We start from the raw sequence: 72,089 nt of genomic DNA, 5'->3' as shown, positions 1-72,089 counted from the left end.
TGTGGGGACAGGTTGTGGAGTGGCATGGACTAAATGCCCTGCAGTTTCAACCTACAGTTGTATGCAAAAGTTTGGGGCACCCCTGATAATTTTTCATGATTTCCTTTATAAATCATTGGTTGTCTGGATCAGAAATTTCAGTTAAACATATCATATAGCATATGGACACACTGATATTTGAGAAGTGAAATGAAGTTTCTAGTATTTACAGAATATGTGCAATAATTATTTAAACAAAATTAGGCAGGTGCATAAATTTGGGCACCCTTGTCATTTTATTGATTTGAATACATTCAGCACTAATTATTGGAACACAAAATTGGTTTGGTAAGCTCATTGACCCTTGACCTCCTTACACAGGTGAATCCAATCATGAGAAAGGGTATTCAAGGTGGCCATTTACAAATGTTTCTCCTCTTTGCATTCTATTCTAATGAGTGGCAACATGGGAGCTTCTAAACAACTCTCAAATGACCTGAAAACAAAGATTGTTCAACATCATGGTTTTGGGGAAGGATACAAAAAGCTATCTCAGATTTCAGCTGTCATTTTCCACTGTGAGGAACATAGTGAGGAAATGGAAAGACCACAGGCACAGTACTAGTTAAGGCCCGAAGTGGCAGGCCAAGGGAAATCTCAGATAACCTGAAGTGAAGGATGGTGAGAACAGTCATAGTCAACCCACAGACCTGCAACATGATCTTGCTGCAGATAGTGTGTCTGTGCATCATTCAACTATACAGCGCACTTTGCACAAGGAGATGTGGGATGAGAGAGTTATGTAGAGGAAGCCTTTTCTGCATACACGTTACAAAGAGTCACCTGACGTATGCTAAAGCACATTTGGACAAGCTAGCTTCATTTTTGGAATAAGGTGCTGTGGACTGATGAAACTAAAATTGAGTTATTTGTACATAACAAGGGGTGGTATGCATGGCTGAAAAAGAACACAGCATTCCAACAAAAACACTTGCTACCTACAGTAAAATTTGGAGGTGGTTCCATCATGCTGTGTGGCAGTGTGGCCAGTACAGGTACTGGGAATCTTGTTAAAGTTGAGGGTCACATAGATTCCAGTCAATATCAGCAGATTCTTGAGAGCAATGTTCAAGAATCAGTGACAAAGTTGAACTTGTGCAGGGGCTGGATCTTTCAACAAGACAATGACCCTAAACACTGCTCAAAATCTACTAAGGCATTTATGCGAGAACAAGTACAACATTCTGGAATGGTCATCTCAGTCCCCAGACTTGAATATTATTGAAAATCTGTGGTGTGATTTTAAGTGGGTTGTCCATGCTTGGAAACCAACACACCTGCGATGTTTTGTAAAGAAGAATGGTCCAAAATACCTTCAACCAGAATCCAGATTCTCACTGGAAGCTATAAGCAGTACCTCCTCTTCAGCGGCCCACACAACAGGACCCCCCCTCAACGGGCGCCTCCTGGCGCTCGACCGGGCTTGTCCGGGTGGCGGCGATAGAAGTCGGCCAGGAGGGCCGGTCCAGGATGAAGCTCCTCTTCACCCAGGAGCGTTCTTCGGGACCGTACCCCTCCCAGTCCACCAGATATTGAAAGCCCCGGCCCATCCATCGGACATCCAAAAGCCGGCGCACAGTCCAAGCCGGCTCGCCATCGATGATCCGGGCAGGAGGTGGTGCCGGACCGGGTGTACATAGGGGCGAGGTGTGATGGGGCTTGATCTTTGACACGTGGAACACTGGATGGATCCGCAGTGAGGCCGGAAGCTGAAGCCTCACTGTGGCGGGATTGATGACCTTGAGGATCTTGAAAGGACCTATGTATCTATCTTGCAATTTCGGGGAGGCCACTTGTAGTGGGATGTCCTTGGTGGACAACCACACTTCCTGCCCGGGACGATATGTAGGGGCCTGGGTTCGCCGACGGTCTGCATGGGCCTTTGTCCTCATCCGGGCCTTCAGCAAAGCAGAGCGGGTGGCACGCCACACCCGACGGCACTTTCGTAGGTGGGCCTGGACCGAGGGCACACCGACCTCTCCCTCAACCACCGGAAACAACGGGGGCTGATACCCCAAACACACCTCAAAGGGGGAGAGGCCGGTGGCTGACGACACTTGGCTGTTGTGGGCATACTCGATCCAGGACAGATGGGTACTCCAGGCCGCCGGGTGCGCGGCTGTCACGCAGCGCAGGGTCTGCTCCATCTCTTGATTGGCCCGCTCTGCTTGCCTGTTGGTTTGGGGGGGTATCCGGACAGAGACTGACCGTGGCCCCCAGTTCCCGGCAGAAGCTCCTCCAGACATGCGAGGAGAACTGGGGACCACGATCGGAGACGATGTATGATGGAATCCCATGCAGCCGGACGACGTGGTGGACCAGGAGGTCTGCCGTCTCCTGGGCTGTTGGGAGCTTCGGGAGGGCCACGAAGTGGGCCGCCTTGGAGAATCGGTCCACTATCGTGAGGATGACGGTGTTTCCCTGGGACGGCAGAAGGCCCGTGACAAAATCCAGGCCGATGTGGGACCAGGGGCGATGAGGCACGGGCAGCGGCTGTAGCAGTCCCGGAGCCTTGCGATGGTCGGCCTTGCCCCTGAAACAGGTGGTACAGGCCTGGATATAATCCCGGACGTCGGCCTCCAGGGACGCCCACCAGAAGCGCTGCCGGACAACTGCCACGGTTCTTCGCACCCCTGGATGACAGGAGAGCTTAGAGCCGTGACAGAAGTCCAGGACTGCAGCCCTAGCTTCTGGTGGGACGTAAAGTCTGTTCTTCGGTCCAGTCCCGGGGTCCGGGCTTCGTGCCAGGGCCTCCCGGACGGTTCTCTCTACGTCCCAGGTGAGGGTGGCCACGATAGTGGACTCCGGGATGATGGGTTCCGGTGGATCCGACAACTCCGTTTTGACTTCGTCTTCGTGTACCCGGGACAAGGCATCCGATCTCTGGTTCTTGGTCCCGGGCCGGTAGGTGATGCGGAAGTCAAAACGGCCGAAGAACAGTGACCAGCGGGCTTGCCTGGGATTCAGCTGCTTGGCGGTCCTGATATACTCCAGGTTCCGGTGGTCAGTGAAAACCGTGAATGGCACAGACGTTCCCTCCAACAGATGTCTCCACTCTTCAAGAGCCTCTTTCACCACAAGGAGCTCTCGATTGCCGACGTCATAGTTCCGTTCGCCGGGGTCAACCTGCGGGAAAAAATAGGCACACGGATGAAGGACCTATCGGTTCTTCCCGCTCTGGGACAGCACAGCTCCTATCCCTGAGTCCGAGGGCGTCCACTTCAACCACTAACTGGCGACTAGGATCGGGCTGCACCAGAACGGGTGCAGACGAGAAGCGTCGTTTCAACTCCTTGAACGCGGCATCGCAACGATCCGACCAGTGAAGGGGACTTTTTGGTGAGGTCAGGGCTGTCAGGGGGCTAACTACCTGACTGTAGCCCTTAATGAACCTCCTATAGAAATTAGCAAAGCCGAGGAACTGTTGCAGCTTCCTACGGCTTGTGGGTTGGGGCCAGTCTCTCATCGCCGCAACCTTGGCCGGATCAGGAGTGACAGAGTTGGGGGAGATGATGAACCCCAGGAAGGACAAAGAGGGTGCGGTGAAACTCACACTTCTTGCACTTAACAAACAGCCGGTTCCCAATAACCGCTGCAGGACCTGACGTACATGTCGAACATGGGTCTCAGGATCCGGAGGAAAAGATGAGTATGTCGTCAAGATATACGAAGACGAATCAGGCAGGAAGTCCCGCAAGACATCATTAACCAATGCTTGGAACGTCGCGGGAGCGTTTGTAAGACCGAACGGCATGACCAGGTACTCAAAATTACCTAACGGGGTTGTTAAATGCCGTCTGCCACTCGTCTCCCTTCGGATCCGAACCAGGTGATACGCATTCCTAAGATCAAGCTTGGTGAATATCTTAGCTCCATGCAGGGGCGTGAACACCGAATCCAACAAGGGTAAGGGGTATCGGTTACGAACCGTGATTTCGTTCATCCCCCTGTAATCGATGCATGGGACGTAATCCGCCATCCTTTTTCCCCACAAAAAAGAACCCGCACCATCGGGGAGTGGAATTCGGATCAACCCGGCAGCCAAAGAGTCCCGGATGTAGGTCTCCATGATTCGCGTTCAGGTCGTGAGAGGTTGTACAGCCTACTGGACGGGAACTCAACACCTGGAACCAAATCAATGGCACAATCATACGGGCGGTGCGGGGGAAGGGTGAGCGCCAGATCCTTGCTAAACACCTCCGCAAGGTCATGGTAGTCCACCGGAACCGTCCCTAGATTGGGCGGGGCTTTGACCTCCTCCCTGGCCTGGGAACCGGGAGGAACCGAGGAACCTAAACATACCCGATGGCAGGTCTCGCTCCACTGAACCACTACCCCGGACGGCCAATCGATCCGGGGATGTGTTTTAACATCCAGGGGAACCCTAAAATCACACGGGAGATGGCCGGAGTCACAAAAAACTCGATCTCCTCCCGTTGATTCCCCGACACCACCAGAGTTACTGGTGGTGTCTTGTGAGTGATTGGAGGGAGTAGGGAGCCATCTAGCGCCCGTACCTGCACAGGCGAGGTAAGCGCCACCAGAGGGAACCCTATCTCCTGGCCCATTTGCTGTCTAGCAGATTCCCTTCTGAGCCCGTGTCCACCAGTGCTGGGGCCTTCAGGGTTAAATCCTCATACAGGATGGTAACTGGGAGTCGTGTGGCGATGTGGGTGTGTCCCACGTGAATGTCTCGGCCCACCCCTAGCCCAGTTTCTAGGGGCGGGCGTTGGTGTTTTAACCGCTCGGGGCAGTCTCTTAATTGATGCTCAATCGAGCCACAAACAAAACACGCCCCATGGGCCAGCCTCCTTTGGTGTAACCGGTGCCCTAAATGTTGCCCTACTCGGTGTCCATAGCTTCGTCAGCAGGGGGGGCTGTAACCGCATGGAGCGCAGGGGCCGTGGAGCGTGGGGAGGGCGGAAACGCGGGTCGGAACCGGAAGGGAGAGGGACGACGCGTGCCCGGCCACGCCCTTCGTCTCATTCCCGACGGCGCTCTTCTAACCGATTGTCTACTCGTATGACAAGATCGATGAGCCCATCTAAATCCTGCGGTTCGTCCTTAGCCACCAGGTGCTCCTTGAGGACCAACGACAGTCGTTTACAAAGGCGGCGCGGAGGGCAGTGCTATTCCAGCCGGACCTCGCAGCCGTGATGCGGAAGTCGACTGCATAGGCAGCTGCGCTCCGGCACCCCTGTCTCATTGACAGCAGCACGGCTGAAGCGGTCTCCCCTCTATTAGGGTGATCGAACACTGTTCTGAACTCCCTCACAAACCCATCATATGTCTGAAGGAGCCGTGAATTTTGCTCCCAGAGCGCTGTAGCCCAAGTGCGTGCCTCACCACGAAGCAGATTTATCACATAAGCTACTTTGCTAGCGTCGGTCGCGTACATGACGGGACGCTGTGCGAAGACGAGCGAACACTGCATAAGGAAATCCGCGCATGTCTCCACACAGCCTCCGTACGGCTCTGGGGGGCTTATGTATGCTTCAGGGAAGGTGGGAGGGGTCGTTGAACGACCAGTGGAACGTCACTGTTACGCACAGGGTCGACGGGAGGGAGAGCCGCAGCGGTGCCCGGAGGACGCGCTTCCACCTGCGCGGCGAGAGCCTCCACCCTGCGGTTCAGGAGGACGTTTTGCTCGGTCATCAAATCCAACCGAGTCGTGAAAGCGGTGAGGATCCGCTGCAACTCACCGATCACCCCTCCTGCGGACGCCTGTGCGCCCTGTTCTTCCATTGGCCGTTCAACAGCCGGTTGACGCCCCTCGGGATCCATGAAGCTGGCCGAGATATCCTGTTGTGAAAGTGTAGGAACACGGACCCACAACAGGGGACGCAAATGAACAGACAATGGAGTAAGTCAATAACAAAGCTTTACTGTTGTGAAACTCGCACAACAAACACAACAGATTACAATTTCGGGAACAAGCCGAATTCCAATGGTGTCGTGTGGGCAGGCTCGAAGGTAGGAGACGTCTGTCCAAGTCGAACCGGAACCACTCGATTTCCACCGCCACCGAACCCCGGGAATACTGGAGCCGCCAAGTCCCGAACTCCCAGGTGACCACTGCCTCCGCTTGTCGGATCTGGTACTGCTGGCGAGGAACAAAAACAGTCAGAGGTGGGTGCGCTGCACCCAGCAACACGGACGGTGGTAACACCACCTCCCCCTCTCGTCAAGTAAACACTGAAGTGCAGGAGTGTGAGTACTTATCCAACACTGTCTCCTGCTGCTCTTCTCTCTCTCTGTATAAAGGCAAAAAGTATTCAAGGTTGATATAGTCGGCTGGATACGTTACCATCCTCGGTAGAAACGATATCTCGGCAATGAGGTGGAGATGCCGTCCTGCTGATATACCCCTCTGATGATTGCTGTCAGCTGTCTCAGGTGATGGGTGACAGCTGTCACCCTGGCTGCTCCTGTGAGGCGGCAGCGCCCTCTGGTGCCTGGAGCAGTACCTCCTCTTCAGCGGCCCACACAACAAATCCTATAAACTTCATTTCACTTCTCATATCCGATATGGAAAAGAAATAGAAAAAAAACTTACAATAAATTACATCAATTCCAGTAATAAACTTTATGTTTGACATGTGTTTTGCTTATAAGTCTCAGTTTGATATTGCAGATATCTACTAAGGATTCTGTATGTGGAATTACTGTCATATATTGTTCTTTTAAGTTCCCAATTTATATAAGTTGCATATTGTACAAATTTACTTAGGATCTCATATCTGGTTTGATTGTCACATGCATTACTTACAAGTTCCAGATAGTACAGATACAAACTTTATAAAATTTATGTATATCTTTTCCATATGGGATATTACTGTGTTTGTCTGATATATGCTATATTTAACTCAAATTGCTGATCCAAACAACCAATGATTTATAAAGGAAAATCATGGAAATAATCAGGGTTGCCCAAACTTTTACATACCACTGTATCTAAGACGATGAAGCAGGTGATGGACTTCAGAATATGAAAGACCTGTCCGAACCCAGTTACTATCAATGAAACACAGATGGACATTGTGGACTGCTACAATTACCTGGGTGTCCTCATAGACAATTAACTGTACTGGACTGATGATGTGTATAAGAAAGTTCAGAACCAACTGTACTTCCTTACGAGTCTCAGATATTTTATCACTCTTTGGTCTATAGCATCATCTTCTACTCTGTAGTGTGCTGGGGCAGCAGGCTAAAGGCAGCTGACACGAACAGTCTCAACAATCTCACCAGTAGTGCTGGCTCTGTCCCAGGGGTTGAGCTGCAGTCTGTGGTGCAGGTGTCAGAGAGGAGGATGTTGAGGAAACTGTTCAGCATCCCAGACAACACCTCCCACTTGCTGCATGCTGCGGGCTGAAGGTGTTGTCAGAGCACCTTCAGCCATAGACTGAGACCACCAAGGTGCACCACAGAATGCCACAGGAGGTCTTTCCTACCTGTGGCAATCAGACAGTATAATTCCTTCCACTTTTGCAGGATGAATACATCATGAACAGAGATATTCAGAGTTACAGTGAGGAAAATAAGGATTTGAACACCCTGCGATTTTGCAAGTTCTCCCGCTTAGAAATCATGGAGGGATCTGAAGTTTTCATCTTAGGTGCACATCCACTGTGAGAGACATAATCTAAAAAAAATAAAAATTAAAAAATTAAAAAAATCCGGAAATCACAATGTATGATTTTTTTAAATAATTTATTTGTATGTTACTGCTGCAAATAAGTATTTCAACACCTGTGGAAATCAATGTTAATATTTGGTACAGTAGCCTTTGTTTGCAGTTACAGAGGTCAAACGTTTCCTGTAGTTTTTCACCAGGTTTGCACACACTGCAGCAGGGATTTTGGTCCTCTCCTCCATACAGATCTTCTCCACATCTTCCAGGTTTGGAGTTTCAGCTCCCTCCAAAGATTTCTATTGAGTTCAGGTCTGGAGACTGGCCAGGCCACTCCAGGACCTTGAAATGCTTCTTACGGAGCCTATCCTTAGTTGACCTGGATGTGTGTTTGGGGTAATTGTCATGCTGGAAGACCCAGCCATGACCCATCTTCAATGATCTTACTGGGGGGAAGGAGGTGTTTGCCAAAATCTTGCAATACATGACCCAATCCATCCTCCCTTCAATACGGTGCAGTCATCCTGTCCCCTTTGCAGAAGAGCACCCCTAGAGTATGATGTTTCCATCCCCATGCTTCACAGTTGGGATGGTTTTCTTGGGGTTGTTCCCATCCTCTAAACATGGTAAGTGGAGTTGATTCCAAAAGCTCTATTCTGGTCTAATCTGACCACATGACCTTCTTCCATGCCTCCTCTGGATCATCCAGATGGTCACTGGTGAATTTCAAATGGGCTTGGACATGTGCTGGCTTGAGCAGGGGGACCTTGCTGCCCTGCAGGATTTTAACCATGACAGCATCATGTGTTTACTAATGTAATCTTTGTGGACTGTGGTCCCAGCTCTCTTCAGGTCATTGACCAGGTCCTCCTGTGTAGTTCTGAGCTTTCTCAGAATCACCCTTACCCCACAAAGTGAGATCTTGCATGGAATCTCAGACCGAGGGAGATTGACAGTCATCTTGTGTTTCTTCCACTTTCTAATAAATAATCACAACAGTTGATTGCCTGTGTCCCTGTAGTCCATCCCAGCCTTGTGCAGGTCTACAGTTTTGTCCCTGGTGTCCTTAGACAGCTCTTTTGTCTTGGCTATGGTGGACAGGTTGGAGTGTGATTGATTGAGTGTGTGAACAAGTGTCTTTTATACAGGTAACAAGTTCAAACAGGCGCAATTAATACAGGTAAAGAGTGCAGAATAAGAGGGCTTCTTAAAGAAAAACTAACAGGTCTGTGAGAGCCAGAATTTTTGCTGGTTGGTAGGTGTTCAAATACTTATTTGCAGCAGTAACACACAAATGAATTATTTAAAAAAAATCATACATTGTGATTTCCAGATGATTTTTTTAGATTATGTCTCTCACAGTGGACATGCACCTAAGATGAAAATTTCAGACCCCTCTATGATTTCTAAGTGGGAGAACTTGCAAAATTGCAGGGTGTTCAAATACTATTTTCCTCACTGTATTCAGTTATTCAGAGTTATGTGCAATATTGTCAAACATCTTGTGCAAATGTCGTCCAGTCATTTCACACACCGTTTACTGTTTCAGTACTCTGGCAAAATAATTTCCTTCAGGATAAGAAAATAAATTTGATCTTATCTTATCTTATCTTATCACAAAGGCTGTCATATGCTAAAATCAAGAAATTAATTGGAAATGCTGGCAAATTCATCTGAAATTTCACTTTATTTCCTCTCGCTTTGTATTTTTCATTGTTGTGACTATTGACATGAATTGAAAGTACATATTTGTCACAAATATTTACTCACACAAAATACTTTAAAATATTTGATTACACAGCAAGGGCTCAACAAAAATGTAATATTTACATTTTCTGCCTTAGAAAAATAATAATAATAACAAACTTTTACAAAGAAGTTCAAGTGTTTGGGAAACTTGTCACTTTCTCAGCATCAGCTTTGTTGTTTGTGGAAAATATGGCAAATCAAAAAGCTTCATGAACCCACATTTCAATCACCACTACATTTTATCAGACTTATAGTGACATAACACAAGGCCAGCAAGGAGAGTAAACTGAGAACTGAAGACAACAGAAGCTTCTATCAGCATTAATTAACTGTCCAATGTATATAAACTAGAAATTGGTCAACTTTGACAAATTTACATTTAATCATTCATTCATTCATTTTCTGCCTTTTATTCAGATTCGGGATGAAAATGGTCCAAGTTAGAACCCTGGTGAGAAGTTACCAAGTAATTTATCCAGCTTAACCACTGTTATGAATTTCTTTTTTTAACTCTTGGTTTTGTTTTGCTTTTGTTTGTTTGTTTTTTAACTCCGTGTAGCATATATGAAGCCAAAATGTGATATGTTGCAGTATATACAAAACATACACTGAACAAAACAAAAAAAAAAATGCAACACTTTTGTTTTTGCTACCATTTTTTCATGGGCTGAACTCAAAGATCTAAAACATTTTCTATACACAAAAGACCTATTCCTCTCAAAAATTGTTCACAAATTTGTCTAAATCTGTGTTAAACTTGTGGAGTCCAGGGTATGCAGGTGTGCTCAAAAGTTGACATACCATGGCAGAATGTTTGGGTTTTTTTCTCGTTTTTTTTACAAAATATGAATGATTATTTATTCCACATAAGTGGCATTATGTGGTTCCACATGTTCCAGCTGGTTTTATTTTTATTCCTTCCACATAAGCAGCACCATGTGCTGCACCTGGCACTGTTCCTGCCTGAAAAACACTGGCCGTCGAAGTTTTGTGGTACATTAATTTTTACGCTGTTTCACCATAATCGACCAGATGTTGACCAAACTTCACACTATGTGTGAAGGGGCCCTTAGGTTCATCATGGAGTAGAGCAGAGAAGGATATTCTTTCACCAAAACAGATCAAATCTAGGCTTGCATCTCAGATGTACATTCTGACACTTTATAGCTAAGCTTTCAGGTCTTCTTTTAAAGAAAATCTTCCTCTATGCCACTTCATCATCAACAGTTTCTGCAATGGCTTTCCTCTGCAAGTGCTCAAGATACACTGGGTCTAAATTGAGGAACTCAACTCCTACAATCCTCTGGACCTTCTGTAAGAATAACAGCCACCCGGAACATTCCCTTGTTGTTCCTCTGCCATTGGGGATGAGGTATCGCACTATAAGGACACAGACTAACAGGCTAAGAAACAGCTTTTTCCCCAGACCTGTAGCCTCCATCACTCCACCTCATCCCCACCCACAAACACTGACATTCAGTAACAGACTATCAACATGTGCATTAAATAATACAGTCAAAACTTTCCTACCGCACTAAGCATTAGCATTTTCATTTTTTCAGGCGGACAGAACATCAGCCTCAGGGAAGAGCAGAGGTGGAAGCATTGGGGTCTACGTAAATGACAAATGGTGTCAACAGGTTACGGTGAGAGCAACAGTATGTACCCCTGACGCTGAACTCCTCTGCCTATCCTTGAGGCCCTGGTATCTACCTAGGGAGTTTGGGAATATTATCCTATATCTGGCATATGCCCCCCCAGCGCAAACACAACAAGGGCTGCGTGTCTTACAGCTGACTGTATACACGATCAGCTGCAATGCACACCGGGCGTGCCAGTTTTTATTCTGGGTAACTTCAATCACTGTAAATTGGAACTATTGCTACCGGATTACGAACAATACGTGAGATGTGCTACACAAAATAACAGCATACTAGACAAATGCTATAGTAATGTGAAAAATGCCTACAATGCCACCCTGAGGCCCCCTGTAGCCAACTCGGACCATAGCACTGTTCATTTATTATCTTCATACAGGTCTGTATTAAAGAGCTCTAATCCAAAGACAAAACGGGTAACAGTATGGTCTAACGACAGTATTGAGCCCCTATAAGGCTGTTTTCTCAGTACAGCCTGGAACATATTTCACAGCCAGGACCTTGACTGCAACTGAGACAATTACAGACTATATTCCTTTCTGTACTGAAAGTATTGTCACAAAAAAGGATGTTGTTATATATCCAAATAACAAACCCTTCATTACTAAATGAACCCTTCATGGTAAAGCTGCCACTGAATATATCTTGGACTTTTTTTTTTTTTTTCTCATCAATTATGAAAAAATACAAACAGTATGACACTCTATGGTAAATCTGTGTGGAGCAGACAGTTCTCAAAAGCTGAGTGGCTGTGCAACAAGGAGAAGAGTAAGTAAGGAAAGCCACCAAGACACCCAGACAAACCAGAAGAAGTTGTAGGCTTATGTGTCTGTGATTAGAGATTTACCATCAGAGAGCCTCATCCACAGCTACCACAAAAGACTCCAAGCTGTCACTAATGTTAAAGGGGGCAATACACTGTATTGAGAACAGGGGTGTGTAAAGTTTTGATCAGGGTCATTTGGGTAGTTTCTGTGGTCATTATAATTTCAAAAGTGTAAACACAGTTATTTGACAATAAATGGCTTCACCCAACCAATAACCATGAGTGTAAAAAAAAAAAAAAAGGTTTTGTGTTGTTATTCATAAAAAATGGCCAAAAAAACCTCCCCAAAATTTTGCCAAGGTATGGAATCTTTTGAGCACAACTGTAAGTTATTGAGCACCTTTTTGCACTGTCACACTTTATTTTTTGTTGTTGTATTTAAGGGTGTCTGTCATCTTGTAAAGCTGTTTGTTGTTTTTAAAGCTGTTTTTTTAGAGCTGTTTGGAAAATGCCACCAGATTTTTTTTTTTCAGAAATGCAATGATAATATGACAATAAACATGTTTGTTTCTATTCTCTTCTATTCTATGTCATATATACTGTTCAACAAGGATAATGTACAGAGTCAACAGTGGCCTTAACAAAAAGTCCTGACTGTTAGATGGCCTCAACATTCACAGGGTGAGGACACATACTATATGACTATGCTCATCAAATTTGGGATGAATTGCAGAAGGCATTCATAAGTTATAGTGTTGAAAGAACAAACTCACAGATGGACAAATGGATGCTTGCACAGAGGGCAATTCTTTATCTCCATCCTGGTGTATCAGTCATCAGGAGATAATTAAGGGTGAACTCTTTGATGGCATTCATTTCACATCCTCATCATGAATACTTTATACTTCCTTTTTTCAGGTTCAAGGTATTTGACGTAATGTTAATTATGTCTATAGTGCATCTGGAAAGTATTCAGAGTTTTCCACATTTTCCACATTTTATGTCACCGTCTTATTCCAAAATGGATGAAATTATTTTTTTTTCTCCAAAAGATTCTACATACAGTCCCCATAATGACAATGTGAAAAAAAATACTTTTTGACACATTTGCAAATTCATTAAAAATGAAAAAACTAAGAAATCACATGTTCATAAGTATTCACAGTCTTTGACATGCAGCTCAAAATTGAGCTCAGGTACATTGTGTTTCCACTGACCATCCTTGAGATGTTTGTACAGCTTAATTGACATGCACTTGGTGTAAATTCATTTGATTGGACATGATTTAGAAAGGAACACACCTGTCTACACATAAGGTCCCACGGTTGACAGTGCATGTCAGAGCATACACCAAGCATGAATTCAAAAGAATGGAAGATGTTTGGATCCACCAGGACTTTTCCCAGAGCTGGCCACCCATCTAAACTGAGCGATCAGGGGAGAAGGGCCTTCATCAGGAAGGTTACCAATAACCTGATGATCAGTCTTGTCAGAGCTCCAAGCATTCCTCTGTGGTGAGATAAGAATCTTCCACAAGGACAACCCTCTCTGCAACAATCCACCAACCAGGCCTTTATGGTAGAGTGGCAAGACAGAAACCACTCCTTAGTAAAATGCACATGCAACCAGTCTGGATTAGCCAAAAGGCACCTGAAGGAGACTCAGGCCATGAGAAACAAAGTTCTCTGGTCTGATTAGATAAAGATTGGACTCTTATGCTTGAATGCCAGGCATCATGTTTGGAGGAAACCAGGTATCATCCCTTTAGTGAAGCATGTGGCAGATCATGCTGTGGGGATGTTTTTCAGTAGCAGGAACTAGTCATAATTGAGAGAAAGATGGATGCAGCAATGTACAGAGACATCCTAGATGAAAACCTGCACCATGGCCCTTTTGTCCTCAGATTGTGGTGATGGTTAATCTTTAAGCTGGACAGTGACCCTAAACACACAGCCAAGGTATCAATGGAGTGGCTTCAGAACAACTCTGTGAACATCGTTGAAGTGAAGCGCTGTGAATACGTTCTGGATCCAGGATATATGTACCAGTCGTTAAAGGCCTCCTGCAATCTGAATAAGGAAATGTGGACAAAAATGGGTATTAAGTGGAAACATTATAGGACAATGAAGTTACCAGCTTTGAAATCACTGGTTATTGCATTAATGAATAGCAGTGAAAGCTGTTTGAGATTAGGCTCTTATGAAGCATGAGCAACAGCTTTCAACCTGTCTATGAATTCCATTATTATCAGAGCCATCTTCAACAGTGTTATTGCTCTAATTGTGGGAGAATAAATGTGTGAAATTAAAGTGTTCTGGCATTTGAAAGCTACTGAGGCTTGCAATTATGAGACAATGTATATTCTGCTCAAAAACAGTATTGTGGTTTAGCAAAACAGTGTTATGAGTCCCACTCTGCTCATCACTCATCTTGATTGAGCCACTGACCTTGAAATGTTTGAAGGAAGACACCAGACATGCTGCAACAGCACCTGATGCAATCCCAAGCAATCCACAATATTATATAAAAAATGAATACCAAATAATGTATTCATGATTCAAGTAGTTCACACTGTGTATGTTACAGGTTTGGACTGTCATGTTTGTCAGCATTATTGCATGTATGTCAAAACTGACAGTTGCTGTGGAAGACAGCCTCCTTCTGACAGTGTCACATATTGCCCATGTGAACAAGTATATTATGATGCTCAAGACTCTACCCATCTTTGGCACAAGATCTCTTTTAAGGATAGTTGCTGACCTCTGGAATGACTTTTGGTCAATGTAATTGCAAGTGTTGAAGACTGCCTCTTTGACTTTCATTGCATTTGCAGAGATGGGTGTATTTCAAGAGATTGATAAATGAATTCTGAGCCATTTCAGATTGTGAAGAGCAACATTTGACATTCATCCGGAGTCTTGACAAATGCAAAACACATGGCAGTCAGGCTTCCACACCTACAACCCCTGGCAAAAATTATGGAATCACCGGCCTCGGAGGATGTTCATTCAGTTGTTTAATTTTGTAGAAAAAAAGCAGATCACAGACATGACACAAAACTAAAGTCATTTCAAATGGCAACTTTCTGGCTTTAAGAAACACTATAAGAAATCAGGAAAAATAATTGTGGCAGTCAGTAACGGTTACTTTTTAGACCAAGCAGAGGGAAAAAAAATAAGGACTCACTCAATTCTGAGGAATAAATTATGGATTCACCCTGTAAATTTTCACCCAAAACTAACACCTGCATCAAATCAGATCTGCTCGTTAGTCTGCATCTAGAAAGGAGTGATCACACCTTGGAGAGCTGTTGCACCAAGTGGACTGACATGAATCATGGCTCCAACACGAGAGATGTCAATTGAAACAAAGGAGAGGATTATCAAACTCTTAAAAGAGGGTAATCATCACGCAATGTTGCAAAAGATGTTGGTTGTTCACAGTCAGCTGTGTCTAAACTCTGGACCAAATACAAACAACATGGGAAGGTTGATAAAGGAAAACATACTGGTAGACCAAGGAAGGCATCAAAGCGTCAAGACAGAAAACTTAAAGCAATATGTCTCAAAAATTGAAAATGCACAACAAAACAAATGAGGACCGAATGGGAGGAAACTGGAGTCAACATCTGTGACCGAACTGTAAGAAACCGCCTAAAGGAAATGGGATTTACATACAGAAAAGCTAAACGAAAGCCATCATTAACACCTAAACAGAAAAAAACAAGGAAAAGCAATCTTGGACTGTGGATGACTGGATGAAAGTCATATTCAGTGATGAATCTAAAATCTGCATTGGGCAAGGTGATGATGCTGGAACCTTTGTTTGATGCCGTTCCAATGAGATTTATAAAGATGACTGCCTGAAGAGAACATGTAAATTTCCACAGTCATTGATGATATGGGGCTGCATGTCAGGTAAAGGCACTGGGGAGATGGCTGTCATTACATCATCAATAAATGCACAAGTTTATGTGATATTTTGGACACTTTTCTTATCCCATAAATTGAAAGGATGTTTGGGGATGATGAAATCATTTTTCAAGATGATAATGCATCTTGCCATAGAGCAAAAACTGTGAAAATATTCCTTGCAAAAAGACACATAGTGTTGTGAAAAGTGTGATGACACGGACCCACAACAGGAGGCGTAAATGAATGGTCAATGGAAATACAAAGTAACAATTTAATGTTGTGAAACGTGCACAACGGATACAGATACAATACAGTCAATTATGAAGTTGGTGTCGTGTGGGCAGGGTCGAAGATAGGAGACGCCCGTCCAGAGAAGAGTCGGGACCCACACGATTTCCACCGCCAACGGATCTGGAACACCCCGGAGCCGCCAAGTCCTGAGTCCCCAGGTGGCCACCGTCTCCAGCTGTCAGATCGGGTACTGCTGGCAGGAAACAGAAACAGTTAATAGTGGGTGTGTGTGTACACACCCAGTAAAACAGTCAGCAGGTAATTCCTTTTGGAGAAAACACCACCTCCTGATCTCACTACTTCCTTGAGTTATAGGTGCAGCCTCCACTCAACGAGTGTAAGAGTGTAGAGCAGGAACGCCAACTCTTACCAACTCCCTCCAACTCGGCAGACAGTGGAAAGAGCTGCAAACTCAAAAGCACAGTTCAACAGATACCAGCTCAGATGCAAAATACATCACAACTTAGCTTAGCTGAATTACACACAATGGCTGAGTGTCTACCTGAACGGTTCGACGATTTCTCGGCAAAGATGTGGTGTCTTCTCAGGTTTTTATGGGTGAGGTGTGATGAGGTGATAAGTGACAGCTGTCAACTCAAGTTCCTGGTGGTGGCTGCGCCCTCTGGTGCCTGAAGCCCGCCTTCAGGCAGGGTGCCCTCTGGCGTTGGGCCAGCAGTACCTCCTCTTCGGGCGGCCCACACAACAGGACCCCCCCCCCCAACGGGCGCCTCCTGGCACCCGACCAGGCTTGTCGGGATGTTGTTGGTAGAAATCGGCCAGGAGGGCCGGATCCAGGATGAAACTCTGCTTAACCCAGGAGCGTTCCTCGGGTCCGTACCCCTCCCAGTCCACCAGATATTGGAATCCCTGGCCCCGTCAACGAACATCCAGGAGCCTGCGGACGGTCCACGCAGGCTCTCCATCGATGATTTGGGCAGGAGGCGGCGCTGGTCCGGGAGTGCAGAAGGTGGAGGTGTGACAAGGCTTAATCCGGGACACGTGGAAGACTGGATGTATCCGCAGTGAAGCTGGCAGCCTCAGCTTCACTGCAGCTGGACTGAGGACTTTGGTAATCGTGAATGGTCCGATGTATCTGTCCTTCAGTTTTTGTGATTCGACCTGCAGAGGGATGTCCTTAGTTGACAGCCATACCTCCTGCCCGGGCTGGTATGCAGGAGCCGGGGTACGCCGGCGGTCTGCATGGTCCTTAGCCCTCGTCCGGGCTTTCAGAAGGGCAGAGCGGGCCGTGCGCCACACCCGACGGCACCTTCTGAGGTTGGCCTGGACCGATGGGACCTTGACCTCTTTCTCTATGGCTGGGAACAACGGGGGCTGATACCCCAAACATGCCTCGAAGGGGGAGAGGCCAGTCGCCGAGGAGATCTGACTGTTATGGGCGTACTCAGTCCAGGCCAGATGTTTACTCCAAGCCGTCGGGTGTGCGGCAGTTACACACCGCAGGGCCTGCTCCACATCATGATTCGCCCGCTCTGCCTGTCCATTAGTCTGAGGGTGGTACCCGGACGAGAGGCTCATGGTGGCCCCCAGTTCCCTACAGAAACTCCTCCAGACTTGCGAGGAGAACTGGGGACCACGATCCGAGACTATGTTCGTGGGGATACCATGCAGATGCATGACGTGGTGGACAAGGAGGTCTGCAGTCTCCTGGGCCTTCGGGAGCTTCGGGAGGGCCACGAAGTGGGCTGCCTTTTAGAACCAGTCCACTATCGTCAGGATGGTTGTCATTCCCTGGGATGCAGGGAGACCTGTGACGAAGTCCAGGCCGATGTGGGACCAGGGGCGACGAGGCACTGGCAGCGGCTGGAGGAGTCCTTGGGCCTTCCTGTGTTCAGTCTTGCCCCTGGCGCAGGTGGTGCAGGCCTGGACGTACTCCCGGACGTCGGTTTCCAGTGACGCCCACCAGAAGCGCTGCTGGATCCGGGTGTCGTGTCAGGGCCTCCCGGACAGTCTTCTCCATGTCCCAGGTGAGGGTTGTGACGACAGTGGACTCGGGGATTATGGTGTCCGGTGGATCCGAAAGCTCTGGCTTGACTTCCTGTTCATGCACCCGGGACAGTGCATTGGACTGTTGGTTTTTGGTGCCGGGGCGATATGTGATCTGGAAGTCAAACCGACCGAAGAACAGTGACCAACGGGCTTACCTGGGGTTCAGACGCTTAGCGGTCCGGATGTATTCCAGGTTCCGATGGTCTGTGAAAACCGAGAAGGGGACCGTGGCTCCCTCCAGAAGGTGTCTCCACTCCTCAAGAGCCTCTTTCAAAGCCAGAAGTTCCCGAATGCCGACGTCATAGTTCCTTTCAGCCGGGGTCAACCTGCGGGAGTAGTAGGCACAAGGATGGAGAACCTTATCGGACTCCCCACTCTGGGACAGCACGGCTCCTATCCCTGAGTCAGAGGCATCCACTTCGACTAGAAACTGGCGATCGGGGTCAGGCTGCACCAAAACTGGTGCAGTCGAGAACCGACGTTTCAACTCCTTAAACGCGGCTTTGCACCGATCCGACCAGGGGAAAGGGACTTTAGTGGAGGTCAGGGCTGTCAGGGGGCTAACAACCTGACTGTAGTGCTTAATGAACCTCCGATAGAAATTTGCAAAACCGAGGAACTGTTGCAATTTCCTATGGCTTGTTGGTTGGGGCCAATCTCTCACCGCCACAACCTTGGCGGCATCAGGGGCGCCGGAGTTGGAAGAGATAATGAACCCCAGGAAGGACAAAGAAGTGCGGTGGAAGTCACACTTCTCGCCCTTCACAAACAGCCGGTTCTCCAACAACCGCTGCAGGACCTGACGTACATGCTTAACATGGCTCTCAGGATCCGTGGAGAAGATGAGGATATCGTCCAGGTATATGAAAATGAACCGATGCAGGAAGTCCCGCAAGATGTCATTAACCAAAGCTTGCAACATCGCAGGCGCATTGGTGAGGCCGAACGGCATGACCGAGTACTCAAAATTACCTAACGGGGTGTTAAATGCTGTCTTCCACTCGTCTCCCTTCCGGATCCGAACCAGGTGATACGCATTCCTGAGATACAGTTTTGTAAAGATTTGGGCTCCATGCAGGGGCATGAACACTGAATCTAGCAGAGGTAACGGGTATCGGTTGCGAACCGTGATCTCGTTCAGCCCTCTGTAATCAATGCATGGACGGAGTCCGCCGTCCTTCTTGCCCACAAAAAAGAAACCAGCCCCAATCAGGGATGTGGAATTCCGGATCAACCCGGCAGCTAGGGAGTCCCGGATGTAGGTCTCCATTGATTCGCGTTCCAGACGTGAGAGGTTGTACAACCTGCTGGACGGGTACTCAGCGCCCGGTACCAAATCAATGGCACAATCGTACGGACGGTGCGGGGGCAACGTGAGCGCCAGATCCTTGCTGAAGACATCAGCAATATCATGGTACTCAGCTGGCACTGCCGCGAGATTGGGTTGGACTTAAACCTCCTTAGCTATTACACCGGGTGGAACCGAGGATCCTAAACACTCCCGATGGCATGTTTCGCTCCACTGCATCACAACCCCAGACGGCCAATCAATCCGGGGATTGTGCTTTAACATCCAAGGATAACCCAAAAGCACCCGGGAGGAAGACGGTGTTACAAAAAACACAATCTCCTCCCTGTGATTCCCAGACACGACCAATGTCACTGGCTGTGTCTGGTGTGTGATTAATGGGAGAAGGGTGCCATCTAGTGCCCGCACCAACAAAGGTGACGGTAAGGCCACCAGAGGGAGCCCAACCTCCCTTGCCCATCTGCTATCCAGCAGATTCCCCTCCGACCCGGTGTCCACCAGTGCTGGGGCGTGAAGGGTCAGATCCCCACTCAGGATCGCCACTGGGATGCGTGCGGATTTTCGGGGTTTCCCCTTGTGATTGTTATGGCCCACCCTTAGCCCAGTCTCTAAGGGCGGGCATTGTAGTTTAACCGCTTGGGGCAATTCTTCTGTATGTGCTCACTCGAGCCACAGAAAAAGCATTCCCCGTGGGCCAGCCTCCGTTGTCTATTCTCTGATTTTACTTTAGCCCTGCTCGTGTCCATAGCATCATCAGCAGGGGGAGCTGTAGCCACACGGAGCTCTCTGGCAGTGGAGCGGGGGGACGGCGGCACCCTTTCGGACCTGGAAGGGAGAGGGACGACTCGTGCCCGGCCATGCCCTTCGCCTCGTTCCCGATGATGTTCCTCCAATCAGTTGTCTAACCGTATAACCAGATCAATAAGCCCATCGAAATCCCGCGGTTCATCCTTCGCCAGCAGATGCTCCTTAAGGACCGGAGACAGTCCGTTTACAAAGGCGGCGCAGAGTGCAACATCATTCCAGCTGCAGCTCACCTAATACGCCTCCTGCTGGCCCCTGTGCACCCTGTGTTTCCATTGGTGGTTCACCTGATGGTTGACGCCCCTCGGGATCCATGACGTTGGCCGAGAAATCCTGTTGTGAAAAGTGTGATGACACGGACCCACAACAGGGGGCGGAAATGAATGGTCAATGGAAATACAAAGTAACAATTTAATGTTGTGAAACGTGCACAACGGATACAGACACAATTCAATACTACAGTCAATTATGAAGTTGGTGTCGTGTGGGCAGGCTCAAGGATAGGAGCCGCCCGTCCAGAGAAGAGTCGGGACCCACACGATTTCCACCGCCAACGGATCTGGAACACCCCGGAGCCGCCAAGTCCTGAGTCCCCAGGTGGCCACCGTCTCCAGGTGTCAGATCGGTTACTGCTGGCAGGAAAAAGAAACAGTTAATAGTGGGTGTGTGTGTACACACCCAGTAAAACAGTCAGCAGGTAATTCCTTTTGGAGAAAACACCACCTCCTGATCTCACTACTTCCTTGAGTTATACGTGCAGCCTCCACTCAATGAGTGTAAGAGTGTAGAGCAGGAACGCCAACTCTTACCAACTCCCTCCAACTTGGCAGACAGTGGAAAGAGCTGCAAACTCAAAAGTAAAGTTCAACAGCTACCAGCTCAGATGCAAAATACGTCACAACTTAGCTTAGCTGAATTACACACAATGGCTGAGTGTCTACCTGAACGGTTTGACGATGTCTCTGCAAAGATGTGGTGTCTTCTCCAGGCTATTATGGGTGAGGTGTGATGAGGTGATAAGTGACAGCTGTCAACTCAAGTTCCTGGCGGTGGCTGCGCCCTCTGGTGCCTGAAGCCTGCCTTCAGGCAGGGCGCCCTCTGGCTTTGGGCCAGCAGTACCTCCTCTTCGGGCGGCCCACACAACACTTAGGGTCAATGTCATGGCCTGCAAATAGTCCGGATCTTAATCCAATTGAAAATCTTTGGTGGAAGTTGAAGAAAATGGTCCATGACAAGGCTCCAACCTGCAAAGCTGATCTGGTAACAGCAATCAGAGAAAGTTGGAGCCAGATTGATGTAGAGTACTGTTTGTCACTCTTTAAGTCCATGCCTCAGAGACTGCAAGCTGTTATAAAATCCAGAGGTGGTGCAACAAAATACTAGTGATGTGTTGGAGCGTTCTTTTGTTTTTCATGATTTTTTCCTCAGAATTGAGTGAGTCCATATTTTTTTCCTTCTGCTTGGTATAAAAAAGTAACCGTTACTCACTGCCACAATTTTTTTTTTCCTGATTTCTTACTGTCTTACTGTTTCTTAAAGCCAGAAAGTGACTTTAGTTTTGTGTCATGTCTGTGATCTGCTTTTTTTCTACAAAATTAAACAACTGAATGAACATCCTCCGAGGCCGGTGCTTCCATAATTTTTGCCAGGGGTTGTACAAGTACTTTCTGCAGTCTGTTTCCGGAGGATAGTTTCATAGACAGATTATTATTATTATTATTGCAGAGAGTATGAACCCAAGATATTTCATATTTTATGTGGTCAGCTTCATTTCGTTTGTTAATATAGATCCATTCCTGCATTTAAGGCCTGCAACGAGTCAAAAAAGTTGGGATGAAAATGCATTAACCATTTTGTAATGCCATTCCTTCTCACATCACGAAAAAGACATTTTGGCAATGAAGATATCAAGCGATCATGTGTTTCAGGTGATATTTTGTACCATTCTTCCTGCAAACACATCTTCTGTCCCCTTCACATATAACACGAAGTTGGACGAAAGAAGCAGGAATCAGCTGAAAAACCGTGGAAAAAAACAAATGGGGGAACCACAAAACATTCCACCTGCTGTTGAGAGGGACACATGGTCGGACAGGCATTAACAACACCGCGGCAATGGTTTTGTGTGTGCTCATGTGCGCGGATGAACATGGTGCTAGCACATTAGGGGTGAGACCACAAAGCAGCGGAAGGAATTAGATGTGCAAATGTACATAAATCAATGGAAATGTCTAAGGACAAATTAATGAGAGAGCATGGAGTTGTTTTTATGGAGTGTGGTTTTATTTTTTAAAAAATACGTCTATCTCCTTGTTGATTTCAGACATTTTTCTGCACCTCTTATAGGACAGCGATGGTAGTGCACTGGTAAAGTTTCTGGGTGGCAATCAGAGCTTTTGTAAATTGCAGGTTAGAATCCCGTGGGTGGCAAGTATTTGTTATATATATATATATATATATTTGAAAATACAGGCTGTTGGAATACCTGCTGGGCATTGCTGCCTGACGCACCTCCACCAGTGCACTCTATGCAAGTGTGCTCCCCCATACACCTATGGGCAGGAACGGGTCATCAGCTGGGGACCACCAGTCACCGATGTTTCGCTCCTTTAACCCCAGTACATCTCTTGGTGGCGGAGCGATGGCAGGTGTCTTCACCTGCCACCCCCTGCTGATGCCCTAGGTGTTCTGCCCCCACCCCCTATCTCTCCTCCTTAGCCATAGCCAGAAGCTGCCCTTCTCCGCCTCCTCTGCTAGCTCCTTGATGGCTTTGCGGCTCCCTGCCCCTGTGCAGCCAATGTCTCGCAACAGATGAACTGTTGAGGACCCCACAAAACCCCAACACCCCACCTCAATGGGGCATGTAATGGCTTTCCTGCCAGCCTCCTGACACTCCGCCGCCAGTTCAGCATACTTGGAATGCTTACGTTCATTAGCAGCCTCCATCCCCTGTTCCCACGGGACAGTTAGTTCTACCAGCAGGATGGTCTTGTGTGGGATTGATCACAAGATGAGGTCTGGCGGGAGCGATGTTTCCACTATCTCCCTGGGAAACTGGAGCTACCTCCCCAGATCAACCCTCATAGTCGACTCACCACCGGGTGAGAGGAGTCTTGGTGTTACTCTCTGGTTGGTGAGTTTGGGGTTCTCCCCAGCTCTTACAAAAGGGATGGGAGGTCTCGCTGGGACAGGAGGTTTGCTGTTGGCCTGTTGTCTGCATGCCTCTGCCACCTCTGCCAGCTTTTTCAGCACCAGGTCATGCCGCCACCTGTAGCGGCCTTGAGATAGTGCGGTCTTGCAGCCTGAGAAGATATGCTGGAGGCCTGCATTGATGGTGTTGCACAGGGGGCAGCTTTCAATATATATATATATATATATATATATATATATATATATATATATATATATTTTTTTTTTTTTTTTTTTTTTTTTCACAGCAACTGCGCGATGTGGTTACTACACATGCTCCATCTGCTCATGCACATAACCATTGCAGTGGGATCATTCATGCCTGCCCGACCACTTTTCCCTCCTGACGTTGACTCGATGTTTTTGTGGTTCGCTCATACGAGCTGTTTTGCTGTGATTCAACAGGATTTGTACTTATTCACATTATGTGTGAAGAGGCCCTTAGCTTTTAACCTGCAAAACAGAGTACAGCTGAGTTTGATCCATTTTAAAGAGACAACAGTCACAGTGCAGCGTTACAAAAATAAACAAAGAATGAAAGGACAACAACAACAAAAAAAGTTACAAATATCTTTCTGCCTTCTCAGGCATACAGTCTTGGCAAAAGTATATTAAAATCATAAAACAGGCTCTCCTGGAAATTGCATTAGAGATGAAAGGAAAATCAGCATTTCTGTTGATGTGTGTTATTAATGTACAAATACCCTACAGAGATGAATATTTTGACAGTATGCAATATTTCACAGGTTGCAACTGCTGACAGAATGAGATAGATGGATGATAATGGATAGCAATCCTTCCACACACTACAGGATGGGGCAGGGTAAATATAAATATATAAATGTAGTTTTAAATAATACTTCTTGTATGTTTGGAGTGGTTGGGTTGACTTGACAACAAGTGCTTGTGGCTAGGTCCCAGTATGCCAGTAATCTGTGGAATTAGAGTGAAAAAGCCAGAGGTGTAAATGAAATGATGCGTAAAGGACCCTTCACACATAATGCGAAGTTGGGACGATGTTTGGACAAATAGGGCAAAACTGTATGTATTTGCACACCACAAAGCATTGTGCCGATGGGCTGGCATGCACAATCCCGGTGCAAGAGCTCATGCACGCGATGGTGTCTTTCAACCAAGAACAGTGCGAGGTGCGCCACACTGTGCCACTTATGTGGAATAAATAAAAACATAAAACCAGCCGGTACCTGTGGGACCACATCACGCTGCTTATGTGGAATAAAAAAAGAAAAGAAAAACACATACTACTTGTACCCACTGGACGTGAACTCGCGCCTTCCAAAACCTCTGATTATCAGTCAGAAACTTTACCGAAGCTGTTCTTTGAAAGCTGTGGGAATCTGCCTCATATCAGGAAGGACATGGAAGCGTTACAAAAAAATTTCACACACCAGATAAAAACACCGCATTTATCAAGCAAGCAATAAATATGATCCATTCATTTCCTCTGTAGATGACCCATGGTCACAGACAGACAGTCATGCAATGACATGAATGAGAAGCAGTGTGATCTGGTCATGTCCACATCTACTGGTCCGCTGCGTCCAGTTGGCCGCACACGTGTTCTGCCCAACAAGCCTGTCTTGTGGATGCCACGCTGTAGCACAGACACTGTGTCATGTGGAACAGAGCTCATGTGGGTGACGTTACGGTCAGATCGCCTATTGCATGTTCTGATCTGATAGTCCGTTTCAACTTGGTAGTCTGTCAATGTCCTATCTGTGCGCACGCTCACTCACTGCAGCTTGTCACCATTTTTTATTTATGTTCACGTAAGTACATCAGACACACGCACCTCACAGTGGACAGTTGATAGTCCATGTCTGTCCAAACACAGTAGGTGTCGTCCAGCTGGAATGTCCAGAATGACAGATCACCACAGCCACTTCTGTAGGTGGCCACACCTCCTGTCAGTTCTCAGCTCACACACCAAAGCCACACTTGTGGGGAACTTAGACAAATTTCTCTGCGAGTACGACAGTGGTTGTCTGCAGTCTGTTATCATGCTGAGTGTGACTGGCCACGCATTTTCTAAATGCCATGAGAGATATCATGATAACAGATACTACTGCTGTCATTCAGCCACTGGTATGTGCAAATAGTTGTAGGAAAGGGTGTACGAGGCGTTAGAGACAGGGACGATTTCACACAGTTTGTACATGATTCCTACATCATGTGCACTAAGTGCGCACTTCATCCAAACTTCACACTATGTGTGAAGGTGCCCTAAAAAACAAGAGGTTGAAGTGTGGTTGTCCTTTAAGAAATAGGCCTGTGTAGAACTTCAATTAAGAAGCTACAATGAATAGTTTATTGTTAGAGACAGCTGCCAAAATTTCATTGCAGAATGTGGTGTATGAAAGGTATACTTTGTGTCCTCCAACATGCCTGCATAGGTTTGTTGTACTGTGTAGAATAAGCAGCAGCAGTAGCAGTAGACTGAGCAATACTGGAAGAACACCCGTGAGAAAGAAGCATCACACAGCACCGATATCAAGTGGATCGAAGAGCACACCATAGCAGTCTCCCAGACCAAGAACCAATTAACAACACAAAGGCGGACAGCCAACGACTCTCAGGAATGACAAACTGAACAGCACCAACACTGGATATGATCCACACCTACTAGTTGAAGAATCTAACAGCACTCCACGAGTGCCTGGCAGCACAAACAGGTGGGCTACTAACAGCAGGTACTTATTCAGACTGGCCAACACAGTGCTGGACAATCCTGACATGAATGATCCCAAGAAGGGTATGGCACCCTCAAACCAATTACCAGTCAATTTTGCAGATTTTCCCACCTACAAAGAATGAAGAGGTCTGTAATTTTTATCGTAGGTACACTTCAACTGTGAGAGACAGAATCTAAAATAATAATAATAATAATCACATACGTGATTTCTTAGTTGATATATACACACACACACACACACACACACACACACACACACACACACACACACACACACACACACACACACACACACACACACACACACATTTGGAAATATCTAAAAAAAAACTTTTTTTCACATTATCATTATGGGGTAGTTTGAGTAGAATGTTGAAAAATGTATTTAATTTCATTAATTTTGGAATAAGGCTGTAACATAAAATATGGAAAATGTGAAGCTCTGTGAAAACTTTTCAGATGTACTGGATACAAGCTGCACACCACAAGCTTGAATGTGTAATGGTAAGAAAATGTACATTTTGAATAATTTTCCCCCTATATATATATATATTGTAGACCATAATTAGCAAAATTTAAATTAATAAAAAAAAAAAACTTGAAACAATCTACTCGCTCAAGCAAGTAGACTGTTGTCACCACTTCCCCCCAAATGGTTAGACCATTGTTCCGTAACTGTATCCTTGTTTTCAACGACTATTTTGGTTGAGTTAGAGGTAGTTAAACTCACATTTACAAAAATTAGACAACTGTTGGTGATGATATTGAAAACATATTTCCCTGTCAGATACTAATATGGATGAACACCTTCGGTGTTGCTATAGTGTCACTACACGCTTTGATAAAGCATCACAAATTGTTGCCTTGGAAATGAGACCATGCTGCATTATGTTGTATGCCCTGTGCTCTTTTTCCATCAGCAGTTGCCTAAATTGTACAGCCCACCTCCATACTGAGTAGAGGCCAGAATAAATGAAAACACCTGTGGTGGTGTGTGCAGGGCTTTTAATGATGTGCCAGTGCAGTTTGGAGGTTAAATTATTGCAACAATTCAGATGTTTAATATACGTATGTGCCAGTAGTTACAGAAAGTAACAGTCACCGATAACCTCAACAATATTTTTGCACTCATTATGAGCTAAAGCTTTAAATGTTCATCCTGCACGTAAAATTTGTTGTGCATCTCAAAATCTTTTTCAGTCAGCAGTAAATAATTTCCCACAAAATGATTGCCATTTTTCATGATCCCCACTGAGGTGATATGGTAGCAGAATTGCGGTGGTGCGGGTGGGGTAGGGGCACACATAAAAGCACAACATGAACCATGTTTCCAAAATGATTTCACCAGCACCACTCGCCTTACTTTCTGCAAGGAGAAAAAGAACAAAAAGCAATCTCAACTGTAATTCTACAACAACACCAATAACCCTCAACGAGATCCCCCCAGAGGCAAGTGTGTGTGCAACCTGTGAAGTGGAGGATTGTGTGTTGTTTGGACATGTCACATGTTGCGCTGCCTTTGTGATATTGACAGCATTGCTGTTAATGGGTCTATGGCATGATGCTCATTTTGTTGACTGAAAACCTTATACAAAGTCTGGTTTGTAGTTCCAAGTTAAATTGACTAGGGTTTTCATCAAGTCCAACTTTTTGATCACTGAGTGTGAAGAAATTTTGTGACAGTTTCAGCAAAAAATTTAGACTGGGAAATCTAAGTCCATTCCTGGTTTGTGTTGTGCAAAGTTATCTTAAGGCTGAGGTGACTGTAGCCTGTTAAACTAAAGAGGTGTTTCTAAAAAGCATCTTAATTACGCTTGTTAAAATTATTAAACGCATATCCTCTCACTACTCACTGTGCATAAGGGCAATTTCCCAGGCTCCAGATTCTGCAGGAGGACCCATAGCATGTCAGCAATTGTTTCCCATTTGTTGAGTTTCACACACTCTCTTTATAGGTCTGAATATGTTTGTCAGCTCTGCTGATGATCTGAGGTAGTGATTGTCAGATATATGTAGTGAAGCGGTGCACAAAAAGTAAGGGAAAGAATGAATATCTAACTTGGACCATATTTCTTTTCCTCTTCACAAGAAATTTGTAAAGCACACAGACAGCATCACAGTGAAAACATCACAGATACTTGTTGTTCCTGATGTTCCTATTTTAGAATTGCCAAGTGGTATCTGTGTGCGTATATGCGTGCACTTGTAGGGCTTTGATCATGGAGAAACTGGGGAGAGCTGACATTTTCCGCTTTGTATGCTTATGTATTTTGGGTCAAGGGTGAACACTGTAGACAGGAAGTTGACAGGACTCGTTTTATTTATTTATTTATTCTTTTTTTTTTTTTTTTTTTGGAGAAATTACCAATAGTAGCTGACCACAGTGAACAAAGGATGTTGTGCTGCATTGCACCATGGCAGTTCATGGTTTTGAGGTTTTAAATGTTGTTCTTATAGTTCATGTTACTTTAATACTGTTGTTAGTGTTATTTATTTATGGTGTTTTTGTAATTCAGTTGGTTTAGTCAGTTCAGTTAACTGTCATGTTGCTGTTATCATGAGTCTGTTAAGTGACATTTTGCCATTACCATGAGTGGAAGTGTAGTGCTTTTGATGTTTTCTGCCACTGTGTGTAATAATAAAAGCACCTGCTTGGGGCAGAATGCAGAAAAGTCAAAACGGTTGGACCCAATTTTCATTCTTCCGCACAGCTTCCGCTAACCCTGCCACAATATATTAAAAGTGAAGTGGCGTCTGCATGAGTGTATTCATGCGTGCATATAACTTCAGTCACAGGCAAACTGGGGAGAGATGATGTTTGTCGTTTGTTATACTTCTGAATTTTTGGGTCAAGGATGAATGCCACCAAAATGAAACATTGACAGGGCTCATATTTTTGGACAAACAACAATGAACAATGGACAATTTGGTGAAAGCTGGATTCAACATGTTCCATTCAACCTCGGTGAATGGAACATTCCATCTTTCACCTCATGAAATATTCATACCATTGAACTCATAAACATTGATTATTTGTATAATATACATCATAATAAGTACTTTTGGCTGCTTTCTTGTCTTCACTCAGGGTTGCCACAGCAGATCCAAGGTGGATCTGCACGTTGAATTGACACAGGTTTTACACTGGATGCCCGTCCAGACACAACTCCACATTGTATGGAGAAATTGTAGCAGGGGTGGGGTTTGAACTGGGAACCTTCTGCACTGACTATACACATATACCACTGAAATTCAACCTTGTCATTTGATTGGTGGATTGTATGTCATGTGACATACTTTTTTCCATTGTATAGATTAGTAGTTCATTGTTCATTAGGGGAGGTGATGGTCTAGTGGTTAAGCGTTGGGCTTCAGACCAGAGGATCTTCAGTTCAAACCTCAACCAGAGTGGAAAATCACTAAGGGCCCTTGCGCAAGGTCCTTAATCCCCTAGTTGCTCCCAGTGTGTATTGAGCACCTTTTGTGGCAGAGTCGGTGTGAATGCATGAATGTGAGGCATAATTGTAAAGTGCTTTGACCTTCTTATGCCATTGGAAAAGCACTATTATATGCAGTCCATTTATCATTGTATAATTTATATAATTTTTTGGACAGTTTGGTTGCACTCATCACTCATTTTATTTCAATACTTTTCATTTCATTCAGCAACTCCAACACCTTTTCATAAAAATACATTCATGATAAGTGGACACTGAATCCAGTGAGTTAGTAATGCATGGGTCAGGGTTTTCTAACACATGCACGTGCCCAGTCCATTAGCAGAGCCAATCTGCACCACCTGACCTGAGCGATGGGAGATTTAAGACCAAGCCCCACCTGACCTGCAGAGGAAAAAAAAAAAAGAGGATGGGTCTAAAAACATTCTCTCAATTGCTCTGTTTCTCTAACACACACACACACACACACACACACACACACACACACACACACACACACACACACACACACACACACACACACACGAACCTTGAATTGTGGCACCTTAAAATAAGGGTGTTGTTTTTTCCTAGCCAAACCCTAATATTTGCAGCATGCAAATGTATTATAATTTATATTTCACTATTATCATTGGGTGCAGAGAGATTTGAGAGGTGTAGGTTATGGTACTCAGACAATTTACAAAGCAGTGCAGAGTTCACCTTCTGTGCAAAATGTTGTAGCTTTCAATGATGTAGATTATTGTCCATGTCATAAGTAAAATGTCCAGACCGGATTGAACATGCTACAATTTTGGTCCATTTCTTTCAGTGCATGTGGGGTTTCAGTAGTTGAAGAGAAAGAGAGATAGAGGGAGACAAGAAGAAATTCATGACTGACAGTGAACGCTGGTTTCGTGTGTCTGTGTGTGTATAGAGAGACCACATGGATAATTTTTTAACAGTTTTTCCCCAATTGCTAAAGCACATTTCTTGAAACCTCCATCCATCTTCACTAAACCTTAAACACAAATCCAAAAATTCAAACTACATTCACAAAACCCCAGACACCTCAATCAAAATCAAACTATCACCTCAAAATGAGTTATCCTGTGATCAAAATGAAAACAATGTGCTCGGATTATATGCACATCAAGCTAAATATATTCACCAAAGAGCATGTGTTAGACCCTACATAAAATAACTTAGGACACAGCATCCAGGGCACGTAGGTAACTGGAAATGTTGACTATAAATGTATTTAGTTAAAAATTATTGTAGTTAATATGATATCTACATTCAGCAATGTCACAACAAAAAATGAATAAAACAAAATAAAAAGCACATCAAGCATATCACTGCACAAAGTCATTGAGATTCACACTCCAACATCATGTCTTTGTTTCGTCTGGCCAGAGGACTTCATCCGCATTACAGGCAATATTTTCCCTTTCCAGGCAAAGGGGGAATAACCCCTCTGATGTGCTGAACCTAGCCTTGACAAGACTGTTGTGTGGGCCGCCAGAAGAGGAGGTACTGCTGGCCCACCACCAGAGGGCGCCCTGTCTGAAGTGCGGGCTTCAGGCACGAGAGGGCGCTGCCGCCACGGACACAGCCGGAGGTGACAGCTGTCACTCATTATCTCTTGACAGCTGTCACCCATCTACACTTCATCATACTACTCCATAAAACCCGGACGTCATCTCCACCTCATCGCCGAGATATCATCTACCTGTGAAGGTAATATTCTCTGCTGTATCTAAAACTGTCATAGTCTGAACTCTTTTTGCAGCCGCTTTCCTGTGGTGTGCCTTATCTGCTGGATTGGCGTTTGGTGTGAACAGCGACGGCTTCACTTCACACCCAAACCAGATAAGTGGTGTAACAGGAGCTGCACGAGTTTGTGATTAGAGGTGTAGGTGTCTTTCCACCTTCTGACTGTTTTTGTTACTGGGTGTGCACACACCCACATCTCACTGTTTGTGCTCCTCGCCAGCAGTACCAGATCCGACAGTCAGAGACGGTGATCACCTGGGAATTCGGGACTTGGTGGCTCCAGTATTCACCAGGTTCGGTGGCGGCGGAAATCGTGTGGTTCCGGCTCTTCTCAGGACAGACGTCTTCTATCCTCGAGCCTGCCCACACGTCATCTTTGTGTATTGACTGCTATCATATTCTGAGATTGTCTGTATAATCGTTGTGCACATTCACAACATTAAATTGTTACCTTTTGGCTCATCTATTGACCGTTCATTTGCGCCCCCTGTTGTGGGTCTGTGTCACTACACTTTCCCCAACAAAGACTCCAGTCTGATGTAGGGCTGTCGGTCATAGACCTTCCACCATGCAGAGAAAACCTCCTCTATTGGATTCAGAAAGGGGCTGTAAGGTGCAACACACCCTGGGCTGTTTACAGTTTGCATAACAGCAGATGTTGTGTGCATGGTGCCATCCTCTACCTGCTACACTGAGCCCACTTGCACCTGGATAAGGGAAGCAGCAGAGTGACGATTCTCTTCCTGGACTTCTCAAGTGCCTTCAACACCATCTAGCTCCTTGTGCTTCAGGACAATCTGAACAGGAAGTGAGTGGACCCCTGCCTGTCACTTGGATCTCCAGCTACCTCACAGATAGGCCACAGTATGTCAGGCTGACAGACACCACATCTGACACTGTGATTAGCAGCACCAGAGCACCACAGAGCATGGTGCTGTTCCCTCTTCTCTTCACTCTGTATACCTCAGACGTCTGCTACAACTCTGAGCTGTGTCACATCCAGATGTTCGCAGATGACACAGCCATTGTTGGGTGCATCAAGGATGACTGAGAGGAGGAGCACAGGAGCCTAGTGAGGGACTTTGCTATCTTGTGCCACACAAACCATCTACAGTTCAACACCTTGAAGACAAATGAGCTGGTCATGGGCTTTGGGAAGACCAGACCAAGACCGCGACCAATTCTGATCAAGGGAGTTTAGGTATAGCCTGTGGTTTCCTACAAGTACCTTGGGCTGTGACTGGATAACAAACTGGACTGGACAACCCATACCACCTACCTGTACAGGAAGGGACTGAGAAGAAAACTCCTGTAGATGTTCTACCAGTCCATAGTAGCTAGTGTCCTCTTTTACATTGTGATGTGCTGGGGAGCAGCACATCCAGGCTGGAGAAACTGATCAGGTGGACCGGCTCTGTGATTGGCATGAAGCTGGACTCTCTGGTGATGGTGGCAGAGAACAGAACAATTGACAAACAGCTGGACATTGTAGACGATGCCAGTCATCCTCTGCATACCATCATCAGTAACCAGAGGAACCTGATCAGCCAAAGACTGCTCCTCCCCAAGTGCAGGACCAACTGGCTTAAAAGCTCATTTGCCCCACCCACACACCCAATCATACAAACATTTAACATCTAAGTCCCAGTCAGTTTTTACCCTCAGAGAATACATACGAGGTCTATTAGAAAACTAACCGACCTTATTATTTTTTTAAAAAACCATCTGGATTTGAATCGCGTGTAATTGCGTCAGACAAGCTTGAACCCTCGTGCGCATGCGTGAGTTTTTTCATGCCTGTCGGTTGCATCATTCGCCTGTGAGCAGGCTTTGAGTGAGGTGTGGTCCACCCCTCTCTGCGGATTTTTATTGCGAATAAATGTCTGAACGATTTGGAGCTTTGCTGCATCATTTTTTTTTCCAGAAACTGTGAGAGACCTCCAGGTGGACACCATTTGAAAAATTAATATGGCTTTCAGGGACAATTTTGTGGGGATTAAACAGATTACGGAGCGTTACTGCCGCTTTAAGGACAGCCCACAACTCCTGAGAGCACGGCGCGCTCCCAGCCCCCATCGACAGGCTGACACCCCGCTGGAACAACCAGATCATTTCCAATGTGAAAGCTTTGTTGATCCGGGACCTCGTCTGACTTTCACAAAAAGGCAGAAGATGTGGACATCAGCACTTTTTCGGTACATTCCACCATTACAGGAGTTTTTTTCATGGAAAGAAAAGTGGAGGGATGTGCCATGGAGCCGTTCATTACGCGGGACAAAACCACCTCGATGTTGGTCTCACAGGATGGCTTTCAGGTGGATTTCAGACGGATTCAGGTTGCTTTCCAGTCGTGTGAATATCCGATTGTGATTGTGCATGAGCTGGACATGCCAGAACATGTCCTGTGAGGCTTCATCACGGCGTTGCTTTGCGCCGAGCAGCTGCACCGCAACGCGCGGTGGAGCCGCTTCTCTTTCCATGACAAAAACTCCTGTAACAGTGAAATGTGCCGTTCATTTTTAAACTGGATGCTGTCTTGATCCGGTATGTCATCTGACTAGCACAGGAATTGTGAAAAGATGTGGACATCAGCACTTTTTCGGCACATTAAGACAGACGTGCGGAGGAGTTCCGCACGTCGCGGTGCAGCCGCTCGGCGCAAAGCAACGCCGTGATGAAGCCTCACAGGACATGTTCTGGCATGTCCAGCTCATGCACAATCACAATCGGATATTCACACGACTGGAAAGCAACCGGAATCCGTCTGAAATCCACCTGAAAGCCGTCCTGTGAGACCAACACCGAGGTGGTTTTGTCCCGCGTAATGAACGGCTCCATGGCACATCCCTCCGCTTTTCTTTCCATGAAAAAAACTCCTGTAACGGTGGAATGTACCGAAAAAGTGCTGATGTCCACATCTTCTGCCTTTTTGTGAAAGTCAGACGAGGTCCCGGATCAACAAAGCTTTCACGTTGGAAATGATCTGGTTGTTCCAGCGGGGTGTCAGCCTGTCAATGGGGGCTGGGAGCGTACCGTGGTCTCAGGAGCTGTGGGCAGTCCTTAAAGTGACAGTAACACTCCGTAATCTGTTTAATCCCCATAAAACCGCCCCTGAAAGCCATATTAATTTTTCGAACGGTGTCCACCTGGAGGTCTCTCACAGTTTCTGGAAAAAAATTGATGCAGCAAAGCTCCAAATCATTCAGACATTTATTCGCAATAAAAAATAGACGAGAGGGTGGACCACACCTCACTCAAAGCCTGCTCACAGGCGAATGACGCAACTGACAGGCATGAAAAAACTCACATATGCGCACGAGGGTTCAAGCTTGTCTGACGCAATCACACGATTCAAATCCATATGGTTTTTTTAAAAAAATAATAAGGTCGGATACTTTTCTAATAGACCTCGTACAAGCTGTCAAATCACAGACTACATAAGTGTTTGTTACATGCTGGAGGGATTATTTCAACAAACTGCCATGAAAATGTCTAGAACAGGGGTTAATCATCATATTTCCATATTCAGCATGATCTTGTCTTAGCTCAGGGTCAGGCCATAATATTTCATCAACATCACACATAGCATGGGAAATATCCTTTTGTGTGTCGGATCCAACCCTGGATAGATTCCAGAGAAATAACCACACAGGTATTCACCATTGCCTCTAGGAGATTGTGCTGTGTGTATGGGTTGCGGTCATACACTCTCCACCACTATGCTGAGAAACATTCCTCTACTGGATTCAAAAAAGGAAACTTTGTTGGCAGAAAAAAGGACTGAACCTGGGGTGGTCATTGAACCAGATGCAAATCAGAGCAGCCCGATGGAAGCTCACGTTATCCTGAATGACAATGTATTGGGCTTGCTCTGGTTGCCCTGGCTCCCTTTGCTGTTGGAGAATGTTATTGTGCAACTGATCTAGAAACTGAAGGAGTAGTGCATGGACCCAGTATGGCATGGTGGTGGAGGATCCCACACTTGCTAATGGCTGCATACATGGTGATGTTGCCTCCTCTCTGGTCCAGAATTTGTGTGATTGCATGCTATCCAATGATGTTGCTGCCCCTTTTGCACCTTTTTGTGAGATTAAACCCTGCTTTATCGATAAAGACACATTAATGAGGGTCAGCCATGGCATCCATCTTAAAGATTCTCTACAGGAGTCAAAAACACACATTTTACTTCAAGCACAGTACTCTGCATTGGAGTGAAAGATGGGCCTTTACTCTACATACGATAGCATTTCTATACAATATAGCAATTACCTGCACATATTGGAATCATTGCTCCTTATCCATGTCCGTATTCCTCTCAAAAGGCACACGGTAAAGTTGCTGCATCCTTATGTGGTTCCGCTGTACTACCAGGTCAATGGTGGAAAGGCTTATGCTGTTAGTAACTTGAAATATTCCCTGGTCTTCAATAATAGGGGTTTGAATCTCCTTCAAAGTGATGGCATTATTGGCAGTCACCATATTTACCAAGGCAGTCTCCTGCTCAGCAGGGAGCAATCTCCGCCTGCCAACAATAGATAGCTGTCTCTCAGTTCTGCAAAAATGAAATTTGACCATTACTGACCTATGGTCCATTACTGTGCTACAATATACTAAAAATTACACAACATACAGTGGATATTTAGGCTATATGTACATTACTGTGCATGTACTGTAATACAGTATATGTACATGTGCAGTAACAATGAGGCAAATAACCTGTTTTCCCTCCTGAAAGTACAGACAACGGATGCAAATGTGAAACGGCTTACGTTTGGCTGGACCAGCTGGCCAGCTTCTTTCATTGTCCTCCCATGTACCACCACATGATAAATGAGAGTGGCACAGATTTAATCAGATATCGCTTATCTTTGTTGTCCTCTCCCTCTTCCTCTTCCTCTTCCTCTTCCCCTCTGTTGTCTAGCAACCTCTGCATGGTTGGGATCTATTGTTCGAAAGCACATGAACAACATGCCTCCAGGCTGTTTTTATTGACCCACAATTCTGATTGGTTGTGTTAACATTTTTTTTTTTTAGGCTGAGTGTTTTCACCTGGAGAAAGGTGTGGTCTCTGAGTTTAGGATATGTTAACTTGAGTTAATTATAGTGAGATCGTGTATTCGTTTAATGAACACAGTGCAGTGAATTATTATTTTTTGGCTACTTTTGTGTAAGGTTTTGCAGAAAGGGTTTGGAATATTGAGACGTGTTTTAGCAATCGAGAAAAACTGTAAATCTACAATGAGTAAGTGCACTGTGGTGTTAAAATTCATAACAAGAGGGCATGGAGCTGTTGCCTATTTGCTGTGTCACAGTAGATTTTGCTGCAACTGAAAGATACTGTTGCGGAGCTTCTGGAGGTGGGGGAGCATTCATTTGATTGTAGTCAATCAGCTCCACATGTGCATCACATGCAATAAAACGTAACATGCTTCATCACCTACTGCCTGTCAATGTGAATGCAGCAAGTTATGCAAGCGCACTCTCTGGTAAATGTGTGTGAGAGGGAGAAGACAAAAGAGAGAAGATGAAAGTAATCACACCAACCCACACCAGCCCAACCCCGTGGGTCAACCTGCGGGTTATGGGTGGCGCCACACATCACTGCAGGACACCATAAGCCTATTAGAAACTTAAGTAGTGTTCTTGGGAACATCACTAATTTCTGTAGAAGCAAAGAAGGTACGACCATATCACACCAGTTCTTCACTCCCTACATTGGCTCTCAGTTCAGTTCTGAATACAATTTAAACTCTTGTTGTTCATCTTTAGTTCAATCCATGGCCTCGTACCGACTTACCTCAGTGACATTTTGACCCCTCACCAGCCCAGCAGAGCCTTGCGCTCCTCAGACCAACACCTGACAGTGGTTCCAAGGTCAAGGTATAGACAGTGGGGGCGATCGTGCCTTTGCCGTGGCAGGTCCTAGACTCTGGAACTCTCTTCCTGTGGAGTTACGCTCCATCTCATCCCTGTCCCTGTTCAAAGCCAGGCTGAAAATGTATTTGTTTCGATTGGCCTTTGACAAATAGAGCTGTGACTCCCTGGAAATCGACAACTGTAATATATTTTAGATGTATATGTTTTATCTTATGGTTGTTTTTAACTGTGTGGAGCACTTTGATCAACTTTGGTTGTTGTAAAGCGCTTTCGAAATAAAACTTGATTGATTGATTCCTACACAGTAAAATCACCAGTGTAAAATTTACACCGCCAGTGTACATGTGGTCCTACTCTGGTTAGAGTGGGACCATATGTTCACTGTTAGTATTAATTTAACAATGCTGATTTTACTACTCAGTGGTGATTTTACTACTCAATTCAATTATGTGCAGGATTTCCATCTAATAAATATATTGTGCCCCAATTATAAACAAAATCACATCCATGCAACACAATTTAATTTAATTTAGTTGGGACTACATATATATATTAGATGGGAAATCCAATCCAGTGAGTTAGTTTTTTTAGTGTATTTCAAATTTTCATTGGACTCAGGAAAGTCAATGTAAGTACTTGTTCACCTACTTGTAAGTAAAATAATAAATGACAGGGCTCTATTTAGGTGTCATATGAAACAAAAAATGAATGTTTTCCATGCACGCAGTGGAAACAATATTTCATACAGTGAAAGATGAAATGTTACATTTTTAACAATGAAAATATTCTTACCACCAGTCAAAAACATTCATTTTTTGTATACTAAAATATAAAATGATATATGAAGGGAGTGCAAAATGAATTTTACAATCCAAAGGTTTTGTTACAGTCTATGAGGCAGTCATAAATTTTGACATAATCGGTACCACGTAAGGTGACAAAAAGACACAGCATCAGTGTACCATGGCCTACACAAAAATGTATGATAACCATCCCAGGGTGGTAGCCAGGTAGGGGTCAATGAAGAATTACACAGAGGTCAAAATGTAAAAATGCTCCAATCATGTTATAAACTAGTTGTATACCACATTATTTTTTCTGATCATAAAAATTCCAAAATCTTATAGTTTGGACTATCTATGACTGAATGTTATGGAGTTATGGGTTAAAAACAGCAAAACTGGTGACAAAGGTCAGTTTCAGTTTGTACAGTGGTCAAAAGTTAAAGTTGCTCCAATTTCAGTTAAAAACAAAACAACAACAACAAAAAAAAAACAAATGATGCAAATTGGTTGAAATAAAAGGATTAATAAATGAAATATTTTTAACTGTGTTGAATGTTTGGTCTCCAAAGTCAAGGTCAAATAAAGTTAATGTAACATGATAACTAAGCATGACAGATGGTGCAAACTATTCCTTTTTAGAACCCTATTAACCATAAGCCTCCAGACCTCTCATGTCACCCCACATTCCGTGCCCCCCCTCATGAAATGACTTTGTGCTCAGGAACTATTAGATTAATGTACACTCTGTGGTGCCATCACAAAATGGCATGACACGGGGTTACATTGCTCATTGTCTTTTTTCTGACACTGACTGATAACTTAGAAGGTAAAAATATTAATCGGATGCTTCTCTTGCCTTTTCCCTCTTTCCTAAATGAGACATCCATTTATTTTTCTGGGACAGATTTTGCACAGTCTGAGGTGCTGAAAAATGAACAGAAATGTGCAAAGGACAAATGATCATGTCTGTCAATGTGGCAATTTGACAAACAGCATGCCTTCTGCCTGTGATTACACTCATAAGAAATGGTTGCAGTTTAGACACAGTCAAGTACCTGCTAAGAATAAAACCAGCCTTTTTAATTTGGAGTCGTAAATAGGGAATATTTATGATGCCTGTTCTTATGTGTCAGGGAAAAGGATGCTGCTGACAGACAGAATAAAGTTATTATTTGTAACCTGAGCCTATAGCAGGCTGTCGACGTGACAGCAAAGCATTTATCACAAACTGTAATAGCTGAACGTGTGTCATTTACAATAAAATAAATTAGGCTTTCACTCTGCTTTCAGCAAGCCACAGTTTTGATTTGATTTAGTGGTTATGAATCTTAAATTGCTTATGACAGCAGAAGTGCCACTGCCTGTTGTGTGTCAGCCTCTTTTGTGCACGTTCAGAAATACTCCATCATTTTTTGCAGCTGTTGGACAGTTTGTGCTTATGCTTGAGTGAATGCATGAGTCTGCACATCTGTCTGTTTGACATCTGCTTTCTGCTTCTGTTTCAAAAGCATGAAACTGTCACAGCATTTTTTTCTTCTCACTGGAGTAGCAGATTTAAGGTCTTTGTTGGTGAGCATTCATTATCTTCCAAATTGTACAAACTAAAGTCCATATCTGGTAAATGTAATATCAAATGAGCTGACTGTTCTAAATAAATAATTATGAAAATATTGATATATTGCGCTTTATTTCGATGCCATATGCCCTGAGAAATTAAGTCATAAACCTGGGGAAATTAGCTTGATTTCATCTGCCATGGATGAATGCTCAGAGATGTGAACCTGTCAGAAAAGTTGACTTTGGTGACTTCATGTGAGGGACTGCCCTCTCAGAGACATTACTGAAATGAATGAGAAAACTTGATTTTTTTTTTTAAGCTCAAAATAATTGTTTTTCTGCAAATTTTGATGGTCAATACATTGAAATGGTGAACATGTGTGTTAGACCTGTTCAAAATGTCAAATGTTACAAAATCTTTTGGGCCACATGTTGTTCTTGTTCCATTAATAAAATAATCTTTGCCAAATTTTATTGTAATCGGACATTGTTTAGGGGTCCTACACAAAGCAACAATTTTCCCCAAACAAGCAATGTAGGTAATCCAGTAATTCCAGTAATGTTCCCTTCTAGGTGACCAATCAACCACCAATTTTTGCGATTACAAGCCATCACATGTACCTGTAAAAGAAAAAAAAAATACACTCAACAAAAATATAAATGCAACACTTTTGGTTTTGCTCCCATTTTGTATGAGATGAACTCAAAGATCTAAAACTTTTTCCACATACACAATATCACCATTTCCCTCAAATATTGTTCACAAACCAGTCTAAATCTGAGATAGTGAGCACTTCTCCTTTGCTGAGATAGTCCATCCCACCTCACAGGTGTGCCATATCAAGATGCTGATTAGACACCATGATTAGTGCACGTGTGCCTTAGACTGCCCACAATAAAAGGCCACTCTGAAAGGTGCAGTTTTGTTTTATTGGGGGGGGATACCAGTCAGTATCTGGTGTGACCACCATTTGCCTCATGCAGTGCAACACATCTCCTTCGCATAGAGTTGATCAGGTTGTCAATTGTGTCCTGTGGAATGTTGGTCCACTCCTCTTCAATGGCTGTGCGAAGTTGCTGGATATTGGCAGGAACTGGTACACGCTGTCGTATACGCCGGTCCAGAGCATCCCAAACATGCTCAATGGGTGACATGTCCGGTGAGTATGCCGGCCATGCAAGAACTGGGACATTTTCAACTTCCAACAATTGTGTACAGATCCTTGCAACATGGGGCCGTGCATTATCCTGCTGCAACATGAGGTGATGTTCTTGGATGTATGGCACAACAATGGGCCTCAGGATCTCATCACGGTATCTCTGTGCATTCAAAATGCCATCAATAAAATGCACCTGTGTTCTTCGTCCATAACAGATGCCTGCTCATACCATAACCCCACCTCCATCATGGGCCACTCGATCCACAACATTGACATCAGAAAACAGCTCACCCACACGACGCCACACACGCTGTCTGCCATCTGCCCTGGACAGTGTGAACTGGGATTCATCCGTGAAGAGAACACCTCTCCAACGTGCCAAACGCCAATGAATGTGAGCATTTGCCCACTCAAGTCGGTTACGACGACGAACTGGAGTCAGGTCAAGACCCCGATGAGGACGACGAGCATGCAGATGAGCTTCCCTGAGACGGTTTCTGACAGTTTGTGCAGAAATTCTTTGGTTATGCAAACCGATTGTTTCAGCAGCTGTCCGAGTGGCTGGTCTCAGATGATCTTGGAGGTGAACATGCTGGATGTGGAGGTCCTGGGCTGGTGTGGTTACACGTGGTCTGCGGTTGTGAGGCTAGTTGGATGTACTGCCAAATTCTCTGAAACGCCTTTGGAGACGGCTTATGGTAGAGAAATGAACATTCAATACACGAGCAACAGCTCTGGTTGACATTCCTGCTGTCAGCATGCCAATTGCACGCTCCCTCAAATCTTGCGATATCTGTGGCATTGTGCTGTGTGATAAAACTACACCTTTCAGAGTGGCCTTTTATTGTGGACAGTCTAAGACACACCTGTGCACTAATCATGGTGTCTAATCAGCATCTTGATATGGCACAGCTGTGAGGTGGGATGGATTATCTCAGCAAAGGAGAAGCGCTCACTATCACAGATTTAGACTGGTTTGTGAACAATATTTGAGGGAAATGGTGATATTGTGTATGTGGAAAAAGTTTTAGATCTTTGAGTTCATCTCATACAAAATTGGAGCAAAACCAAAAGTGTTGCATTTATATTTTTGTTGAGTGTAGCATCAGAGTCTTCTCCCATTAGGGTGACGTTGCCAGCAGAGGGAGAGGAAAATGTGTCACTCTGGGGGACCTCTAAGGCTGGGCAGACACTGTACGATTTTTTCAAACATTGTACTTGGCTCCAGCTCAAACTGTGCGACAAAACCGCAGGGATTAAAAGTTCAGAGCGCACGATTCATGTTCTCACACTGTACGGCCCGATGCTCTGATGCAATCTGACTGCTCACATTGTACATTCAAAAACCACACTTCAGGCTCGTGTTTCCAGAAGCAACATGTATACAGAAGCTGTTTTTTCTTTTTTTTTAAATGTATTTACATTCTAATGCCTGTCAGCACGCACAGTGAGTGAAATCAGGTGGGGGGAGACTGAACACATATGCACGCACACACAGCAGACAGCAACATGATTCACGAGAGGATGGTAAAAAAGAAAACATTAACATTCATAACAGGTGTTGCTACTTACACTGTTGTATAAATAAACTATATTTCATACGGAGTCTTACAGCTGTGCAAGGTGTAGCAACTTACTCCCTCATCTGTCGTAAATCCTGTTGTCTGCTGTATGTGTGTGCGCGCGCATATACGTTCAGTCTCCCCCCAACCGATTCCACTCACTGTGCACGCTGATAGGCATGAACTTTAATATATTAGGTTATTGCGAGGGAAGGCAATAAATAAAACACAAAACTTTACATGAGATCAGCGTGTAGACGCACGTAGCGCTGCTTCAACAGCGCGGAACCCTTACGAGTCATGATGGCCAACCAAAATATCAAACAGGTTTGATTTTCATCCAATCATACGATTTCCGATTGGGAGGTGGTTGTGAGGTGTTAAACGCAGCTCGTTGCACGAAGCAGGACGCACGATTAAGCTGGAACTCGGCGCGATCCAAAAAATTCTCGCACGAGTGAAAAAATGGGCTGAAAAAGGGCCAAAACTCGCACAGTCTAAGCCCAGCCTAAATCTTATGTGGTTGAGTTAAAATTTGGTCTGCACCATTAAAACCCCAAGAGGAACAAAAACAACACATGGCCCGAAGTCTCTCAAAACTTTTTTTTTTTTTTCACTATATAACATGAACAGGTCTGTGTGTTTTGGGAGGGTCCATCATAACCAGATTTGGTGTTAGTTGTGCAGTTTGCCAACAGATAAGATTTTTGAGAGAGAAGTGGAAGTGTTTTGCACATGTCTCCCGTGAAAAAGTCGAGAAAATGCAGCTGGCACAGCATTAGAAATGCGCTTCAAAAATTACTTGGAACCAGAGTCCCAGAGAAAAAAGGATTTTATTTTCCATGTGTTTAAAGGTGGGAACACAAACACTTTGAGAGAAAGTGACTGCTTTTAGAATCTTAACTTGATAGACATGCAGTGGACACCGGACCCACCCCAAACCTTTAAAATGTTTTACCTTCTTACTGGATCAATGACTGCGAATGGAGAAAATGTTATGTTCTGTTTGGGCCCCTTCACACATAGTGCGAAGTTTTGGACAAAGTGCGCACATTGCACATTACGCAGGAATCGTGTGCAAACCATGTGAAATCATCACTGCCTCTAACGCCTCATACACTTGTTGCAACAATTATTTGCGCACACCAGTGGCTGAAAGACAAAGTGTGTGCTGTGTGAACCCATCGCACCCTCTCGTGGCAGGTGTCCAAAGTGCAGTGATCAAGGCTAAGGGCTGTCCTTGTAACTGGCTGGTAAGGTAAGTGGGTGACCATCACATGGAGCCTTTCACAGGGATATTCTTAGTGGACAACCAAACTAACTGATTGGCCAGGGTGTGATGCCTGACTCTTGACGTGGAATAGAGCCAAGCAAGCTGTCTTACATACCCCACAGCAATGGCTTAGACCTTGAGGGACAGTGACTACCTCTTGGGCAGGAAACAGAGATAGCTGACACTCCAGAGAGCACTCAAATGGTGAGAGTTCGGTATTAGTGCTGACTTGGGTATTGTGGGTGTACTCGATCAATGAATAATCATGGTGTAGCCCAAGGTCTACTGATTAGTGATTGCTTTTGGCCAAAATAAACAGTTTTTAGGGCCTCTTCACACATCGTACGAATGTGGTCAAATTGCGCATTAATTTCATGTGAAACAGGGATTGTATGTAATACATGTCAAATTGGAGCTGCCTCTAACACCTCATACACCTGTTGCTGATCCCTCTTATGGCAGGTGTCAGCCAAATTCCAGGTGACACACATGAACGTCTAACACCGCTTGCTTGGCACTTAGACAAATTTCACCACCAGCTCGAAAGTGACCGTCTGCTGACTATTTTCATGCTAATAGTGCAAATGGCCACACATTTTCTAAGTGCCTCCATGACTGTGGAGTATCCAAGTACACATGTGGCATGCCAGAGTGCTCCCCCACAACACGTGTGCCCATCAACACATGTATGCATGTGGTTTGCACCCCCCCACAGGTGAGGTGCCTCATTTGATCACAGAGTGACACCTTGGTCTGTGAGCTTACTGGACAGGGTGTGTGGCTGTCTCTGGTCCTGGACATCATAGATGCAAAACACGTACCATGTGTTGCTGGACATGCATGTGTGTGTGCTTGCTGTCCTCACATGGAAATATATAAAAACATATATCACTTTTGCGACGGGCTGGATAGCGTGCACATTGGCAGGCTGTCCCAGCTGACATAGACCATCAGTTCATGTCGACACGCAGCAGGTGATCTGTATGTCATGTCTGTCTGACAGGACACACGGGTCCTGTGAGCAGCAAGCCACAGGACTATTTGACAAGCCAGCAGTGTGAAAAATATGCCACTTTCAGAAATGTAATAGCAGAAACATGCCATAACAAAAGGCCGTTTGCTCAGTTATCACAGCACTTTTTTTCTCTTTTTTTTAAAAAAAAAAAATGTTTATGTCCTTGATTTCAGGCATTTTTCCACACCTTTTACAGGACAGAGAGTGCAGACCTGGCAAATGGCTGGTTCATAAATAGCATACCTGGCAACTTGATTGAAAACAAAAGTAAAGGTGTGTCTGGCTTTGTTCTCAGCCTGAACTGTGACAAATGTTGCTTTTGCTTCACATTTTAAACCAGATGGAACACAATCCAACAAGTATCAAGCTGTACTCACTAAGACTACCCCATTTAAAAATGCTTGAACATGATTGAAGCTGTTAAGACTATGAACACCTGGAAGTGACCACATAATAGTGCTGATTTGGGAAATTGAGATGATATTTTTGAACACCTTGAAAATTTCAATAGAAAAGTCCATCTTAGCATGACCAGACAGCCCCCCTAAGGACTGTTTATACCAAATGTCAGAAAAATTCTATCAACATATTTTCTGCAATAAATCAAACACTGTGAAAATTGTCATTTTTGCCTTTCCGATGGAAGGCAGTTGCAGAATACCTCACATGGAGAGCAGAAATAAAAAACTTACATTTCAGAGGTTTTAGCATTCCAGAATAGTTTTCTGGTGCTAATCTGCTGTCAATCCTCAGATAGTATTACCTGCAGGCTTGAGGGCCACTTGCAGTTCCCATCAATGACCCATCACACATTCTGTTCTCTGATTATTACTTGATCCTTCATGACGACATTAAAGAGCAAACAAGTTTAAAACTAATCTTCCAAAACACCCATTCATCCCATTGTCCATCACACATCTCAACCAGAGCATGAGAACACTTCTCAAACCTCCACCAACACTACTTTCCACTCACTCACCTTCAATCGCTAACTCCGATTAAGGATCACAGGGGGCTGGAGCTTATCGCAGCAGTCATAGGGCATGAGGTGGGGTACACTTTAACAGGACGCCAGTCTGTTGCAGGGCTAGATATAGGCAAACGAACAGTTTCACACCTGCATGCACACCTATGGATGATTTTAAAGGTTCTAATTCACCTAACCTGCACATCTTTGTATGTGAGAGGAAGCTGGAGCACCTGGAAGGAACCTACACAAAGACAGGGAGAAAAAACCCACACAGGAAGGCCATAGTTAGGAACCGATCCTGACCTACTTGCTGTGAGGCAACAGTGCTAACCACTAATCCACCATACTGCCCCCCTAGGTCAAAGTCCTCTTAGAAGTGGCTTTTCATAATGTACGAGGTCTGTCCATAAAGTATCGTACCTTTTTATTTTTTGTTTTAAACTATATGGTTTGATTCATATGTTTTCACGTCAGACAAGCTTGAACCCTTGTGCGCATGCGTGAGTTTTTCCACGCCTGTCGGTGACGTCATTCGCCTGTGAGCACGCCTTGTGGAAGGAGTGGTCCCACCCCGTCGTCGGATTTTCATTGTCTGGAAATGGCGGAATGATTTGGGGTTTGTTTCCATCAGACTTTTTTCAGAAGCTGTTAGAGACTGGCACCTGGAAACCATTCGAAAAATGTATCTGGCTTTCGGTGAAAATTTTACGGGCTTCACAGAGAATAAGGTCTGTTAGTACAGCTTTAAGGACCCCTTTAAGGACGCTTGGCGCGCCACGCTCCGAGCTGCGATGACGAAGCGAATCGGTCGTGACGCGCGAAGCCTCCGCGCGGCTTTCCATGACAAAATCTTTTGTTAAAAGTGAAATCTGCCGGAAAATGGCTGATATCCAGCTCTTGTGATAACCAGAGAAAGAGCACACGATGGTCTCGTATCCACAGAGCCATCCGTTTAGAAATGGTCCGGTGGCTTGTGCCGCATTGTCGCAGCTCGGAGTGCGGTGCGCCGAGTGTCCTTAAAGGGGTCCTTAAAGCTGTACTAACAGACCTTATTCTCTGTGAAGCTCGTAAAATTTTCACCGAAAGCCAGATAAATTTTTCGAATGGTTTCCAGGTGCCAGTCTCTAACAGCTTCTGAAAAAATTCTGATGGAAAAAAACCCCAAATAATTCCGCCATTTCCAGACAATGAAAATCCGACGACGGGGCGGGACCACTCCTTCCACAAGGCATGCTCACAGGCGAATGACATCACCGACAGGCGTGGAAAAACTCACGCATGCGCACAAGGGTTCAAGCTTGTCTGACGTGAAAACATATGAATCAAATCCATATAGTTTAAAAAAAAATAAAAAGGTACGATACTTTATGGACAGACCTCGTAAATTAGATGTGATAACATGTCAGGAGTATGTATTTAGTTCATGCACTTGAATCAAAGTTTTTTGTGGTGTTATCTGTTTTTTTTTTTAACTTTTTTGGTTTCTGAATTCTTTTTTAGATCATTTTCAAAGAACATTGGTTATCTCTGCTATGCACAATTTGTCGCTGCTTTTTGGCACTTGGTTTCCCACTGATAACTGGAAGACAGACAACCCATAAAATTGGAAACTCCATTCAATTTTGATGGGGTAGGTGAGTGGCGTCCAAAGTATTCCAGAAAAGAATACTTTGGACACCATCACTTTGGACAACATCACTTTGAGCAGGTGCGATGAGTTCATCAGTGAAATCACCTACTGAAGTCAGTGGCTGCAAGGAAACCCTGCACCCTCTCTGCCCTTTCTGGAATACGTTGGATGCCACTGCCATAGGTAAAGCCTCAAAAAATGAAAGTGATTGAGATACTTCTGATTGAGATATAATGCAAAATGTACTGTAGTGTTCAGAATAATAGTAGTGGTATGTGAAAAAAAGATTAATCCAGGTTTTGAGTATATTTCTTATTGTTACATGGGAAACAAGCTACCAGTAGATTCAGTAGATTATTATAAATCCAACAAGACCAAGCACTCATGATATGCACACTCTTAAGGCTATGAAACTGGGCTATTAGGAAAAAAGTAGAAACGGGGGTGTTCACAATAATAGTAGCATCTGCTGTTGATGCTACAAACTCAAAACTATTATGTTCAAACTGCTTTTGTTAGCAATCCTCTGAATCACTAAACTAATATTTAGTTGTATAAACACAGTTTTTCATGATTTCTTCACATCTGCGAGACATTAATTTTGTTGGTTTGGAACCAAGATTTTGCTCATTTACTAGTGTGCTTGGGGTGATTGTCTTGATGATACACCCATTTCAAGGGCATGTCCTCTTCAGCATAAGGCAACATGACCTCTTCAAGTATTTTGACATTTCCAAACTGATCTATGATACCTGGTATGCGATATATAGGCCCAACACCATAGTAGGAGAAACATGCCCATATCATGATGCTTGCACCACCATGCTTCACTGTCTTCACTGTGAACTGTGGCTTGAATTGAGAGTTTCGGGGTCATCTCACAAACTGTCTGTGACCTTTGGACCCCCCCCCCCCCCTCAAAAAAAAACAAAAAAACAATTTTACTCTCATAAGTCCATAAAATATTCCTCCATTTAACTTTAGGCCAGTTGATGTGTTCTTTGACAAATTGTAACCTCTTCTGCACATGTCTTTTATTTAACAGAGGGACTTTGCGGGGGATTCTTGCACATAAATTAGCTTCACACAGGTGTCTTCTAACTGTCACAGCACTTACAGGTAACTCCAGACTGTCTCTGAGCATCCTGGAGCTGATCAATGGGTGAGCCTTTGCCATTCTGGTTATTATTCTATCCATTTTGATGGTTGTTTTCCATTTTCTTCCATGCGTCTGTTTTTTTTTTTTTTTTTGTCCATTTTAAAGCATTGGAGATCATTGTAGATGAACAGCCTATACTTTTTTGCACCTGCGTATAAGTTTCCCCCTCTCCAATCAACTTTTTAATCAAACTACACTGTTCTTTTGAACAATGTCTTGAATGTCCCATTTTCCTCAGGCTTTCAAAGAGAAAAGCATGTTCAACAGGTGCTGGCTTCATCCTGACATAGGGGACACCTGATTCACACCTGTTTGTTTCACAAAATTGACAAACTCATTGACTGAATGCCACACTACTATTATTGTGAACACCCCTTTTTCTACTTTTTTTTTACTAATAGCCCAGTTCCAAAGCCTTAAGAGTGTGCATATCATGAATGCTTGGTCTTGTTGGATTTGTGAGAATCTACTGGTACCTTGTTTCCCATGTAACAATCATCAATTCATTATCAATTTTATTTATATAGAGCCAAATCACAACAAACAGTTGCCCCAAGGTGCTTTATATTGTAAGGCAAAAGCCATACAATAATTACAGAAAAACCCCAAAGGTCAAAACGACCCCCTGTGAGCAAGCACTTGGCAACAGTGGGAAGGAAAAACTCCATTTTAACAGGAAGAAACCTCCAGCAGAACCAGGCTCAGGGAGGGGCAGTCTTCTGCTGGGACTGGTTGGGGCTGAGGGGAGAGAACCAGGAAAAAGACATGCTGTGGAAGAGAGCAGAGATCAATCACTAATGATTAAATGCAGAGTGGTGCATACAGAGCAAAGAGAGAAAGAAACACTCAGTGCATCATGGGAACCCCCCAGCAGTCTAAGTCTATAGCAGCATAACTAAGGGATGGTTCAGGGTCACCTGATCCAGCCCTAACTATCAGCTTTAGCAAAAAGGAAAGTTTTAAGCTTAATCTTAAAAGTAGAGAGGGTGTCTGTCTCCCTGATCCGAATTGGGAGCTGGTTCCACAGGAGAGGAGCCTGAAAGCTGAAGGCTCTGCCTTCCATTCTACTCTTAAAAAACCTAGGAACTACAAGTAAGCCTGCAGTCTGAGAGCGAAGCGCTCTATTGGGGTGATATGGTACTATGAGGTCCCTAAGATAAGATGGGACCTGATTATTCAAAACATTATAAGTAAGAAGAAGAATTTTAAACTCTATTCTAGAATTAACAGGAAGCCAATGAAGAGAGGCCAATATGGGTGAAATATGCTCTCTCCTTCTAGTCCCCGTTAGTACACTAGCTGCAGCATTTTGAATTAACTGAAGGCTTTTCAGGGAACTTTTAGGACAACCTGATAATAATGAATTACAATAGTCCAGCCTAGAGGAAATAAATGCATGAATTAGTTTTTCAGCATCACTCTGAGACAAGACTCTAATTTTAGAGATATTGCATATAACAATAAGAAATATACTCAGAACCTGGATTAATCTTTTTAGTCACATAGCACTACTATTATTCTAAACACTACTGTACAACAAATGGGCTTTTCAATATAAAATTCAAATGTCCACAAAATACACAATCCGGATCAGACCCAGATCAAAATTTGTCAGGCGATAGTCAGTGCCTTTGTGTACCTCACTTTCAACTATGAGCATGATTGGGGCATGTTTGATTAAGATATAAAGTAATATATATATTAAATTGGGTTTTCAATGTTAAATTTAATGGCCACAGAATCTGTAGTCTGGATCAGAGCCAACTCAAATGATGTTAGCTGACAAAGGATCCCATCCTACAAAATACTCTCAAATTTTTTGAGTTATTAATTTTTGAAGAATTTTTCAATGTTAGAGATAGAGATTTTTCTAATTTTCCAAGATTTTCCCTGATTTTGACTTCTGACCTATGACCTTGAAAATTGAATCAGTTCTTGCATATCAGGATATGAATTTTCAGTACAAATCTCATAATGATATTTGAAAAATTGTTTCTTCCAGGCTGTTCACAATCACAAAGACTAACAAACAAACAAATGGCCGAAAATACAACCCCCCAACTTATTTGGTGGAGGTAATAAGAGAAATCTGCATCTCATCAGCATACGAGGTCTGTTAGAAAAGTATAGGACCTTTTTATTTTTTTCAAAAACCATATGGATTTGAATCACGTGTGATTGCATCAGCCAAGCTTGAACCTTCGTGCACATGCGTGAGTTTTTTCATGCCTGTCGGTTGCATCATTCGCCTGTGAGCAGGCTTTGTGTGAGCAGTGGTCCACCCCTCTCATCGGATTTTTGTTGCGAATAAATGTCTGAACGATTTGGAGCTTTGCTGCATCAATTTTTTCCAGAAACTGTGAGAGACCTCCAGGTGGACACCAATCGGAAAATTCTGTTGGCTTTCAGGGACAATTTTATGGGGATTACACAGATTAAGGAGTGCTCCAGCCGGTTTAAAGACTGCCCACAGCTGCTGAGAGCGCGCCACACTCCGAGCACCGATCGACAAGCTGAATCAACCAGATCATTTCCAATGTGAAGGCTTTGTTGATCCGAGACGTCATCTGACTTACACAAAAATGGCAGGAGACGTGGACATCAGTACTTTTTTGGCACATTCCACTGTTACAGGAGTTTTTTTCATGGAAAGAAAAGCGGACGGATGCGCCATTGTGCCATTCATGGCGCGGCACAAAACCACCTCTGTGTTGGTCTCACAGGACGGCTTTGAGATGGCTTTCAGACGGTTGTTGGTGGGTTTTCAGTCGTGTGACTAACCGAGAAATTGTGGATGAGCCTGGATATGCCAGGATGTCCTGTGAGGCTTCATCATGGCGTTGCTTTGCGCCATGCGGCTCCACCGCGATGCGCGGAATTCCTCCGCACGTCTGTCTCAATGTGCCAAAAAAGTGCTGATGTCCATGTCTTCCGCAATTCCTGTGCTAGTCAGAGGACATCCCGGATAAAACACAGCATCCAGTTTGGAAATGAACGGCACATTCCACTGTTACAGAAGTTTTTTGTCATGGAAAGAGGAGCGGAAGAATTCAGCGCGGGAATAAAATAATTTTTTAAAAATTTATTTATTGGCATTTGTTGTCATAAATGTATTGGGATTTTGAATCCATAGGTTATAGTATTTGAGTTTTGAAAAAAAAAAATGTTATTAGTTGCTTTCTGCTGTTTATAGTAGGGTTTATATCTCAGTTTCAATTATTTAATTATTAATTATTTTTTATGATTTTATCTATGTGTCTTTTGTTTTGTCTCTGTGAATTTGCATTGCTCTGCAGCTACTGGAACACTTTTTTTTGCCCAAGAATAATTTCCCTGCAGGGATGATAAAGTATATTTCATTTGTCCTGATTCCCAGCTGCACCATACGCAGGGCGGACACACATAAATAACATACAGCAGTACAAGGTAACAATAAAAAAATGTATATAAAACATTTCAAAACACATGAAATCATGTAGAAACATAAAACAGAAGCATGCTAGCCATCAACTCACAGTGAGTTAATTTGCACTTTGATAGGTCTTGATAGGATATTACCTTTTCCCTCTTTCCTCTGTTTTTGTATCCCATGCTATTTTTCTACTCCCTCTGCAGTTGTGTTTGTCCTGTGAGACTTAATGGCCCCTTCACACGTAACACGAAGTTGGGCCAAATAAGCAGGAACAAGTCGAAAAAATGTGAACAAAAAATAAAATGGGAAACTGCAAATCCTTCCACCTGCTGTTGGGAGGGACACACGGTCGGATAGATGTGAACGATACTGTGGCGACAGCTTCTTGCACACTCATGCATGCACACAAACTCAGTGTGAGCACAACAACAATTACAAAAACAACACACAGCAATTTCTAATATTTAATCCCTCTTATGGAGCGGACAATACAAGTATGATCCTCCTGTTCCTCTGTATATGACCCATGGTCATAGATGTACAGTAATGAACAGACATGAATGAAGCTGTGCGCTCTTATTATTCTACATCTACTGGTGCTGCGTGTCCAGCCGGCGATATGTCTTTTTATGTATTTCCATGTGAGGACAGCATGCACATGCACACACCTCACGGTGGAGTGTTGTCAGGTGAAATCCTTCATCGAATGGTATGTGTTCTCCAGCTGTGACTTGTGAGTCCACAGATTGCAACAGCAGTGGCTCTGTCTCAGACGTGCTGCTGTGGTCAGAAATGACCCATGCGCAGTGAAGCAAGGCGGACAGATTTTTAGGGGGGGACCATTTGGCCTGCGACACCGGGAGGACAAAACATTGCAAATCAAACAAACACATGCAGAAGACAAAGACAACAGATCAACCACAGAGATGGCGAGGAGACAGGATACTAACCACAAGACACAGTTATGAATGCAAGATACATCACAACAGGGCACAGATATGGACCGGGAGCGCGTGCGCACGCACACACACACACACACACACACACACACACACACACACACACACACACAGACACACACACACACACCAGGTTGTTTGCATTTTGAGTTGATTTAGTTCATCTGCTTAACAGGTCTTGTTTTTCATCCTACTGGGTCTCATGCTGCCCTCCATCACTAGCACTTATGCTTGTGTGGTGGTTTTGACTCCAACCACCATTACAGGGAGCAGATTGTACTGCATTATAGTGTCAACAGGATCAGGGTCAATGCTGATGCTCGCCTTGACATCAGGCCCTTCACTGAAATCCAGCCATGTCTTTTTCATATGCAAACAGAAAAATCAATAGGAAACAGAAAAATATTAATTCAATTTATTCTTAATGCTCACCTTGTTCCTTGAGCTAGGGATAACTCTGCCACCAAATTTCACATAAATTGTGCCTTTTTTAAGGTATCCCGCTGACATGCAAACAAACAAACATGGGTGAAAACCTTGCCTCCTTGGCAGCAGAAAACACATTAGGTTTTTGATTGTGGAACATTTCAGACACATGGTGTCCTTCCCATGAACTTCTTGTATGATGAACCTTTCTTCATCTTCTCTTCCTGTTTGTGCCCACTCTGTGGTGTAAATCACCCTGTTCAACCACCTCACAGACTTTCTAACCCTTTGACTTCATGGATCAGAGAGAATGAAGGATTCCCTTGCAAGTCAACAGTCTGTCGAATCAGGCTTGAAAGTTGAAGTCATCTTTGTGAGTGTTGTCCTTTGCTCACAAGGTCAGAGTGTGTTGTATCGGTGACAGGATCAGAAATCTTCAGCGTTCCCTGGCTGATTCAGGCCTTGGGATATTTTCCTCCTCTACCACGGTCACTTTGTGTTTACCTGTTAACACGCCAGAGTTTGTACATGGAAGGACGCCCTCCAGCCCACATGCTCAACAAATCTCCAGAGATTAGGTGACATTCATTTCCCCACAAGGGATGTTCTGTTTGAAGAATATATTATTATTAAATAATGCTGTGGCACATAACCTTATTCTGTTTGATATCTCTTTACAGTTAATATAACGAGAAGCCTTTGCAGCGCTGTTACAGCCCAATGACAGGTTTAGGTAAGACCCTGTCTGCTCTCCCTATCTCCCTCTTTTATCCTCTACCTGCTTCACTCATGCCCGTCTCCTCCAGAATGGAATTATTTTGACCAGAATGTCCCAAGTGACAAGTACCTCTCTATCTCACTGGTTAAATCTAACCCAACCTCTTTCAGCAGAGGTGCCCTTCATCTAAATGGGAGTATTTAGCATTTCCTGCTCTTCTCCCACACAGACAGAGGAGCACACTGCATGTAAAATTCAACATTCAAACCCCAATGACAAACTCACAGCACAAGCTGAGTTATTACATGATTCAGACCTTTGTCTCCTTGTCAGCTGGGATGATTCATGCCTCAGGGTGCTCCTGTTTGCTGTCTCAGCTTTTTTTCCCCTTCCTCCTCTTGTCTCTTCTGCTCTTGGAAACACTTATTCATGAAAGTACACAGATATACATGCTCCACTTCCATGTCCCCCAGCTGCACATGCTTTAGAAGTATGAGGGCAATATAACCCAAAAGTGTGTGATACAACGGTAAAGTAACATAAATTAGAGCATAGATTACATCATGTTATATTCTCCAGTAAAAAAATAATAATAATAATTTATCCATCCAAAGGACTTCATGCTGTGTCTTGGATTGCACAGTTTGATGGGGGGAGCATGGAGAAACTAGCTGTGGTAGTTATTGAAGGTTGGTTTAGCTTTTGCTTTTGATGTAAACACCTACTCAAATTTTGTTGTTTGACAAGCCTTCCCCATATAATGTATATACACAGTTGTTGTCAGAAGGTTACATGCATTTGTCATGGGCATGAATGTCATGGGAATTTGGGGCTTTTAATGATGTCCTTGAAATGTTCTTTTGTCATGGTGGAATGATTGTAAAGCATACATTGTTCATTTTGGATCTTATCTAATCCACAGAGGGCCAAAAGTATGCAAGTAGGTTAAAATTTATACATACACTCCCACAAATATTTGGTAAAATGTCCCTTACCAAGATAAACATTGACCAGATGCTTTTGGAAGACATCAACAAGCTTCTGGCATAATTCTGGCTGGATGCTGGACCATTCTTCTTGGTAGAATTGGAAGAGTTCATTTTAATTGGTTGGTTTCCTTGGATAAACCTGGCTTTTCAGCATAGCCCACAACTTTTCCATAATGTTGGAGTAGGTGCTTCGGGAAGCCATTCCAAAATCCTGCTTTATCCAACCCAGAACCAGTACTGATGTGTCTTTAGATGATTGTTGAGTTAAAACTCCCAACTGTGGCCATGTTTCAACCATCTAGCAATTGATTTGATGTAACTTTCAAGAATTTGGAGGTAGTTCCCCTTCTTCATGATGCCCTGACCTTGAGCAATGCAACAGTACCAGTGGAAGCAAAACTGCCCCAGAGTGTTATCCTAGCACCACCATGCTTGACAGTTGGTCCAGTGATATTTGGTTTGAAAATTTCACCTTTTCTCTTACAAACATACCTCTTGTCATTGTGGCCAAAAAGCTCAACGTTTGCCTTGTTTGACCATAAAACGTTAATGTGGGCAGGTCCAAATTTTAGTCTAGCTTGAAAATGCTGATTTTGGAGCAGGGGTTTCTTTCTTAAATGCTCCCTCTCAATCCAAGGCAAGGTAAACCTTGATTCACTGTGGACAGTGATGCTGGTGTTCCAGAAATTTTCAGTTCATGCGAGGCCTGACCCTGGGTGGTTCCTGGGTTGTTTCAGAACATCCTAAAAGTTTTTCTCTCATCTGAGGGTGATAGTTTGCATCTTTTTCCAGACCATGGGAAAGTGGTGACACTTCTGACAAACTTGTTTTTTTTTTTTTTTTTTTGTATTATTATTTGAACAGATGATCTTTGAATCTGCAGTTTAGAAATGGCTCTAAGAGACCCTTTAAACCTACAATTCTCCTGACAGCTCCATGAGTTTTTTGGATATTCCCATTGTTCTGAGCATTGGTCACTCCAGTGAGTGCTCTCAAACACATTATTACATCCACCAAGGACATAATAAAGTCATTGGTGTTTATTTATTTGTCTGTCTGTCTGTCTGTCAGTCTGTCTGTTAGCAAGATTATGTCAAAACTACTGCACGGAATTTGACGAAATTTTTACCACAGATACATATTAGGCCATGGAAGAACCCATTACATTTTGGAGGTGATCTGGACCTAGATCCGGATTCTGGATCAAGTTAAATTTTATATAGGCTTTGAAGGATTACTGTTAGCAGGATTATGTCAAAAATACTTCCTTCATGGATTCTCATCAAATTTTCACCACGGATACATATTAGGCCATGGAAGACTCCATTAAATTTTGGAGGTGATCCAAATCCAGATTCTGGATTAAGATTTCCCTTTATATAGGCTTTGAATGATTACTTCAATAGTACTTCACAGATTCTGACCAAATTTGCACCACAGTAGATATTTCGGCATGGAGGACACCACTGAATTTTGGAGGTGAGCCAGATCCAGATTGGGGGACATCAGAAATCTCTGGTTGCTCTTGTTATTTTATTTATTTATTTATTTATTTTATGCTGGAAAAAATAAACTACCAGTTGTACTCTATCATGATGACTTATAAGGAATTAATAGGCCTTGGCCTTTTCACATTAAAAGACATTTTATAACCTTCAGCAACACTTATTAAAAGATTTAAGTGAATGTATTTATATATTTAAGCCTGTAGGTATAATTTAAATTTAACCAGGTTAGTCCCATTGAGATCTGTTTTACAAGGGAGAGTGGACATTTTTTAAAGTTTCTAATTTACCTAAACTACATGTCTTTAGACATGGGAGGAAGCTGGAGCACCAAGATGAAACCCATGCAAACACCTCACAGAAAGGCCACAGGTGGCAATCAAACCCATGACCTTCTTGCTGTAAGGCAACAGTGCTAACCACTAAGCCACTGTGCTGGCTGTGCTTTTGACCCTGTGTAGATGAAAGAAGATCCAAAATGAATTCAAACCCATGCACCCCAATTCTTAGAACAGTTCAAGGACATCATTAATGGCCCAAAATTGCCATGACATTCTCCTCTCTCTCTCTCTCTCTCTCTCACACACACACATGCACACACTCTCATACGCACACATATGCACACACAGTATGTATCCCTGACAACACCAACTGGAAAGTGCCATATTTGTGTCTTTCCACCAACATTATGGGTACACACAGTACATCATTGTCATCTTCTTTGCTGACCCTTCTTTGCATTCTTTGTCTCCCCATCATCCTGTCCAGTCTCACACACACACACACACACACACACACACACACACACACACACACACACACACACACACACACACACACACACACACACACACACAGCTCTGCTTTTTCTCACTGTGTAGGTTCAGCATGTGCCATGTGTTTCTCTATCAGATTGACTCTTCTTTTATCTCTGTCCACTCTGCTGTGTACAGAAGTGTCAAGCCTGTGTTAAATAGGCTGCTGTGCTCAGCGGGATAATTCAGTGGTGCAAAAAGAACAGATGTAATCCCTTCTCTGTTTGAATATGGTTTACAAAGTCAAAGGTCCCCTGCACACCTGTGTTTTCTGATAGGTACAGGTATGTTTTACACCCAGTTCTGCTTATCTCTGCATGCACAAAGTGATGGGAACAAGGAACACTACCCCACACAAAAGGACTCAACAAAACAAACTAGAGCACCGCGCTCGTAGAGCGCAAACTTCCGTCAACACTAGTTTCCACTCATTCTTCTTCAACCACTTACTCCAACTAAGGGTCACGGGGGGCTGGAACCTATCCCAGCAGTCATAGGGCATGAGGTGGGGTACACCCTGAACAGAATGCCAGTCTGTTGCAGGGTTACATATAGACAAGTAAACCACTTTCACACCTGCACACACACCTATGGATGATTTTAAAGTTTGTATTTCAACTAACCTGCATGTATTTGGATGTGAGAGGAAGCCACAGCATCATGCAAACACGGGGGATCATGCAAACTGCATACAGAAAGGCCATGGGTGGGAATTGATCCATGACCTTTTCACTGTGAAGGAATAGTTTTAACCACTAAGGCACTGTGCTGCCCCAATAGTTTCCAATTCCACAAAATTTTACGTTGGAAAAATATTGCAAGGTGAAGCAGGGGGGTTGTGGTGTTGTCATTTTTTTCAGGATTATTTATTTATTTATTTTTTTCTGAATGATTTTTCAAATAATTTCAAAAGAACATTGGGTATCTCCATAATGAAGAATTTGTCATTGCTTTTTGGTACTTGGTTTTTCACTGATAACTGGAAGACAGACAAACAGGCATAAAATTGGAACCTCCATTCAATTTTGGTGGTGTAGGTAAATCCATAACAGAACAATGAGAGTGACTGAGGCACTTTTGATTGAGATATAATCCAAATTATATAACGACTGAGTGGATCCTTGTCATTTGAATGGTGCTTCCTGGAGGTTGTTAGCAGGAAGAAAGAACAAAAGCAGGACTCATTTCTGATGTGATGTTTTTATTTTTTATTTTTTATTTTTTTCTGCACTGAGGACGTATACAGTCTTATTTTTGTTGGTCATGCACGCACAAGCGCCGACCAGGTTGCATGTGTGTGCGCACGCATGGGGGACACTCCTGAGACATAATTTGAGCTAACTGACATTGCTAATTCTTGTAAGATACACACACACACAAAACAAATCCACTGTGCTGTCTGTTAGCAGGAAGAGAAAGAAAACCTGGACTAATTTCTAACGTGACTTTTTTTTTCGTTGCACTGAGGAGATACACAGCTCGACCGAGCTGGTTGCGTGTGTGTGGGACAGCGACATGAATATTTGATTGAGTTAACTGACGCTGCTACACACACACACATAAAATCCACTCTGCTGTAAGCCATCTGGATGCATGAAGAGTTGCTAACATAAAACACTGATGTCATTTTTGGCTGGACTGAGGAACTACACGGTCTTTTTTTATGGAAGTCCGAAGTCAGTGCACAGCATCACTGGACTACATGTCACAGTGGAACACCAAAATGTAAGTCCCTTTTGTGTTGTTTATAAATTAATACAATATCAAAAGATTATCTATTTTAGATGTTATATAAAACAAATAATGAATGTTTTTACATTCTTTCAATGGTACGAATATTTCATGAGGTGAAAGCTGGAACATACCTTTCAACGAGGTGAATTTGAACTCATAAACATTCATTATTTGTATACCATCATACACAATATTCTCAAATTTGTTCAGTGAAAAAGGGATTTTTCCAATCTTCCAAGATTTTTCCTGACTTTGACCAATGACCTTGAAAATTGAATCAGTTCTTGCCTATAAGGATATTAATCTTCAGTAAAAATGACATAAAAATATATGAAAATTTCTGGGCTCCAGGTTATTCAAAACAGACAAACAAACAAAAGCATGACCTCCTCCAACTTCGATGTTGGAGGTAATAAGAGAAACCTCCATCTCATCAGCCCATTTGTTTTTGGTGGTTATTTTGAAGATATGACATATTGCATGCACAAGCTAAACTGAGCAGGACAGTGGGTTAACAGCAAGCTAAATTGGACTCACATAGTATTTGCATCTCTGGGAATGCTTGTTAAAAAATGAGATGTCACCCGGTGCTGTGCTGGTGTGTTGTTTTCTGGTAATGTCATCATCCATCACCAGAAAATTGTGCATTAAACTAATACCCCTGTCACACATATGCCGAATGAGGCTGAATGGTGTCAGAATGACACATCTGGCCACAGTTGGGAAGCGTTGAGGTGCAGTCTGAAGACTGACATACGGAAGTCTCTGAGCATCTACAGGTCCTATTCGCTCGCTGTCCTGAGTGTGTTGCTCTTGTTCAAAACACTCTTGGTGCTGTCCAGATGGGACGCACATCTGACAGTGGTCTATGTGCAGTTTGTGCACCATGTGATCTCAATCTACATATTCTGATGTAATCATAACAGCATTTGAAATAATCTGATCATGGTTGATTGAGCTCTGAGATGGATCAGTCATGGTAAAGCCTGCCAGCATGTTGTGCCACATATGTCCACCTCCACTGGACCCCAGCCAAGGAGGGCAAAGGAAATGTTATGTAATAACATGTATGTGATAGGCATACATCATGTGCAGTGGGTGTGAACAGCATGCAAACTGAAAGTATTGTGCCTCTGTGCCTCTTCATGGTCTCATGTGGAGTAATGCATCATAGTGCACATCAGAGGCTTGGAGCTGAATGGATCTCTCTGCTGTAATATACATTTTATTACTTGATCACCATCTAAACTCTGTAGGGGGTATGACTTGGAACTGCATCGCCATGCCATGACAACATTATTAAACATGGAAGTCACCTACAGCACGGAGCCAGGATCGTTTCACAGTGCAGGGCACACAGGATCCAGGAACCACAGCCTGTGGTGAAAAGCCTCTCACCTGGCTGATGTGTGCTGCAATGAATGACAGCAAAAATAAATCCCATGTGATAATCTAGCTGCCATCATGGTGCATTGTGCTACTGAAGTGAAAAAAAAAAATTAAGTTCGCTGGAATGGCTCCATCTGACCAATGGTGTGAAAGCTTGACCCACTGCCAGCAAACATTCTGCAAAGGCATCCAGTGGCTGACAGCTGTGCTCATGTGTGGCCCGCACACACGGTGAGTGGCTTGTTCAGCCATTATGAACACACACACACACCTGAGTGATCATTTGATCATTTCAGCACCTATTCTATACATGCACGTGAGGTCAGTGAACACTGGGAAGGGGAGGACAAGCGCAGATATGATTGCATGAGTGAGTGAGTAACAGCACTGATGCTCTTTGACACATATGGCATGAGTCTGGTCCATATGTTGGTTGTACTGTGTTGTCCAGTACCATCAAGTCCTGTGCAAAGGATAGACACAGCGCTGCCTCCCACTCCATCCCATGTTTGCCATCCAGACGTTTGGACATCAGGCAGTCTTTAGTGGCCATCTGACAGCAGTCTGTGCCATCTAAATTTTTGTCTAAATATGCTTTGGATGCGATTGTGCAGGTGTGGACAAGGTAGTATGGATGGGATCTGCCCACAGTCTACACTCCTCCTTCCCTCCTGACCGCATCTGGATTATGGCCATATTTGACGTGTCGGACTCATTCCTACACAGTCTTGCTATGTTTGACACGGGCTTAAGAAAACTTGGTGTAAAGTCCTATATCCTATACAGAAAGGCACTAAGGCCCATTGGTGCCAGTGCCTCTCACTGAATACCACAGTGTGAAGTTGATGCAAATCTGAAACTCCTGTTGGATAGATCAGGTTACTTCCACAGCAAAAGTAAAAGGTGCATATTTCCAACTGGGGAAGTGGTACAAGGCGGACCAAATGTCTTGTCTTTAGGACACTGACAGGTAGCATGAATGGGAATCAAACCTAGGTCCACATACTAGCAGCTAACTCCTATCCTACTGAACTACTTGCACTAATATCTAGCCCAGCGTATTTGCGGCATATAAAGTTTAATATTAAGAAAGCCACACATGGCCTCACATGGCCTTAATATGCATAACAACCCACCAAAACACATGACAAACACGAATCACATGCTGCAGCAAGTCAAGACTGAGAGCATATGTAGCTGCTTTTTGCATCAAGCAAGACACCACTAGAAGTGCCTTGAGTCCTGGATGCAATCACTTAGGCAGACAACAGGTCCATGCCAGCTTCTCAAAAGTAACCATCTATTTGTTGCAGTCAGGTGAAGCATCAGTGTCTCCTAGGCCTTCTGCAGTTGCAGGGGTCCTCAACAATCAGGCAACTTGGTACTGGCTAATGCATATGTGCAACATGGCCAAATTTTCAAAGCTCAAGTTCCCTCACACTGTAAGTGATATTTCACATTTGAGTGTCCTGAAGTAACTGCTTATTTTAACAAAGCCATTACAGCAGTATCCAAGAATCCATTGAAGAGGCCCAGTACCAAAGACATCCAGTCATCAGATTAGGTCACTGGTTCACATCCAAGTCTCACAACCATATAGTAAGACTGGAAACACCAGAGGCATCATGTACAAAACCTTGCATGGATTTCCTACTGGAACATGGAGTACACCAAAATCCAGAAACTGCCACAAGCACAAAAATATTCAGATGTATCAAAGTGTGCATAGGTATGGATCCATGCATGTTCAGTTTGTACATTCCACACACCCACCAAACTCCTCCATGGTCATGCCCCCATCTGAATACGCAATTTTTTTTTTTCAAATAGTTTGGTTGTGTCATGCTGACAGCACCATAAGTGTGGACTGCTGTATGATTGATGATGTCCGCCATTGTCTCTGTGTTGTCGTGTGTATAAATGAAAAAAACTTTTAGAAACAACATGCAAAAACAGCAAAAGCTGTGGTTCGGTCGCTGTTCTTGCACGCTGCTCGCCGCAATGTAAAATTAAAATTAAATGGGTACGTTCATGTGTGTAAATGATGAGGCTAGAGCAACGTGTGCACACTGAAGTAAAAATATATTAGGTGCACTGCGGCTGACAGTGTGTGACATTAACATTACACGTTTTTGTTGACAAATACTGAACACAGTCAGAGGCTGTTAAGAAGCTTTCTAGTTCCACCATCAAGAAAAAGAAAACACATTGATAATAATATTAATAAAAACATTTGAATGTGCACATGCCCAAATGTGCCCGCCCTGGTTTTTATTCAGAACAACTACACGGATAAACTATTTAACCAACAAGCAGCCCCCATCGCGCACTGTGCCAGCCTCCAACCTGATGCGCATTTGCGCATCACATAAGATTTGAACATCGATGGAGTGAAAATGTTTCTGAATAATTAAAAAACAAATTCATCATCTGATGGAGCCTTTTTGTGTGCAATCAATAGATCTGATTACATTTGAAAATCTGTCTCTCACTGCAAAATGCACTTTAATGTTGGCATGTGATTTACTTGGATGACATTCGGATGATTGTGTTTCACACAGTCAACCAGTCTGCCAGTCAACCTTGGCGCAAGGTTGACTGGCAGACTCCCAACCAATCAGTGAGCTCCCACTGGAATGCCCCTGATGCCAGGACGCCCAGTGGGGCAACACCTGTGTGAGCACAGACATGCCCTGGGTCCTCACTGTATTGTGCTCTGGGCTGGCCGCAGTTCTGTGGTTCTCTAGTGGCCTTGGTAATTGAAATTGGTTTATGAGCCAATTATCGCCATTTGCAAGTAAATCCTCGCATTCGCTGAAAACACACAAACATCTGATTGTGCCATTTTCAAGGTCCTCCAACAGCGCTAATACAGCCAGTGTTAGTACCATTTTACACGTCACTTTGCGCATGCTTTTATATCCACCCATATATAATTGCAAACATGTAGGTGTGTTAATTGTTCACCAGTGTGTCTCTGGTGTGTACATCACTCTGATGATGTCTTGTTTTCACACTATTAACAGTTCCCAGCATCAGCTCCATGTGACGGAGATGACACAATAGGTGTAGAAACATGCGCAGTCAGGATTTTTGCATGACGAACCGCACATTTGCATGATCATTTCACTTTTGATACATCTGAACATTAGCGTGGAGACAGGCATACACCAGGTTTTTGTGCGCTCGCACTTTTTGTACATGAGGCCCCAGGACCCTAAAGATGTGAGCCTTCAGTCTTCTGTCCACAACCTTGTGACTCCATGAGTTCTTCCCAGTCATCTTTCATTCTCTAAGGCAGAGGATTCAGAGACATGAATGTCACTGCCAAGATAAGTAAATGTCTCTGCAGGTTCTACTCTTTCACCACATACAAATAAAGTTCTAATGGTCAAATCCAGGAAGTCAATGAAAGCCTGGATCTTTGTCTTGATCTCGGACAAACACAAATCCAGACACTCTGATTCCCCACTTAGGTTATCATGTGCTGCAATCAGAGTATCCATTGATTTGTCATTGATTACAGCATTGTCAGTGAACTCAAAGTCATTTAACCTTTCCTGGCTCAAAACCACTTAAAGGTGACTTGACACTTGAATGAATGTGATCTGCACACTGGTTTGTCTCACAAATTTGTCTATCTGCTGTGCCAGAGAGTAAACTCATTGTAAACCATTCGTGGTTTCATCCAATTTTACAAAGAAAATTTTGAAAAGTTTAAAATGTCTGTCATGCCTTAATTATGTGAACTTCATGTGAACATTGCGCAAATGATTAAAAAAATAGTGTGAGTCATTGCATTAGCGCACCGCATCACAGCGCATCTCATCTAAACGATTATGATGAGACATTAAATCTATCACAAACACAATTTTACAGTTACTCATAAGAAGGAATTAACACACAACTGTTTTACCAAGCCCCTTTTAGACTATTCCAAATGTGTTCTCTATGTCATGAAGCACACGAAAGAAAGAAAGAAAGAGAGAGAAAGAGAGAAAAAAGCTGCAGCTGAAATGGTCCTCTGTGATTCCAGAAGTGATTAGAGGTGTTTTCATCAGCCAAATTCTGTGAGAAAATTATTTTTGCTACAAAATAATGATTTTATATACACAGCATCCAGCAGTACAAAGCACGGCATCCAGGTGGGAATACAGTGGGTGGCACTGTCATGACGAAATGCGCGGCATTGCGGGGGATATATGTGTGCAAGTGTCAAGGCACATTAACTCTTTCATTTCCACAACCTTATCTGACATGTAGTTCACGTAAGCATTGAACAGTGTAGGAGCCAGAACACATCCCTGATGAACACCAGCGTTCACTGCAAAAAACATAGAGTGTCTGCCCCCTCTCCAAACCTCATCACAAAACAAGTAAATAAATAAATGCAGAAATAAAATATAATCTCACTCAAACCACCTGAGTCACAGTACTTGACAGAATGGCATGCAGAAAAGTTCATGTCTCTGGACCATCAGTGCATTTCCAGAGTCAGACCAAACACTTTGTAGCTTCTAAAAAGTAGTGCAAGAAATAGTTCTCAGCATTCCTATTCATTAAAGCATTTGCATATGAGGTCCATCTCAAAGGCAGAAACACTGGCACCTACTTGCATAGCCATACACAAAAGCTCACAAACACTTTCCACACCTCGTGCATACAAGAGGTGTTAAACCACGATATTCACATATGTGTTCATTCAACTGGCATAGCGCTTACACCATTAGAGATCCATTTCATCAGCAGAAAGCTTCTGATTTCTGAGTGCGCTCTGTGAACAGCAAAGCTGGAACGTCTTGGCACATATTTATCTTAAATGAAGCACCAGGGACCAGTCTGACTGGTTGAACTTATGTCATGCCCTCAGCCTCCCCTTGACTAATGAAGTGGATAAATCCACTCCCTTTGCACTCAGGTTGTGCATACTCTAGATAATACACCACAAATTCACCAATGCTGTGTGTTGTGCACTTGCTTTTAAGGGCCCATTCACACATAGTGCAAATTTGGTCAAATTGTGCATGAAGTGAGCATGAAGCAATAATTGTATGCAAAACATGTAAAAACGTAGCTGCAACTAATGCCTCGTACACCTGTTGCTACAACGATTTCTGCACATTAGCGGCTTAATGACAGAGTGTGTGCTGTGCGAGCACATTGAACCCTGTCAAGACAGGTGTCGGCCAAATTCCACCTGACACACATGAACATCTAACACTGTGTTGGAGTTATTCTGTAGATACACTGTTTTATTTTATCATGCATGTTTTGTGTTCTCTGCTCTGGTAGAATGTAGTTCTCTCTGCTCTGATAAAGTGTATTGTACTGATGTGATGGGTGAAGGTTACTTAAGATATGTGACATGACGTGTTTCTGCAAGTTGTGGTATCTCTGTGTGCACGCTAAGCTCTTTTTAAGGACATGTGAAGATGACCCAGGCAGGATGCAGCCGTAAGCGGAGCAGTGAGATAAAGAATAGAGAATTGAATGTTCCAACCACAGTGTGATTATGATACATTAGTCCTTGTGTCAGAAGAAGTGTGATTAATCGTTAGATGTCTTAAACACATCTTAATCGAGCCCAAGATTAAAAAGGTTCTGAACGTCCTGAATGTATTGTGCAATCAGCGGTTCTGCGGCAACAGCTCACGCGCTATCACTCTTCCCCTTAGGAGCTGTACCGCCCATGTATGTAGGGAAGTCCTAAATAAAAAGAGCGGGAGCGCAGGCCAGACTTTAGTGTAGCTTTGGTGTACAGCCTGACTGCACTCCTCGTGAGCTAAAATTGACATTCTGTCTCACTGGTGTTTCTTGACTCTGTTTGTCTTATAAAGGTTTTAAGAATGTTTGGAGGCGAAAATACCCGACATTGACTGGGGGCTCGTCCGGGATCTCAACAACACCGGAGGTGTCTGGCGGAGGTCGTCAAGTCCAGACGAAAATCCTTGGCCAAGGTCCGATCGATTGATCGTGTCTGCAATTGTCGACCGCCGTTGGCATCGTCTAGTTGACGAGATTTTCCCGAAGAAGACAGACAGGAGGTCGAGTCAGTGAGTAGAATTTCTTTGTAACAGTACTGAGTGAGTGGTGATCAGATCACATAAACAGTTAAATTCCGCAAGCGATGGTGTAGAATCGTCTGTTAATGAAACACAGTTAAATTCTGCGAGGAGGTCGGACTCCTCTACGATGGCGAGGAACGCACGTAGTTAAATTCCGAAGGAGGGTGCAGACTCCTCTGTTTATATACGTGTACCGGTAGGGAATAAAAGTGTGAAAGTCACGGTTAAACAGGGAAATAAGTGCACAGTGAAAAGGCAGTTAAACCTCGCAGGGATGGTGGAGTCCCCTAATGCAGGACATTAGTTAAATTCCACGGGAGGGCGAGCTCCCCTGGCCTAAGAATACGCGTACGGTTATTAAAAGTGTTTCTATGTATTTGTGTAAATAAAATAACTGTGTGTGAGTGTAATAAAGGTGACTGAGTGAGAGTGTGGAGTCACTTCCACTCCCCTCTATGAAAATCTCACAGGAAAGTAAGTAGTAAGTTTTGAGAAGAAGCAAAGGCAAGGCCTTCCCGTGCCCTCCGGGGTGGCGAAAGGGAACGCACTTCTCAGAATAGTTGATTACTACCCTGTGATTGTAACAACACCAGTGGATTAGGACCCTGTAGGGGCAAAACCATCACTGGTCTAAAACATTCTGAAAACACAAAATGGGAAAATCTAACAGTAAAATTGAGAGACCTAAGTCCCGGGACGATCTAAAAACAAAAGATTGGATATACATGAATAAAATTGATCCAAATTCAACAAAACACTTAGATAAGTGGATAAAAGATCATGGATTTGATGGACGCCTGCAGAAAGAGTCATTAACTAAACTAAAGAACAGTATTGAGAAAAAGTGTGGAACAAGTAAAAAAAAAAAAGAAAAAGAAGGTCAAGGTGAAATTGTAGCATGGGAAAGAGAAGTTGAGAAACGAAAGAAGGGCCTTAGAGAAGCAAAGGAAAGACAGAAAGAAACAGTAAATGATAAGAAGGAGCAGGGGAACGTGATGTTTCACAGACAAGAAGATAATGAGACAGGGCCTGCGGCTCCAAAGTAGAAATGGTAGTAAAATTGGATACTACAAAACACAGTCAGCCAGAAGCTGAAATAAAGGAGAATAAACTCTATCCAGATTTACCACAGGGACAACCCCCATCATATGTAGACCCTACACAACACGTCATGAGAACACGATCCAAAACACCAAAAGATGAAGAAAAACAACCTGGACCATCAGCCCCACCGGCTGATCAGGAACCAGGTGGATCAGGAGTCTATCCAATGATTCATGTGGCAAATCCACATACGTCAGGACCAAGAACTATTCTTGTGTACCGAACTTGGACACAAGCAGACGTTAACGCAGCTGTGGAAGGTGTAACTCCCCCACGAGAAGATGTAGCCCAGTACATTATTGACGTAACCGCTTTGGTTAAATCCTACAATCTTAGAGGGGATGAAGTTCAACAAGTCATAATGGCAACTGTGACAAAGGATTGGGCTGATGTAAAAGGAGATTGGGATCCTGCAGAGGCAGACCACACTCCATTAGCCCATGATAGTCAGGAATTGGAAGATCGATTGGCCGCACTATTGCTGAGAATTAAGCAGAAATACCAGCAGAAGTCAAATTACACAGAAATAAATCGCACAAAACAGAAAGATGATGAACCATTCGAAGACTATCGACATCAAATGGAAAAAGTTTTTAAAGTGCACAGTGGTCTTCTACCACTGAAAAATGATAGCGTGTATGAACAACAATTGACAAATGCACTCCATGCCAACTCCAGATCAGATATCCGAGCATGGGTAGACAAACACATGATAACGCTCCCAACAGCTGGGTTACAAGAGTATGTAGACCACGCCATACACGCAGAAAGAATCTGAAAACAAAAAAGGCAGCCCGCTACTGTATATACAAATTTGGCCCAGGCCTGGCAGTACTCTTTGGATCTGTCGGAATTGAGACAAACTGAACAATTATTGGAGGAAGGTCTGATGACCTGTGAAAACAGAGAACACGTAGTAATGATGTCACCTAAAGATCTACACATAACTATGCTATTCACTCCACGAAAGGATGAAAGGTATGGAGCAGGATTTCTGAAAATTCCATCAGAATTACAGACAGTAGCACACCTATACACAGACAGAAAAACCACCTCTGTGTGTAGTGTAGTGCTGACCCAAAGTGCAGACAAATGGTACAGAGGAAAACCTGAGGCTGTGCCGCATATTTCACTGATAAGGGCAGACACTCAGTCCTGGAAGGACCTTAGAAGAATTGTTAAAATAGCTGAGGAAGCAACTGATTGGCATGAAGCAGATGCAATGTCGGTGTGGGATTTCAGTCCATCCACAGGCTTGTATCGGAAATACAAGTTTGTAAGTGCTTGGACGACACCGGTGATACATGAAGTAGATCTGGATGATTGAAATTTAACAACATCTGTGTTGTTGACACAGGAAGATGAGACTTTATTGGCCAAACTGCCTCCTCATCTCTGGGTGAATGCACCCACAGATGTAGGACTGTTGAAAAATATTCCGCCAGTCAAAATTAAGCCACGATCTGATTGGAGACCACGGATCAAACAATATCCATTAAAACCTGAAGCAGAAAAAGGAAATGATGACTTTTCTAGGTATCTGTAATTATTGCAGAGCCTGGATTCCGTGTTATGCAGAGATGGTGCAGAAATTGCAGGATTTAATACACTCTATACCAATGGATATGACTGACAAAATACAGTGGAATAAAGAAGCTGAAGAACAGTTTACAGCTCTTAAACAAGAACTTGTGAGTTCCACAGTATTATCTCTGCCCAATTATGCCAAGCCATTCACTCTCATGGTGGACACAAAACGGGGATTCATGTGTGCAGTCTTGCTACAACAACATGGTAATAAAAATAAACCAGTTGGCTATTATTCCAAACGTTTGGATACATTCTTATCGCCTGCCAGACAGACAATGAACCATTAATAGATTCTGACCTTTTATTGGATATGCAAAAACAGGCACCAGCGCAGGAACGACATTTGTGGTTGAAAAATGGGGCAACCCCAAACCCCAAAGGACTTTATTGTATACATAACAAACCCATCCTACCCAAAAGCTTATTCAAAGCAGCTGCAATTGCGACACATGGGTGTGTCGACAGGGGGGATGGTATATATGGTAGACCAATACTTTACTACCTATGGATTTAATTTATACTCAAAAAATTTTTTGTAAAGCCTGTGTTACCTGATTGAAACACAACCCACAGGGAAGTATAAGACCCCGGAGAGGGCAATTCCCAAAACCACAGTATCCTTTTCAAATTGTTCATATGGACTTTATTGAACTAAATCGATGTGGACCTTATCAATACTGTCTAGTATTAATTGATGCCTTTTCAAAATGGGTAGAAATTGTTCCATCACAAAAAGCAGATGCTTTAACAGTAGCAAAAGCACTGTGTAAGACAATTATTCCGTATTATGGAATACCAGAGACATTGTACAGTGATAATGGAACACATTTTGTAAATGAAGTTGTACAAAGAGTAGCAGAACACATGAAAATTAAGTTAAAACATCATTGTGCTTACCACCCACAAAGTGCAGGATTAGTGGAAAGGACAAAGGGCACAATAAAAATAAGATTAAGGAAATGTATAGAAGAGACAAAACGAACCTGGATTGAATGTTTGGACCTAGTAAAATTGTATATGAGAATAACACCAACACCATCAGGTTTAACACCATTTGAGATACTTTATGGACGACCATATCGTCTACCAATTTTTGACATGGATACTAAAACAGCAGATGAGGAACAAACATTAGCAGATTTTATGAAAAAGACATTAACACAGAAAGAGATAACTTAAACACATTTACTGCCGAATAATTTTGATCTTCCACAGGATGGCCTTCCAGTAGTCCAGCCAGGAGACTGGGTGTTCATCAGAGTGATTAAGAGGAAGAACTGGTCCAGTCCTCGTTGGGAAGGTCCATACCAAGTGCTGTTAACAACACCAACTGCAGTAAAGATAGCGGAGAGATCAACGTGGATACATCTAAGTCACTGTAAGATACAGCGTGTGTTGGCTGCCTCCACAGTGTAAGGGGAAGTCTGGCTACAAAGGGAGTCTATTTAATTAGCAATAGATTGTCTCAATGCCAGTGAAGCAGGGAGATCCTTGCACTATTAGGTGAGGTTGGTTAACAACACTGTATCCTAGCAATCATGACTGAACTACAGCAGACCCCGGAGCGGCGTGCTCAGCGCCGCCGCTGCCGGACTGTTGGTAGGGCAGCCGGTTGCGTTGTGATCTTAGTGTGTTTCGTGCTCCTCGGATTCCTGGCCTGGTGGTTGACCCAAGAATTGCAGCTCACTGTGGACCGAGCCAGAGAACAACGCAAGCAACGTAGAAGAGGTTTATTCATAATGTGAATGAGACAGATGGACACCCTCATATATACCATACTAATTTGTGGTACAGAGATGTTCATTTATTGGCTATGGAATTACGTTACTAATTGTTATGTTTGTTCGCAAATGCCTATATCCTCAACACACCCAGCTCTGACGGCTAAACCGTACCCTGCTAGGGTGACAGAATGTCTTATCATACGGATGCATAATCAAACTGTATTTCGGGGGCAGCAGTTCTCAGCAAATCTGATAAGATGTAACACCACTTGCCTCAGTGCAACCACTTATATGATAGGGATTTCAACAGAGGACGTACAAGCGTGCCCAAGTGCTGCTCCATTGACTAGACTGAAGGGAAATGCAAAAATATCATCACGTTAAATTGTCATCACAACGGCCATTCCTGATTTGCTTTTACGGGACAGGGAATAAAACTGTAGGTAAAATTAAGAAACGTCTGTGTACCCAAACGTATGTTTTATCAAATAATTTAAGCCTAACCAAAACATAATATGTGGATGGTACTTATCTTCATCACATTGGACGGGGATGTAATTATACAGGCTCTTGTCCATGGGGAACGGATGAAGCATGTGCTTATGTTAGTAAGTTTTTGCTACCACCTGTAAATGGTACTCCGGTGTATGATGACATCTATTGGCTTTGTGGTTCCAGACTGTACATGAGTCTCCCACCAAATTGGGGTGGTGTGTGTGCACCTACCCAGGTGACTGACCATACATATGTGGTAGTGCCAAGGACCTCCACAGAGAAGAATGGCAGCACCAGACGGAGGAGATTGATATACCCAGATGTGTTACCACATGATCACATGTGGGGCTCGGATGTACCAAAGGACCAAAAATTGTGGTCTGTAGGAGATAAAATAGCACATTCATTGTTCCCCTGGATAGGAGTGGAAAAAAAAAAATTTCATTAATGATTGAAACTCTGAATTATCGATTGGGTCTGTTCATGAATGTAACTGAGAAAATAGTAGCAGCTCAAAACACTGAAATAGATGCTTTACGTACCATGGTGATGCAAAATCGCATGGTTTTAGACTTGCTTGCTGGTTCACAGGGAGGAGTTTGTGTTCTGCTGAACACAACATGCTGTACTTTCATCCCAGACTCCATTCATTCAGTGGATGTGCAGGACGCATTGGAAGAGCTGAATAAACTTCGTGATGCAATGCATAAAGACACCCTAGCCGTGAACCGGTGGAATCCCTGGTCCTGGTTGACTTCAGGACCATGGTGGCAGTTACTATTGAAAATGGTGACACCAGTTATTATAGTCCTAATTCTGATTGGACTTTGCATGTGTTGTGTGATCCCTTATATCAAAACAATGGTTGGCAAAATGGTGTCAAATACATTT

Source organism: Thalassophryne amazonica, chromosome 14 (genome assembly GCF_902500255.1).
Source record: "Thalassophryne amazonica chromosome 14, fThaAma1.1, whole genome shotgun sequence".
NCBI classification, from domain to species: domain Eukaryota; kingdom Metazoa; phylum Chordata; class Actinopteri; order Batrachoidiformes; family Batrachoididae; genus Thalassophryne; species Thalassophryne amazonica.
The sequence above is the reverse complement of the archived record's forward strand: the minus strand, read 5'-3'. Positions refer to the sequence as shown.